Source organism: Dermacentor silvarum, chromosome 3 (genome assembly GCF_013339745.2).
Source record: "Dermacentor silvarum isolate Dsil-2018 chromosome 3, BIME_Dsil_1.4, whole genome shotgun sequence".
NCBI classification, from domain to species: Eukaryota; Metazoa; Arthropoda; class Arachnida; order Ixodida; family Ixodidae; genus Dermacentor; species Dermacentor silvarum.
In genome coordinates, this window is record NC_051156.1 from 145,458,810 (window position 1) to 145,530,898 (window position 72,089).

The 72,089-nt window shown below is 47.0% G+C and overlaps 4 protein-coding genes across 4 annotated transcripts; 3 read left to right on the top strand and 1 right to left on the bottom strand.

Annotated features, from left to right (window-relative positions):
* The first annotated feature begins 8,003 nt into the window (after positions 1–8,003).
* Positions 8,004–8,864, top strand: LOC119444851 (cuticle protein 16.5-like). Its single transcript, XM_037709193.1, has one exon. It carries the CDS (start codon positions 8,004–8,006, stop codon positions 8,862–8,864), a length of 861 nt encoding a protein of 286 aa, XP_037565121.1.
* Positions 8,865–26,792: 17,928 nt separating this feature from the next.
* LOC119444852 (fibroin heavy chain-like) lies at positions 26,793–49,755 on the top strand. The gene is made up of 5 exons (XM_037709194.2): positions 26,793–26,818; positions 27,379–28,190; positions 32,325–32,472; positions 48,347–48,391; positions 48,925–49,755. The coding sequence occupies exons 1-5, from the start codon at positions 26,816–26,818 to the stop codon at positions 49,753–49,755; spliced, it is 1,839 nt and encodes a 612-aa protein (XP_037565122.2). The 5' UTR covers positions 26,793–26,815.
* A 4,649-nt stretch (positions 49,756–54,404) lies between these two features.
* LOC125944367 (cuticle protein 64-like) lies at positions 54,405–59,461 on the top strand. Its single transcript, XM_049664770.1, has 3 exons — positions 54,405–54,479; positions 58,294–58,828; positions 59,374–59,461. Coding segments are annotated over exons 1-3 (612 nt in total). The 3' UTR covers positions 59,376–59,461.
* A 3,908-nt stretch (positions 59,462–63,369) lies between these two features.
* On the bottom strand, positions 63,370–67,303 carry LOC125944368 (uncharacterized transmembrane protein DDB_G0289901-like). The gene is made up of 2 exons (XM_049664771.1): positions 66,803–67,303; positions 63,370–63,390 (listed from the first exon to the last, which is right to left on the bottom strand). Exons 1-2 carry the CDS (start codon positions 67,301–67,303, stop codon positions 63,370–63,372), a joined length of 522 nt encoding a protein of 173 aa, XP_049520728.1.
* Between the last annotated feature and the right edge of the window lie 4,786 nt (positions 67,304–72,089).

A 72,089-nucleotide genomic window follows, 5' to 3' on the forward strand; every position in this document is an offset into this window, starting at 1 on the left:
AACCCCATAACCTAACCTAACCTAACTCGGAACACTGCCGAGAACCGGTATAATATTTTGCCCAGCATACAGAAATTCTTATTGACAAGATGTGATTGTGCATCGATGTTGTCATGCTCGTGAAAAAAGCGCCGGCCGTACAAAAGAGGCATACTTGACAGTGAGGGTGTGAAGCTTCAAACGTTAGCAGAGAACACTTCCGGTGGAAGAAAAAATAATGTGACGTCATATCCGTTAAACCGGAGGGGCGTCATTTTGTTCTCATAGGCGTGAAATTTGTTTCGAAAGCCTCCATTAGACCTGTATATTCAAATGCCCCGCCACTCGACTTTATGGACGTTCCCAGCTTTCAGCGCGGAATGCGATGCAAGAAAAGGTCACCCATGCGTGTGTCGAAATCGCATCGCTGCACAGAACATACTTTCTTTGGAGGCCGACGAACGCTTTGGGCGTAGATTGCGTAGAGTGCTCGTCCTTTCGACGGACGCCAAGCCCGTCGGCCAGCGCTGTCGCACGAAAACAAATAAAAAGTAAACAAGTATCTGACGGTCGCAACTCACTACTTTTGACTGTACAGGTTAAGAGACAGTAAAACTAACGCGTCACCAAATTAAGACAAACGTCGACACGCAAAACAACACAACATGTGAGGTGTGAGGTGAGGTATTGTAACAGGTGAACTTCACGAGCGCGCCTTTCCACGCACTCCAAGAGCTGCAGTGCATTGCAAGTTATAGCGGCGTCAACACCCGCCACTATCCATGGGCGCTCTTACGGTGGGCACTGAAAAAAAAAGGTATTTATTGATAATGATCAAGCAAAATAGAGTTGTCCCTGTTCTCGCCATGCGTACATAAAATTTATTAGGAATATTATTTTCGTTGAATGAATCTAACTGCGTCTCGCTTTAATTAAAAATTGTTTTCCCAGTGTTTATTTCCTCCAAACATAGTAGCGCTTCAATCGCTGCTCCCATAACCACCCTTGCTGATGTCGGTGACAATTCGTTCTGCACCGCTTTTCGCGCGAACCTTCGCGACCTATGTGGATTGACCGTGGTTTATATTCCAGATTATGTGTTGCGGTCATACAGGAAGGAGGTCGCGTACATCAGAAAAAAGTAAAAGTCATGACTTATTAACACGGTTAGCATTCCTTGCCTACCACGGGCGTTTTGAGTCTATCTATCTATCTATCTATCTATCTATCTATCTATCTATCTATCTATCTATCTATCTATCTATCTATCTATCTATCTATCTATCTATCTATCTGTCTGTCTGTCTGTCTGTCTGTCTGTCTGTCTGTCTGTCTGTCTGTCTGTCTATCTATCTATCTATCTATCTATCTATCTATCTATCTATCTATCTATCTATCTATCTATCTATCTATCTAGCATCTTACGCCTACTCCGTGGCCAAAGTTGTCTACAATCTTGCGCCACTAGGTATGTGTTCATGATCGTGAATCAATTGCGGTCATTCCATCGTCGCCATTCCAGCTTCCTGATTGGACACTCGTTACGCTGTCGTCGTCTCGCCTTGAACCCCGACCTATTGCCACAAGTTGTTGACTAGCTTAGGCCACTACATATGTGCCCGTCGTCGTAATGTCGTAATGGTAGTAGCATCGTCGTTATTCAGGCTTTGTTAGCCGACTCTCGTTAAGCTTTCGTCTTCACACCATTGTCGCCATATAATCGTCGTGCATTCGTTTTCACACCACCATGGTGTGTCGTTACGATCGTCCCATTGTAGTCGTTCCGACTTTCTCATCCAGCAACTGTCCATCTGTCGTCGTCCCGCCATCGTCAAATCACAATCGTCGTCATGCCGTTCTCGTCATACCCCATAGGTCTTTCCATCGACATCAATCTTTCTTCGTCATTTTATGTCAACTATATTGCATGGCGTCATTCCGTCGTGATTATGTTGTCGCAGTCGTCAACCAGACTCTATCATACATCCATTGTCAGGCCGCTGTATTCCTGCGGTGTAGTCGTGACAGCGTCAACTTTCCAGCTTCTTATTCCGACTCTCGTCATGCCGTAGTCTTTCCGTCATAGTCGTCATTCAATCGTCCTCGTACAGGCTTCTAGATACACTAGTCGTCACGTGGTTGTCATCATACACTTGACGTCAAATGTCTTCATACCGTTGCCATAGTCGTCGTCATGATTGCGCCGTTATCATAAAGTCGCCGCCGTGCAGTCGCTGGCTCACCGTCGTCGTGATGCCTTCGTTGTCACGGTATCGTCGTCACCTCATTGCCCTCACGTCGTCGTCATCACGGTGTCGTCGTTATACAATTGTCACCGTGCTCATGGTCAACCTCGGCAACCGAGCGACATAGCAAGGCGGGACGATATCGGAGTATGTCGCATATAACCAAGGCAACAAAATTATGAGAATAACCACTACACAAGTTAAATAAGCGTGACTCTGGTAATGCAGTCTCATTACATTGCTCATATGCTAATCGCTTTACCGCCGACACTCATCGGGAGATGATTCTACCATATTACATTTTCCAATCTTGAATTGTACTTCTATACTATCACGCAGTTAATACAGCATTATAAATACCATACTACGCGTTTCTGCGTATAATTTAAGATCACTAATTCAGTCCTTCAGTCATTCATCAATTCTATTCATTGAACTGGTCTACTAGAAAAGGCTGGCATTACTTGCACTAGAAATCGAAGTGCATATACGACTATCACCATAAATTCACAAAGATTTTAAACTAGCTATATTAGCAAATACCAATTATAGCCGGTGAGCTTGAAAGGAATATCCACCAGAAAACAATTCCATGGATGATATTATGCTCGAGATATTTGCCATCAATCATTATAATGCACTGTCGTTACACTTTTCTTTTTTGCATCGAAACACCGTTTTAAGCATTTAAGCACGAACGCTACGGGACCGCCCATATATTGAACTGCAAAGTTCGCGTATTATTATGTTAAAACTGGTTTCATGGTAAGAATTGGTTCCAATTGAATGCGCCTTGCAAGCTCCATGGCTACAATTTGTAGATTGCAATATGTGCCGTAATGTAATTATTAAAAAATAGGTGAATTTATCTTAATTCGACAATTATGCATATTGATTTATCGTGCACAAAAGAGTTCGCCTGTTTGAGCAACACAACTCAAGTATTAGAATTGTATTGTATGCCACATGTTATCTTCAAAGATTACTTATGGTCTTCGCAATAACACGTCCTATCAATATCACTCTTATTTTCAGATTATTGCCATAAATAGTACATTTTATACAACCGAATTACCCACTCCCCGAACAAACAGCTCTAAAAGCACTGGGTTCTTGTCAATTTCCGGTAATGAATGAACGAAATTATTTACCGGCAGCAGGTAAGTGAAAGGAACATGATTTTCACTGTGGGCCAACGCTGCAGCAGCAGCAAATGAGTTAAGAGCCGAAACAATCACTGAAGTAGGCTGTCATATTTTTTTCTATGTTCCCAAATATTCCCCAATCGGAGCTTGGATCATCTTTGTTGAGAGTTAGATACGGATCAAAACATGTTTACACAATTTGGCATGTTGCAACACCTAAACACCAGTGATAAAATGTGGTCATCTCAACATCATGATAATATATTAGGTCGGCTTTCCGGGAAATACTTACGCGTTGCAATGGCTTATCCATAGTAGCAACAGTTCCCCGTTAATCAACATCTATCATTGCGCACGTCAATACTTCCTAGGTGCGATCCCTGATGCAGACAACCCTCTTCTGAGAGGGCCAGCTCTGTCGGCACATGTGTCTTTAGGCAATTCACCAAAGTGACGCACCAAAACAAGCGATATCATCACTCAGTAGCAGTGGCGATGGATATTCAACAACCTCGACCACTTTTGCTCACCTCCGCAAGTGAAATCTTCGTCGTCATGCTGTCAATGTTTTCAACTGCACATGGTGAACCTGCTCGGAGTGTTAGATTACAGACGAAACGGGCACGCAGTTGCTTTGGTTGCAAAAACGTCAAAGCAAACTGTGCGCACCATCATGCTCCGCTCAATCACCTTCGCGGTGTAGCCTGGACTGCATTAGGTCTTCCGCTGCTTATATTATCACTGTGCCTACTCAACCTAGCCTTCTTGCTGACCAACTCTCTTTATATCACACCGTGGTTCGTGCAGTGCTCTCATGAAAACGGACAGCAAACCTCAAGATCAAACTTTCTAATAGTTTCATTGGGCACGGACAATCCCCGATTGTTTACCGTCGGTCTCATTTCCTGCCCCAGTCGAGATGTGAAGCATGCAGCGCCACTGGCGGCGGTACTAATTGACGCAGCGTTGCGAAATATCTCGTAACGCTCGGGAAAGTGTTGCCGCTCATGCTTGGTCCCCGCATTATGTCGTCCCAGCGTATTGTTTGAACCATGCAGATTCCCAAGAAACTCATCCGAAGAGCGTCATGGCTTGATTATACCTTGCTATTGTTTTCGATGCTTATTACTTTGGTCAGAACTGCAACATTTATTATGTAAGTAATTTCTAGTCAGACCACGTAAACGTGAAACCGAAGAGCTCTTTTAACTAAAGCGCATGCAGTCTAGCGAAAAATGTTTCCTTACCTTGACTTTTTGATATTCAAAACCTCTAACACTCTTTTTGGAAAGTAAGGTAATCAAACCATTTCTTTCAGATAATATTTGCTATTACTTACAGTGATAAATTACAAGTTGCACAAGGATGTGTGACTATACAAAAACATCCTCATACGCAATATATATGACGGCATGAAGAAGATGAGGAGGGACACAATATTTTCCACTCTGGATCTTTATTGATTTCCTTTGTAATTGAATGACATAGAGTGATCTTCCCCATTATATAAAATTATTCACCTTTCATTCATTACAACAGCTGCCTTACCGAAAATTACGTACAAGCTGCAACTCAACTTCAACGACGGATTATTTGAAATTCAAGGACTGCAAGGAGGCCAGATTACCTGTTTCATAAATTAGCAAACTACTGCGGCGTTCACACGTGCTATATATTATATATTTGCAGTTTACTCGGCAAACGGAAAGTTTTGTGCCGTGTAATCTCAATATTGCTTTTAGCCTTCATGATGAAAGCTCCAAAGCATAATGGTTCATTTCATTATGCTGCTGAAATGATTACCATTTCGACGTCTGCGGTAAAGGCTTGGGGTGAACATGCTTGGGGAAAGGATTTAGGTGCTTGCTTTGACAGAGTGGATTAAAAAGTGTTCAGTTACAAGGAACCTAATGTAGCTAACCTATTTTCAAACGCGAAGTTAATATAAAGTAAGGTGCAGGTAATGCCAATGCTGGAAAATTTTGAAAAACTACGAGGAAAATAAATAGGCTCCTCCGAGTTAGCATTCAAAGCAAAGTACGAGACAGCCCCCTCTGTTTTACTTGTAATACAACACATTTAAACGAAGTCCTAAAGAAAGCTACATCACACATGCACCCAGATAAATTTGCCGAGTACAATCGGAGCAGCTTCAGAACATTGATGGTATCAATGCCGTGGATGACCTCGTTTTATCATCTTTTCTCTCTCGCTCTGTCGGCGCTTCTAGAATTAAATCACTTTGCATACTCTACAAACATTGTCATGTCGTGGGTGGAGAGTGCTTTAGGCTCCAGTGAGAAAGTGACGGCAATTACGAAAATGTGGGCAAGACCACTGCTGCCTAACTATGGTACGACGACGGCGCAGAGACCGTAAAAACGCAGCAGATTTTAGGCTTCGCAGAGGACACAGTCCATGGCAAGACGGCCCAGTTCCATGGACAGTGGGAGTACGGCACGGACGACAACGGCTTGGGATACTATTGGACAGGCTTCACACTCAATGCTACATTGCTTCATTGCAAGCGGTTCGGTTTACGAAGTTGCTATTGTTAACCCGCAACACGTTGACGGCGATAGTGATTCCATGTTTTTCTAAGACTCACAGCATGAACCAAAGATTCTGGGAGGCACGCAACAGCACACCGCATGAAATCTGTTGGAAGCCGCTTTTAAGGAGATCACTATTAAAAAATATGAGGTCGTAGTGTACGATAGCTTTAACACTGATTTGATATGCAACATCGTCTTCCGTGGCCTGCGAACCCTGAACAAGCGCTGGCAAGTTTTCTTTTCTTAATTACGTTGCATTTTCTACTCGTATTACTGCTTTCTCTGTCTTTTTATACTTATAATTTTGTGTGCATGTTATTATACGCGTTTTCGTCATTTTGATGACTGAGTCATTTTAATCGATTTGGGCTGATCTAAATCCCAACACGAGCCTTTTGTGTCGCCAGATTTTTAATTAGGTCCTCTTGGTCTTGGTAGACCTGATCACTAGATAGCTACCAGTCTTCGGACTTTAACTAGAGGCTCCAAACTTGTATACTATGACGCTCAATTGATTTCTCCACGATAGCGGACAAGTCGTGACTTCACTAAAAAGTAATCCCAAACGTTAGCTGTACAATATTTTACAGGCTTCAAAGGGATTCTTGTCATCACAAGTTATATTAGGATCCAAGATGAAGCATTGCAAGCAATACGTTAGCCGCACTAAGCCGCAAACACCGGCAGTTCGTGAAATTTGAGGCTCATCATCACGATGTGAATTTTAATTTCAGTTATAACTTCTTCCGACATCGAAGTTTGGCTTCTGGCTTACGTACAAGACTCTTCCTGAATGTCAGCATGTGTTCATCACAAGAATAGCTTCGACCGAGTACTAGTAAAGGCTTTACGCATGACCGGTTATCCATCCCCTTAGTTTGATGCCAACGAAGGCATAAGCGTGAGAGATGTCATCCGCGTACAAATGAACCTCGAGCAAGAGTGCTGCGCGCTTTCGCTGTCACACGTTTCGCATGCAGGTCTTGTTCTTCTGATAGCGGGTTCTCACGACGCTACATCGTGGCCATGCCGAGGCCTTCTACACTCAATTATTTCGCTGCCTACGCAGTATCTCAAGCAAGCAATTAATTTTTTTGTGAAGTTCAACTTTTACGACGCATACAACATGGTCAGTCACACTTAGCCGTTGACTACTGCCTTGAAGCTTCTTTACTCTTAACCGTAGCACTATTTAGCGCTGCAACTGGTCTCAAGCTTGTTTTTAATAATTTGTATTTTTTTTAAATTCACACAAACGACCTCGTCAAGGCTAGGGGGTGACGCTTGATTACAGTTCTACCAGCGTGCACCGTCTCACCATACCCCGGATTTATTCCTTTGCGGAGGCGGGCGGAATAACAAGATGACTGCACGACTCTTCTCGTTCTTTTTTTTCCTTGTGGTGCCAGTTCCCGTGCAGTTCCCCAAGAAAGGGGGACGTGAAAGAAGGATTTTTCGTATAAAAGGGCGCACGAACAGCACTCATTCAGCAGTTGGCTCAACAGCAGCTCTAAAGTCACCATGGTAAGAAGCTTTGTTGCCGAGATTCCTCAATAGCCGAGCCGACCTTATGATATTCGCCTGAGTAAAGAAGTACTGCTTGTTTATTTTCCACGGACCGCTCTATTTTGATACCTAATATGCGCGAACGTAGCGGTTTATTCATTGCTTCAATAGCTAGCTTTCTTTAAAAACTAATGATAATGCAAACATTTCTATAGTTATAAAGAAGGATCTTTCCTTTACATTAAGGGAAATGCAAGTATTCGAAGAGAAACTGAGTAATGTATTAAAGGGTTAAAGATGTTCAACGCAATGCTAGCACTCCTGTGCCGAGTTTTCTTCTGATTGCGAGTAACTTTTTACGCAAAAGATCTGTGCTAAACAATATACTGTATAACTTAATTGTTGGTATCAAGTGGGACAGAGCTTTACACCACAATGCAAAATTCCGTCTCCCAATGGCAGAAATAATTCATTCTTATGCGTGGAAGAACAAGGGCATATCAAAACTACTAGATAAGCTGTGCACAGATAAGTAAACCCAACAAGAAATAGCACCCTCATATCAAATACGCATGATATTCCAGATCCGTGCCTGCGTCCTCTTGGCTCTTGCCACCAGCGCTCTCGCTGGCTACACCGGCTACGGCTTTGGCCATGGCTACGGTCTCGGCTACGGCTACGGCGGCCTTGGATACGGCTATGGTCTCGGTTACGCCGGCTACGCTCCTGCTGTGCACACTGTCGCTCACGCTGCTCCAGCCGTCGCCACCGTCGCCCACGCTCCAGTCGCCACCTACGCTGCTGCTCCAGCTGTGACCAGGGTTGCTACCGCCTACCACGCCCCAGCCGTTGCCACCTACGCCGCTGCTCCAGCCGTGACCAGGGTTGCCGCCACCTACGCGGCTGCCCCAGTTGTCGCTGCTGCTCCAGCCGTCACCAGGGTTGCTGCCACCTACCACGCTCCAGCCGTTGCCACCTATGCTGCTGCTCCGGTGGCCGCCTACCACGCCGCCCCAGCTGTTGCCACTTATGCCGCTGCTCCAGCCGTGACTAAGGTTGCCACCACCTACCACGCCCCAGCTGTTGCCGCCGTGGCTCACGCTCCAGTCGCCACCTACGCTGCTGCTCCAGCCGTCGCCACCTACGCTGCTGCTCCAGCCGTCGCCACCTACGCTGCTGCCCCAGCTGTTGCCACCACCACCGTCCACCACGCCCCAGCTGTGGCCACTGTTGCCCACGCTGCCCCAGCTGTCGCTGCCTACCACGCCGCTCCAGTCTACAACTACGGTGTCGGAACCCTTGGTTACGGCGTTGGCCACTACGGCTACGGCCATGGTCTCCTCGGCTACGGCCTGAACTACGGCTATGGTCTTGGCTCTCCCTACCACTACGGTGCCCTTCTCCGCAAGAAGAAGTGTGAGTACATCCTTTAGTCCTTTTTGCTTGTGTATTTATATCAATCTAGTCCACTGTCCATCATTTAATTGCGGTAGTAGGGCCAGCATTTCAAATAGATATTGAATCTGTATATTCAATGCTGGATGATGGCATCGACCTGTTTCTCAATAGTGGAGAATATTGGGTGCAGCTGAGAAAGAAAAGACAAAGACAGGGATGGAATATATAACTACAATATTTGGATGATTTATGTCATGCCATTCTCTGACCGTATTTTCTTGTATTCCTGTTCTTTTCAGAAACCATCCAACTGTAACTTATTTGAAGACGAAGGAGACAAATTATTGGTACCGACCTCAACCCTCCATAATCCCCCATAATGGACACAATGGAGAAATAAAATTGGTCGCCACAACAAGCACAGTCTCGCTTGCCGTTTTTTTGTTTTGTGTTTGGCCATAATAATAATAATAATAATAATAATAATAATAATAATAATAATAATAATAATAATAATAATAATAATAATAATAATAATAATAATAATCTTTATTTGCATATAAAAAAGAAGAGAAGAGAGAGGGGGGGTAGAGGAGTAAAGAGAAAAAGGGGGATCGCCCCGCGTGGCGTGCTAGGCGTAGCAGATAGGTACACACCCGTACGCGGAGCACCTGCCAGCCATCCACCCAGGGCGAGGAGAGGAGGGGCATGAAAACACTGGGGAGGGTGTTAGTCAAAATGCAAATAATTGACCTAGTAATTCATGAACTAAGCCCGGTCACGGAGGCTTCTCGCCACTGCTCTGCACAGCTCTCTATAGATGACGCACGCTCCGAAGGGAGGGGTGTTTGCACATGTCGTGGGGCAGAAAGTCCCGCACTGCAGCCGGAATGAGTGAATTCTGGTGGCGGACTGTCCTCGCATACATTGGTTCGGGCTGACCCGTTCGCTTGTTGTAGCGGACGACTGAGCTGATGTAGGAGTCGTCAAGGGATCCATCGAGGCCGCGGCAGAGAAGGCCTAACCGGGCGACAGTGCGCCGGTACTGGAGCGCCTCCCATCCAAAGCGCCTCCCATACATGGACGCTCTCATAGAAGCGTCCAGAAGCGTCCAGCAGCTTCATAGAAGCTGAAGTGCTAGTCAGGTGGCAACACGCAATTTCACGGAGTGGCTGTTATTGGGAAATGACGAGCGCGATGGTATTTAGCGCAATCGCCGGTGCAGTCGAATAGCTACTATATTGTATAATGTACAATACGTTATCACGCAGTGGTTCACATGCAATGCTTTTCTGGCCACGGTTCGTTCAGTTGGCTTGGTCGTTTTTGTAGCTAAACGCATTTCGCGTATCTGGTGTCTCGGGAAACCATCTGAGCCTCCTGGCACAGGCCACGTCCGCGCTGTGATTAACATGTCATCATGCCAGTGGCGCGGATGTAGCAAGTTTAGATTTCAATTTCTTTTAGGGCTGTCCGGTTGAATGTTATCCTACATCTTGGCATTGCTTAGTTTCATACACTTTTTTCGACGGCTCGTATTTTGAAATTTGTTGTCATGGTTACAGGAAAACCGAGAAGATAGCTGAATTGAGTTTCAGTCTCCCGTGTGTTATTTCGTTTTATTGAGATTATTGCTGCAAGGACATTTTTTTTTCTTTTTAGACCATGAAAACGCTAGCGTAAAAAGTGGATTCTATAACGACACAAGAAATACTAGCATGCCTTTGACCTATCCGTGACTTCTGAAATCTGTTTTGGGCTCCTTGCGTTAAATTTCTTTCTGCTAGTACTGTCAATTCAGGAGTCCTTACTTAAAAAGTTGAGAAAATTTTTTGAATAACTTAACTTATTCGCAGTCATCAAAAAGACTTCTTCCGCCTTTGATGTTCTTTAAGTGATGTAAGGCCTGCTCTGAAGAAAATAATCCAAGCATAAAGGGGGCTGTTTGCCCTCTGGAATCTATCCAATCCTGAATTCCTCATTTCGTACTTCACTTTCATTGGCGCTGAGGTGTAAACGTAGCGTCGCTAAAACAAATTGACCAAATGTTTACCCAAATTTACCCCTCACAAAATATAAATGTTTCCCGAAGAACTGGTGCGCCTGTTTGCTGGTGGACCTAAATTTACTAATAAGAAATAAGAGTCCGCCAAATGTGAGATCGAGCTCCTATACACATGTAGTTCAGTCTAACCGGTTTACGGTGCCAGCCTCAAATTTCAAATGAAAGTTTAATGTGCAGACTGGTGCTACCATCCCTGTCTCTCTGCGTTCGTGACAGGATGGAATCTCGTACTTCCAACACCGCTTCGAACTCGAAGGTTGAAAATGAAGCTTGTTGGTGCAAATTTATGAAACTAATTAGACGCAGCACGAAAAGCCGCGATATTATTAGATAATACGAGTACATTTCCCTTTAAATGTTTAACCTAGTATCGTATTTTACTGTGACAACAGTTATTGCTAGAAATCCGGTTTGCTATGTCCGTCCCGTCTGTCCCATCTTTCTATTCATTCCGCTACGCCAATGACTACCGTCGTCGTCAGCGGGGACACATTATGACGCTCTTTTGCCGTCACTAGTCCTCCTCGTCAAGCCCAGTTTTGCCACAGCTGCAGAGGCGAGAAAATAAAACTGTTCCGCAAGAGCCTCTGTTTGTATTTGAAGCCAAAGAAGTCAAGCAATGCGCATTTGCGAGTAGATCGCGCTAACAACTGAGCTGCCGTGCACCAAATGTACTTGGCACTTATTGCATCACTTTGCGCTCCACACAGTCTCGGATGGCAGTGGGGTCTGTGCATCTATTCAGGAGGCCAAAACCAGCCACAGTACAGAGCACCAGTATTCTATTTTTTTACACCACACAGAAATAGTAATCGACCAAATGGGATTGTTTATTGGTGCCATTCATCGTTCTCATGCTCGCGAAAAGAGCGTCGGCCTCACAAAGGGGGCGTAAGTGACAGTGATGATGATAAGTTTCAAACATTGCATAAACACGCCATGGAGAGTACACCAAGAATAGCGCGGTTGGTGGAAAACAACGTCAAATCATCGACAATGTTCATGCCAACAATAAACGTCGCACCGACCAAGCCACGTCTCTTACAAGGCAGCTTTGAGGATTCACAGCCGCCATGTCCCTGATGAATCAGCACTGCAAATCTACAGGGAAATATAAATCGCTCTAATTTCGTATGTGTCACTGTGTCATTTCGCCCGTGACATTCGTTTTATAGTAGTTATGGCTTTAGAGTTTACAACATCCAGGTGGGACCTTCAAAACGACTTGCCACTCGGGAAAAAAAATTGAAACCCAGGTGGCGCTACATATTGATATACAAAATTACTGAATTTAAAAAATGGTGTGCGGAGACCAATTTTAGGGCAACCTCAAGTGACATGTTGTCGTCACGTCGGGCAGGTAAGTGCTTCGACGCTGTCTTTCTTTACAATGAAAAAAAAAACAACGAATGTTTTACCCAAGTTCTGAAATGTAGTCACACTGACCACATTAGAGCACTGCACGGGCCGATTTTTGCGGCCCGGGCCCGGCCCGGGCCCGTTTTTACATTGGGCGGCCCGCCCGAGCCCGATCAAAACTTTTATGGCGAGACCCGGGCCCGGCCCGGGCCCGGAAATAATCTACGTTACCCACCCGGCCCGGCCCGCCACCTCTTTACCTTAAGCCCGAGCCCGGCCCGAGCCCGACACGAAACCGGCCCGAACCCGGCCCGAGACCGAAAAATACATGTTTTTCAGATTTGAGAAGCCCGAGAATAACTCGAACAAAGCCCGAGCCCGGCCCGGGCCCGCGTCTAAAAACCCGAACCCGGCCCGGGCCCGGGTCAAAAAGCACACGCCGTGCCCGGGTCCGGCCCGAGCCCGTGAAAAAACTCCTCTACCCGGCCCGGCCCGGCCCACGGGCCGGGCCGGGCCCGGGCTTTCGGGTAAGCCCGAGCACGTGCTGTGCTCTAGACCACATCACCACCTCTCACTTATTCACTAAGATTACTAGGACGAACCATATACAAATAGTAAAATGTTGTAATTCTTCGAACCAAAAGAAAACTGGATTATCAGAAGCCTTTGGCCGGAAAGATGCGTATAAGATGTCAAAATAGCTACATATTTTAAATGAAAAAGTCACAGTTTAGCCTGCAAGGCAAAGTATCGATTGGGATTGCAAATCAGTGGACAGCTATACGAAGAAAGGATAGTAGTTTTATCGGCCATATAGACTTGTAAAGATCGGCATACTAACTAAATGAACAAGCATGGTGTAACGCACGCACAAGCAAACATGAACAGTTCTCGCTCGATGAGTACGGAAACTCGCTGTCAAAACGTTGTCGTCAGGAAGCGTGGCCGCAGCAGAGAGCGAATTAACCTTCATGCTGCGTCTCGCATCAACGCGAACTAAGCCGCGAAAACGCAGCGCACGGCGGACGGCGTCCCCAACCCAAATGCCTTTCAACATACAGCGGTCGAGGCGGGCAAGCGCGGCCGCCTGGGCCGCCCGGAGTAGAACGGAGCCGGAGTAGAACGGAGTCGGAGTAGAACGCTGCCGGAGTATAACGCGGCCCGGAGTGGAACGCGTTCTACTCCGGGCGTGCACCACAGCGTATGTACGTATGTGTTCGTGGTAGTGATGCCGTCGTGGTCGCATCATCGTCGTCATTGAAGCTTTGCTGGGCGACTCCCGTCATGCGGTTATCTTCACACCATCGTCGTCATGCATTCTTCGTGCATTCGTTTTTACACCGCCGCATACTGTGCCGTAAAGATCGTTCCGCTGTCGTCCTTCTATCTTTGCCATCCAAAACTTGTCATGCTGTGTTGTGCCACCACTGTCACCACACAGTCGTCGCCATGCCGTTATTGTCATACCCCCTTCATCGTTCTTCACCCTTCGTCAACGTCGATTTTTCTTCGCCATTCTATGGCAATCATAATGCATGTCCTCATTCGATCGTGATTATGCTCTTGTTGGCATGCCGCTGTCGCCAGACAGTCGCTATTATACCTACGCTTTGTGACCGTCGTCAGAAAGCCCTCGTGGTCGTGCCATAGTCATCCCTCCAACTTCGTAATCCGACGCTCGTCATGCCGCAGTCTTTACGTCATACCGTTGCCGTCATTTAGGAATCCACATCTCATCGCCGTCCTTCCGTCATCGTTATACCGCCTTAGTCGTTTCATCGTCGTGATTCCTTCGTCAGTCCGTCGTCGACATGCAGTCATCGTTATGCCATCATGCTCATGGTCGACCTTTTCAAGCGAGTTCTATAGCAAAGTGGGATCATATAGGAGTATGTCGTAGATAGCGGAGGCAACGAGTTTCAGAATCGCTTCTACACAAGGTACATAAGCATGATTCCGGGTACGGTGAATTTCCAAATTGTTCGAATGCTAATCGCGTTACCACAGACAGTCATCTGGAGATGAGTTCGGACACAACTTTTTTTCCAATCATCAATAGTCTTTCTGTACTATGGCAGTTATTATTACCTTTTAAATATTATAAAAAGTAGTCCTGCGAATACTTTGAGTACTTTGAGTACTAAAAAGTCACTAGTGGGAGAGCGCAGAATTCTAGCCCTTGAACTGATCTACTAGAAGAGGCTGGCGTTATTTGCGCGAGAAATCGAAATGAATATTCGACGAATATCAAAAGTTTAATATGAAGTTTTAAACTAACTGCCTTAGCACGTACTGAAACTTACAAGTTATAGCCGGTGAGCCTGAAAGGAATATCCACCAGGAAACGGTTTTGTGGATGACATCTTTCTCGACATATGTGCCATCAAACTAGCGGTAATATTGCACTCTGATGGCACTTTTTCTGCAACAAAACACCGTTTTCTGCGTGTATGAGCGAAAGTAACGGGACCAACAATACATTTCTTCGCGAATTTCGCGTATTATTATATCTCAAAACGGGTGTCATGGCGAGAATTGGTTCCCATTGAAGCCACCTTGCAATCTCCCTGGCTACATTTTGTAGATTGTTATATGGGCCGTAAAGTAATTATTTAGAAAATATTAGGTCAATTTTCGTTAATTCTACAATTATGCATTTTGACTTCGTGTGAAGAAAAGTGTTCGCCTGTTCTAGCAATACAGCTCAAGAATATAAAACTGTTGTATATGCCACACGCTCTTTTGGAAGATCGCTGATTAAGGTCTTCGCAGAAACACACCATATAAATATCACTCATATTTTCAAGATTATTACTATAAATAATACATTTCATGGGACCGCACCTCCCGCGCCTCGAACCAGCAGCTCTAACAATTCGTAAATCGCAATATGTGCCGTAAAGTAATTAACTGAGTAGTTCATTAGTCAGTTTTTGTTAATGATTTGAATATATGTTGCGATTTCTCGTGGTGCTAATGTTCTCCTTTTCGAATAACCCAGCTCAACGATAAGAATTATGCTACCTGCCACAGGCGATTTTTAAAAAAATTCCGTAAAACTTAAAAATGAACACCCCGTATTTACTGGGGGCCAATGCTTAGTAGCAGTAAATGAGGAGCCGAAGCAATCGCTGAAGTAGGCTGTCTTCTTTTTGCTCTGTTCCCAAATATTCTCTAATGGTAGCTTTTTCATCTGTCTTGCCGAGAGTTAGATACGCATGAAAGTGTGTTTCCTCACTTTGTTTGATATCCAAACCTGTAAGACCTGAGCCTGGCTAATTCTAACTAAGCATGGTTGGGTCTACTTAAGCTTAGTCAGTCATCGATAGCCAACCGATAGCCAATCAATCGCTAATCTATAATCGACAAATAATAAGTAAATTTCGGGAAATGCTGGGGATGACTTGATAGTGCTTCGTCATCATCAGCCTATTCATCTCTACTGCAGGACGAAGGCCTCTCCCTGTGATCTCCACTTACACCTGTCTTGCGCTAGATGATTCCAACTAGCGCCAGCAAATTTCCTAACTTCATCACCCCACCTAGTTTTCTGCCGTCCTCGACTGCGCTTCCCTTCTCTTGGTATCCATTCTGTGACTCTAATGGTCCACCAGTTATCCACCCTACGCATTATATGTCCTACCCAGCTCCATTTCTTCCGCTTAATGTCAACTAGAATATCGGCTATCCCCGTTTGTTCTCTGATCAACACCGCTCTCTTCCTGTCTCTTAACGTTAGGCCTAACATCTTCCGTTCTATCGCTCTTTGTGCGGTCCTTAACTTGTTCTCCAGATTCTTTGTTAACCTCCAAGATTCTACCCAATTTAGCCTAGCCCAAATACGTGTCCAATACTTTCCGATAGCCAATCGATAGCATAGCTAATTATTAATCGATCAATAATCAATTAATTCCGGAAAATGCTGGGGATGACTTGTTAACGCTTAGCCTAGCCCAAAAGTAAGGACTAGCTAGGTGCCCATCAGCTCCGCTGTCTCTTTATCATTGCGCCTCCAGTGCAAGCTACACTCATTTTTTTTTTGGACAGTGAGGTAATGAAATCATTTCTTTCAGATAATATTTGCTACGTTTTAATGTAAAAATTACAAGTTGCACAAGGGTATGTGACCATAAAAACATCCTTATGTTTTCAATACTTGGTCTTCATATATATATTTCCTGTGTAATTGAACAGCACAGAGTGACCTTGCCTGTTATTGAAAATATTACCTTTTCATTCATTAAACCAGGCGCCTTATCAAAACTCTCGCACAAACTGCAACTAAATTTCAAAGATTAGTGGTTTCAGAAATTATGGAACTACTCCGGCATTTGCGCGTTTTATATATTTTAATTTACCCGGCCGATAGAATTTTTTGTGCCGTGTAGTGAAAATATTGCCTGTAGTCTTCGTGATAAAAGCTCCAAGGTCTCTAATGCATCCCTTCATTTAACTTTTGAAACAATTACCATCTCAAAGTTTGCGGTTTTTGAAATCATGGGAGAATGACTGGCATTACCGTGATTTCGCCGTGCGGTTTTCTGCCTAGAAGATTTTCAAATGTTATAGAAAATAAAAAATCACAAGGAGTCGTTGAGTCCAGTTGGCATCACTATCTCCATTTTAAGTGATAATATAAATCCTTTTGAGAAATATATCCGAAAGAAAGCTTAATGACTTTAGAACAAGATAGAGCGCGGTGTGTCCACTGCATAAAAGCAACCACTTGTTACTTCAGAGCTCATGTTCTTTTTTTTTGGTTTTGCGGAGTGGCACAAATACGTGAATCAGATGTAAATTTACAAAGAAATAATTTCACGTCGAGCCTTATCATTAGCCTAATGTATTTGCTCAATTTTAGTTATCAACCAGATGCACCGTCGCTGGACCTTTAAACGGCCCCAAACCACCTCAGATATTTTTTGAACATTTCAAGTAAACACGCGCATCGAGTTCAGAATGCCGTCACGATCTACGATGCCAAACGCTGCAGTGCTACGCACCGCGGGAGCGCTGCAAAAAAAAAAAAAAAAAAAAATGCCGTCCTCCTCCCCTCGCCTTTTCGGTATGCCCAGCGGTCGTCACGATGTCAGCAGGGGAAATCTGGTCATGTCTACTACGGAAGCGATGTACATTGGTTGAACAAGAACCTACGACTTCCGGTTAGTCTGCTAGCAGGTACGCGTGCTTTCTGCTCTTCCTCGTCGTGTTGCTCGTTTGTGGGCCCTTGCGAATCGGTAATTACAGCCCGCAACCCAAGTGCCAAATCACTCGCGTTCCGACACAGTCGTGCTTAGCGGTCTTATTAGCTGCGCGAACAGAGTGCGACAGTGTTGGCTTTTCCAGACGTCCATGCAACACAGAGTCTATATCGGTACGTTTTGTATAACACGGGCTGGCACCGCAGCAACAGCGGGTAGCCGAGAAGCGCTGAGTCCACGCTAACGGCACGGTAACTCGTCGCACGCCGTTTGCCATTCACGGGCCACCGTTCGACAGCGGTTTTTGCTCGCAAACGGCGAGATTTCCTTGCCGTACGTAGAGAGGATGAGACCGGTACTCATTTGTGCGGCAGACTCATCGCCGCTGATCATTCGACGGCGCCGATATCGTTGCTAGGCCTTTTCTGGTTCCCTTCGAAGCTAAAACGGACGGCGCTTCCGAAATGAAATACCGACGCTCAGAAGCCGCAATATTTTCTTATCGTTGTTATCCCTGTTCGCAATAATTGTACACAAAGAAGACAAATAAGCTGATACTAGCGGCGCCATCGGCTTCGACGCGAGCACAGGCAAGCACGTCGTCTCCCGGCGCTAGCCGTGCACTGCAGCTGAGCTGCAGCTGATGTTTTCGTTGCCGGTGGCGAAGGCGCGCAGCTCCGGGTTCGCGGTCGTCGATTGGTTCATTGATCGTGCAGCAGGCGGGGCGCCGGCCGAACTGCCGTCTACTTTGGACACCTCTCGTGCGGCAGACGTTCTACGCCACTGGCGGCCAGTTCGCCGTCGGTATATGTGCCGCTAGCTTGGACGTGACCGGAAGTAGGCGAAGCGCGTTGGCGATGACGTATGTCACGTGACCTTTCGAGAAGCACTCGGCGAGGAGGGTAGACCAGCCGATGAGGAGAGTAGTAAGGAAAGAGCGAAACGAACGAGTGCCGTTTTTCGATCATCAAACGCGTGTAGCTCGGCTATAAATTACAGCACCATTTCGAAACATTCTCGCGGCTACGTGTTCGTTGTAGACTTGTCCGCAACTGCAACACCACAACTAAATTTGGACCTCTGGGTGGTTTAGGGACCTCTGGGTGGTTTGCAGGTCGAAATTTAGTTGTGGTGTTGCAGTTGTGCACAAGTCTACAACGAAAACGTAGCCGCGAGAATTTTTCGAAATGGTGCTGTAATAGCGGAGTTACACGCGTTTGATGATCAAAAACGGCCCTCGCTCGTTTCGCTTTTTCGTCCGCTACTGTCCTCGTCGGCTCGTCTCCCCTCCTCGCCGAATTCTTCTCAAAAAGCCACGTGATATATGTCATCATCAACGCGCTTTTCAAAACACTGCCTACTTTCGGTTAGGGCACGTCCACGCTAGCGGCACATATACCGACGGCGAACCGGCCTCCAGTTCCGCAGAACGTCTGTCGCGCGAGAGGTGTCCACTGGCTAAAGTAGAACGCCGTTCGGCCAGCGCCCCGCCCGCTGCACGATCAACGGGCCAATCGAAGACCTCGAAGCTGCGCGCCTCCACCACCGGCAACGAAAACATCGACTGCAGCTCAGCTGCAGTGCACGGCTACCGCCGGAAGAGGACCGGCTCGGCTGTGCTCGCCTCGCAGCCGACGGTGCCGCTAATATCAGTGTATTTTTCTTCTTTGTGTACAATTATTGCGAAGAGCGATAACAACGATAAGAAGATATTGCGGCTTGTGAGCGTCGTGCCCTGAATGCGGAGCCGACTCATGCTCTTTCGATCACATGCTCTGGCTGTGCCCAGCCATAGAAGACTCTATACTTGCCACAAAGGAACAGTGGGAGGAGATCCTATGAAGCGACCACCACCACATCCAACTCCAGGCAGTCCAGAGGGCCCACGACATCGCAACGGGATTTCGCCTCCCGGTGCCATCGTGGGCGGAGCCACCGACTTGACGTGAGGGAGCCTTCGGCTCCCCCTGGCCAGTTTCTCAGGACCAATAAAAGTTCTTGTCACTGTCTGTGAGCGTCAGTAATTCATTTCGAAGCGCCGTCCGCTTTAGCTTTGAAGGGAACCGGAAAAGGCCTAGCGACGATATCGGCGCCGCCTAGTGATCAGCGGCGGTGAGGCTGCCGCACAAATGAGTCCCGGTCACATCCTATCTACGTACGTCAGGGAAATCTCACCGTTCGCGAGCAAAACCGCTGTCGAACGGCGGCCCGCGAATGGCAAACGGCGTGCGGCGAGTTACCGTGCCGGTAACGTGGACGTGGACTCAGCGCTTCTCGGCTACCGGCTGTTGCTGCGATGCCGGCCCGTGTTATGCGAAGCGTGCCGCTATTGACCCTGTGTTGCGCGCAAGTCTGGAAAGGACAACACTGACGCACTCTGTTCGCGCAGCTAATCAGACCGCTAAGCACGACTCTGTTGGACCGCGAGCAATCCGGCACTTCCGTTGCAGGCTGTAATTACCGATTCGCAAGGGCGCACGAGCGAGCAACACGACGAGGAAGAACAGGGAGCGCGCGTACCACGGTGGAAGAAGATAGGTGCTCCGACGGCGCGCCGGCGCTGGGGCGAGAGAGCGGCCACTTCGTGTGACCGAAAGTGCGCGCAGCCGCTAGGGGCAGCACGTGTTCGGGAGGCCTAGGGTGCCTCGATGCCCAGCGCCGCCGTCCAGGGTGGAGACAACCCCGCTGGCGCCGCCATATTGAGTCACACAAGATGAGACAGCTACGCTAGCGTTCATGAATAGTGTTACTCGCGGCGCACTTCCAAGTGCTTTGCCTTGATGAGGATTTTTTTATCGGTATCGTATCTGCACATCTTTATAACCAATAGCCGTTAACTCGTCGAAGGTCCAAGACGTAAATGTATGGCGCCGGGAACATGCCCCAAGTTGCCTAATTCAATTTACATTTAACATGCCGTGTGTATGTTTGAAAAACGCACAATGTTTTTGTTTTTTTTTTGTGCTTCGATGCTTGGTATATAAGGTTTGCGCCCCCCGGTGTGTGGAAGTTTTTCTTTTTCGCTGTTGTATTTTGGTTTACACGTCACGCCTCCTTTACCGTAGCCAGCCACTGGCGCACGGCGGTTAGTTTCCCTTGCGTTGCGCTTGCTCTTCGCATTCGTTGCAATTATTTGACGATATCTACGCGCAATTTTGCTTTTTTTTTTGCCCACAAGACTGTGTGCTGACAGGATTAAGCTGGTGTAAAAATCACTGCGATGTGAAAATAAGGTTTAGTTAGTGCTGTAGAGAAACATGTAACGTAACTTGTCTGTGTCAATCTTGCGTAGTACACACAAGAAACCAAACGATGCACAAAATACATTTACTTATAATGTCTAGTACAATCAATCATGAAAGATATATGTACATGAAAAATTATATGTACTGTGTGGCGCCTGAAGGTTATGTTGAAAGACGAGATAAGAAAAAAAATTCGCAAGGTAGGCTCAACACACAATTCGGGATAGTGAGAGTTTTTTTTTAATTTATTCATTACATGGGGGGGGGGGGTTCAAGTGAATGCATCAACCTTATTACACACAATATAAATCGAAAACAAGAATGCAAACAAGAAAACGCAACCGCGGGTAATATTAAGCAAGATATCCAGCCAGAATATATCAGATACCATCGAATACGTCGCATCAGCCAAACACATCGATGGCGAGTACAGAACATTTTATAAATAACCATTAAAACACTGATAACTACATTAAAAAATAAACACTGCATACATATCGCGTACAAAAACCGTAAATGAAACTAAGACAGTCAAATACAGATTAGCAATGTTTTTCACTTCGAAAAAAAAGTTCATGATGATGTAAGGCTGTTGACTTTAACAGACGGCGCCCATCCTGTCGATTTCCCTCGTACTGGCCCTCTTCAAAGTGTTTCTAAGTACAAGTAAAACAACAAAAGTGATTATTCATATGAAAAGTTACCTTGTAAATACAGCTAGAGAACCCATTACAGTGCTTAAAAATAAATTTTCGCAGAAGTAATGCTGTATTACCTCGCTTCACACGTTTCGAAGAAATGCACAGGGTACAACAGACACCATGCCAGAAAGCGCCGAAACATTTTGGTCCCATGATGCCTCTTATCTCTACTACACCTGGGCATACCGTGCACAGGCATTTAAAGACCGTCACAGTACCCACTACGATCGGGAATGAGCACGAGTGAACATCGGCTTACGAGCACCACGCTACAAATATATTCGTCTAAAAAATCAGCTATATAACGTAACAACCTGAGATCCGCAAGATATCTGCTGAGAAATCAGAGAAAATCACAATGCTTCGCTTGCCACATACACAACAGCCGCTCTCCCCAGAAGAAGCACTGCGTTCTTTAGTCCCAAATAACCAGTAGCGAAAAAAGAAACTGAGGGAAAAAAAAGAAGAAACAAGAGACACACGATGTGTGCTTCCCGTGAGAAAGTAAAATAGGTGGTTTACATAACGATTTGTAGCTAATGTAAGGCTATTTCATGGCGAAGCATTTTCGTCAGTTCTGAAAATAAAAGTACTACTCGCATAGACTGCGCTGATCAAAACGGCAAAAGCCTATGCGACGCGCGCTCGCAAACCATAGGCTACTCAGCATCGGTGCAGTGCTTAGTTCGTGAGCGAACGTAGGTACGTGAGCGAAGATCAGAGAATACTTTCTTATTTATGAAAAACACGACGCGATAGTCTAAACTTTCTTGACACTTACCTCACAAATGTAGGAGCTATCCGTTTCCTTCCAGTGATACCGCTTTACTTGGGCTTCCCATCTCTTCCTTCGCTCTGGGTCCCGGGGGAAGCGTAAACAACGAAGCCCTTTACGCGTCGATCCGGTGGACTTGGGAGCACAACAGCCCGTCATGTCGACTCGATGCACTTGACAAGCTTGTCATTCATGCGGCTGAACACTGTCCAGCAAGTAGAAGCGTCAGCGAAGCATCCGCGCGCACTGTGTCTCGAACTAAGCACCGGCACCAAGCACTCGCAACCGCTCGCTGTGACTCAAGATGGCGTCGCAGCGAGAAAGCGGCGGCGCGGGTGCGGTCAAAGGATGGCACCACCCTGAACGGCGGCGCTGGCATCGAGGCACCCTAGGGAGGCCTTGAAGAAGCGGCACAACAGTGGATAATTTACGACCTCCGTCAGCATTTATATACCCGTACCCAAAGATATGCAATTTTTCGTTATTCAGAACGCCACATCCTGAGCAGGTAGAAGGTTTCATGCTACTTACTGTCAAAATACCGTCATTGTGAACACGAGAGAGACGCGTCGTCTGCTCGAGCAGACGGCGCGCTGCGCTTACCGCGGCTCGCCGCATCGGAGTCAATCGGAATGTCAGCAGAAATATAAAGGGACGTTCCTCCAACGAAATAGAGTCGTTTTAAGCAGGCGAAGGACATATATTCATCGAAATAAAGCACGTCTGCCGCGCATGCCCATAAAAGCGCCAGCAAAGCTGGCGAAAAAATTGCCCCCCAGAACAGGTGCTGCCGCTTGCGGCAGCGGCGTGCGTAAAGTCACACTAAGTGGCCGCGCCTCGCGCCGCCGTCGGATCACCTTCCTTCTTAAGGCCAACCTCCATGCAGCGAACTTTCGCGACAAATTTCACGTGACCAAAAATCCAGCACGAAGCGCCGTTGCGAATTCGTCGCACCACACTCCATGCAACCAAGAACCGGCGAACGCCGCCGACCATGCGGTTGACGCAGCCCGCGAGGAATCATTGTGGCCAGACGAGATTGGCTACGAAAGCGACATTGGCGAATGACAGCAGAAGGCAAAACAGCGCCTAAATCAACGTTTTTACACGTAAAATAAGGCACCGGATCTGAAAAAGTGCGTGCAATAAGTGTTCGCCGTTAGCCGGAATCTATTTAGACTGTAACTTTTTTTGTGTGTGTGTGAATAAGCGGCACGTCGGTATTTCGCCGATGCTTATCCCTCGTCTATCACTCTGTGTTTGTTTACAGTTCTCTCCGCTCGCGCGCAGCTGAGTTTCTCTCTCGTCAGCTTCCACCTTCGAGCGTGCCCTGCCATCGAGGAAACACGGAAAGCTATTAGACAGTTTTAGTATAGCGTTCTCAACTTATAGTGTACGCTATGCGCTATAGTACCGCGTACGCTAAGCAGCGCACGTTTATTAGTTTTAGCTGGCCTGCGAGATCTTTCGATCTCAGAGGCCCTATGCCATCGTCACGCCTATCTCTCAACTTCACCGATTGGTTGCGCTGACATATCTTGAAGGCTTCTCTCGTTAGGCATCGTGTCGTTTGAAACGAGAAGCGATCTCGAAAACTCCACAAGGTTATCCAAATGCACTATCATCGAAGCGGCCTGAGACTAAGCGAAACCGTTTACGCTGTCATTTGCTACGAATGAAGCGAATTCTACAAAAGCCATGCCAAATTCAATTCGAAGCGCGCAGCGGGGACCACTGCCATGTTTTACGAGCGTGGCTTGCGAGAAGGCTCTTTTGTCTCTTAACGTAGCGAGCCGCTCATATGCCGCACCTACGCGATGCTTCAGCTCGCGTTTTTCTCGGATGTACCAGCGAACTACAGCTGCAAACTTCAATCAAACGTCTTTCTAAAACACGGCGGTACGCAAGGCATCATGTTGCGGGTATGCATGGGCAGAGCATCATCGGGAAGCGAAGCCTCTAACTACATAGAATAATACAAAACAAGCCGTAACCACATATTATTCACTAGAACATTGAGGCAGAACAACCAACAAGGAGGTGAAACAGCGCTGGAAAACAAGCGTTTGAAACTAAGGTAGGAAATAGCCGAACAGTAGCCAAGCGTCAATAACCAAAACTCCCGTCGACGGGCGATCGACGGAAGTCGACCTCTGCGATGTGGCCCGATTCGTCCACGCTCTCCGCCAGGCGCGACGACTTCCGGCGGCGGCGGTTCGCTGGGCGGCGAATATCTGGAAGGAGTGGATCGGCGGCGAACAGTCCTTTGTTTGACGTCGGGCGGCGACGTTGTTTGACGTGTGACGCCGAAAGTTCGTCGCCTTGTCGCTCCATGGAGGTTGGCCTTTACACCGTGGCGCGTACCTGCTAGCAGACAAACCGGAAGTCGTAGGTTCTTGTTCGACCAATAGGCATCATCGCCGGCGCTGGCATCACCAGATTCACCCTGCTGACATCGTGACGATCGCTAGGGATACCGGAAAGGCCAGGAGAGGAGGACGGCATTGTTTTTTTTTTTTTTTTTTTTCTGTGGCGCGCCCGCGGCGCGTAGCACTTCATCGTTGATCGTGACGGCATTCTGAACTCGAGGCGCGTGTTTACTTGAAATGTTAAAAAAATATCTGAGGTGGTTTAGGGGCCCTTTAAAGGGAGAATATTTTGTGCCTTGAAATCTATATATTGCCTTTATTCTTCTTTATAAAACCTCCAACGTATCTAATGCCTCATTTCATATTGTTTTAACAGTATTACCTCAAAGATGGACGCGGTAAAGGCTTCGAGTCGGGGAGGAGGGAGCAGGCGAGGGGAATCAAATGATGCGGCCGATCGGCCAACACTGCTCCAGTTTTTGAAACCGCATTCGACTTTCTGCGATTACCATGATGTTGCCGTACGATCTTGTGCTTGGCTAGATTTTTTCAAAAGTTATAGAAAAGAACTAATGGACAGCACCTGATAAGTGAAGTTCCCGTCACAATCCGCCTTTTAGGTGAATATAAAGTTCCTTTCAAGAAAGATATTCTAAAGAAAGCTTCAGGTTTAAAACATGAGTCAGCACGGTATGTCCGCCGCATAACCGCAAGCGCTTGTTATTGCAGTGCTCATGATTTTGGTCTTTGCGGAGCGGAACAAATGTGTGTGCGAGATCTAAATTATTCGAGAAGTTATTTCACGTCAAAGCCTTATCATTTCCCGAGGAAAAATTTATTAGGATAACGCATCTATTTAAACTTTGCTATCAGCCACAACGCCATTGCACCTATCAAAGAGTAGTACCTTCGGCACAGGTGGGATGCAACGCAGTCTCTCACAGTGCACTACAAATAATTAGTTATCATCTGGCAAAAAAAAAAGCAATTCTGAACTGAGAGCCATGACGCATTTTGGAGCATGTGCTACTATTAAAATCAACATAACTGTTCCTCCTTGTAGAAGCAGTCAAAAAGTTAAGGACAAAGCAAATGTAAACGATCTTGCAAGCACCACTAATTTGGCCTTGCGGTGACTCCATTATGCAATTAATATATATATATATATATATATATATATATAACCGTCAATTATGGTACTAAAATATCACTGTATAGTCACCGTTTAGAGAAAACATTATTGTTTTTTTTGGGGAGGCAAACTTATGTTGCTGCTTTCAACAATTTCTGGCATTCACCCCCACTTATGCAGGTTGACGAAAATCTCGGCTTTAGAAACAATGTCTTGCCCCCTTCAAATATATATGTGGCCAACCCTTGTATTTGGTGCCAAGTAGATGCAGAACAAGCAATATATGAGCCCACAGGTTTCCAAACAGTGTCAGTTTGTACGAATGAGGGCTTATTATGATGATGTGAGCTTTTGCTTCGATCATCGAGTTCTGGATTAATCAACCCACTCCTGCTGCTTTCTGCTCAACATTCACAATTATTGCTAAAAGTCAGCACCTGTGCACCGCAGGACCAGCTCCAATCGAATTCTTTAAATGCTTTCGGCACGACCGGTTATTTTCCCCTCGGTTGCACGGCGAAGCAGGCATCAGCGTCAGACGTGTCGTCCGGTTACCAATGAATCTCGGCCAAGAGTGCTAAGCAATTTTGCTGTCAGTTATTTCGCATGCAGTTCTCGTTCTCCAAGCACAGGTCTAGTTCCCTACGCTGCCTATAGTGGTCATGTGGTGGCCTTCCAGAGACATTTTTTTTCTCTCTTCACACGGGCCCTTCATTATTATTTTTCTTTTGTTTCTACTCTTAAGACGCACTGAACGATACTCAAACACTCTTGCCCGTTTACTTCTGCGATGATGCTCTCTGGTCCTACGCTGTAGCACGGCCTAGCAGGTCTGGCAATGTCCTTATTTATCAATTCTTCTAAGAACTTCTGATTAGCTTCCTCGTCAACTATAGTGCGTGTGGCTTCATTACACTTCACCCAGCGTGCACCCTGTCAACGCACTCTGGTTTTAGTCCTTTACAGAGGCGAGCAGAATAACAAAAAGTCCGCAGAATATTCTAGTTTTTTTTTCCTTAGGGCATTTTCTTGAGTAGTTCACGAAGAGAGGGCGCCATGGCGGGAATAATTTTTCGTATAAAAGTGCCCACGAACAGAGCTCATTCAGCAGTTGGCTCAACAGCAGCTCTAAAGTCACCATGGTAAGAAAGCCTGTCCTCTCGATCTCAGAATAGCCGAGCACAGCTTGGGATTACCACATAAGTAACGAAGAAATGCTAAAGTATTGTTCGAGGGACGCTGTAATTTTGAACATTAAAATGCGCCAGCATCACGGTTTATTCACTGATTCATTAGGTAGCACCCCTATCACCTAATATTAATGCGAACATTTCTTTAGTTGTTAAGAAGGAACTTTTTTCTCACATTTCCGTGTACAGCAGATATCGGGATGCAAGTTAAGGAACATGTTAAAGTACTAAAGTTGTTCAATGCAAACGCTGCACACCTTTCCCAAGTTGCTTCCAACCTTGAATTTCCTTTAACACGAAACATTACTGCTAAACAATTTATTATTACAATCTTATAAATTGGGATAGAGCTTTAGAGCCTAATGCAAGATACGTGTTCAAATTCAACCGAAAATGGACATTCTGCATGAGATAACAAGTTTGCAGGAAACTTATATTAGGCAAAGCTATACAGTGATCAGCAAACATCTAAAAAGAATGCACCCTCACAAAATATCTACATGATCCTACAGATCCGTGCCTGCGTCCTCTTGGCTCTTGCCACCAGCGCTTTCGCTGGCTACACCGGCTACGGCTTTGGCCACGGCTATGGTCTCGGCTACGGCTACGGTGGTCTTGGATACGGCTATGGTCTCGGCTACGCCGGCTACGCTCCAGCTGTGCATACTGTCGCTCACGCTGCCCCAGCCGTCGCCACCGTCGCCCACGCTCCAGTCGCCACCTACGCTGCTGCTCCAGTTGTCGCCGCTGCTCCAGCCGTGACCAGGGTCGCCGCCACCTACGCGGCTGCCCCAGTTGTCGCTGCTGCTCCAGCCGTCACCAGGGTTGCTGCCACCTACCACGCCCCAGCCGTTGCCACCTATGCTGCTGCTCCGGTGGCCGCCTACCACGCCGCCCCAGCTGTTGCCACTTATGCCGCTGCTCCAGCTGTCGCCACCTACGCCGCTGCTCCAGCCGTGACCAAGGTTGCCACCACCTACCACGCCCCAGCTGTTGCCGCCGTGGCTCACGCTCCAGTCGCCACCTACGCTGCTGCTCCAGCCGTCGCCACCTACGCTGCCGCTCCAGCTGTCGCCACCTACGCTGCTGCCCCAGCTGTGTCCACCACCACCGTCCACCACGCCCCAGCTGTGGCCACTGTTGCCCACGCTGCCCCAGCTGTCGCTGCCTACCACGCCGCTCCAGTCTACAACTACGGTGTCGGAACCCTTGGTTACGGCGTTGGCCACTACGGCTACGGCCATGGTCTCCTCGGCTACGGTCTGAACTACGGCTATGGTCTTGGCTCTCCCTACCACTACGGTGCCCTTCTCCGCAAGAAGAAGTGTGAGTAGAACTTCTAGGCCTTTTTGCCTGTATATAAATTCCTTCAGTACAGTATATCACCTTCAGTACAGTATATCAATCTCGTCCGCTGTCCTTCATTTCATATTTGTAGTGGGGCCAGCATTTTAATTAGATAGCAATGCTGCATAGGGGATACCGAATGAAGGCGTCCGCCTGTTTCTCAATGACAGTGAATATTCGGTTCAGCTATAAAAGAAAAGGCAAAGACTGTATGCTGTAGATCTAGAATATTTGAGTGATTTACGTCATCTCGATTTCTAACAGTATTGTCTTTTCTTCTTTCTCTTTACAGAGACCATGCAACTGCAACTTACTTGAAGAATAATACAAGTTATGGGCATCGACTTCAACCCTCTATAACCTTCCATAATGGACGCAATGATGAAATAAAGTTGGTAGTCACAACAAAGACAATGCTGTTTGCCATTATTTTCTTCCGTGTTTCGCCATAGGAGCTGAAGAACTAATCAGGTGTCAAGGCCCAATTTAACGAAGGAACCTTTGTTCGGAAATAATGAACGTAAAAAGCTTTTACGTTATCGTGAGGTGGAAAAACTCCGTTTTGTGTATCACCGTGGGCGCTGAAGCATTTTTGTTTTGTTTTTCCTACAATGGTTTGTGCGCGTGGTGATGTTGGGCAATGGATAGCTTCACTGAAATAAGTATTACAGCTATAACCTCATTTCACCCTCAACAGCCTCTGACCCCGTCTTAAGTTGGACATGAAATATGACTTATGTTTGGCATAGACTTCAACAGCAAACATTTATATGTAATGCATTTCAATCGCCATTCTTTGCTTTTTTTACAGCGAAGCTGTTCAGGGCTTGTTTCCCTGGACCGTGTCCGCGTGTCGAAAAATAACTATCTTCATCAGCATTATTCGGCTTCATGTGCGTGGCACTTTTCCAGTTTCCCGCCAGTTGCGCCTTAGGACAGGTGTCCTAAGGACAGGTGCCCATTGTTGTACCTCTCGCTAATCCAATGCCTCTTTCAATTGTCCCGCGACACTCGGTGGGCGCACGTCCCACCAATCGTTGTGCCCCTTTGTCTCTTGATGTAGAGATCCAGCTAGCACTGTTATAGGCAGTTGGCCGCAGGATTCGCTTTGGGACGGACGCTAGTTTAACCACACCTTCTAGGATTATGACTTCAGGATCCTGACGATGCTGTGCAGTGGGTCGCGGCTATGAACGCTGTGGCCCATACGCTAGTCTATGACGATGGGGCAGACGATGACGCAAACGCACTACTTGGTCATCACGCCGGGCGAAAACAAGACATCGGTGTCTTTGCTCTTTGATAAACATGCCGAAAACACTCAATATAGTCAATAATGATGATATATAAATTCAATATAACAATATTCACTATAGCGGACCCACCATAGTCACAGCTTCGCTGGCTTCCATCTTCACAGTAGTGGAAGGGCTCTGAATTTTTTACAGCGAAGCTGTTAAGAGCTCACTCTTCGATGGTCCCGTCCGGCAATAGAATAAACTCTCATTGACCCTATGCTGTATGTGCGAGTGAAAGCGGGCGAGGGCGAAGGACGCGCGCTTTCACGCTGAGCGAACGCACAGCGGAGAGCAAACGCGACTTATGTGCGAGTGAAAGCAGGCGAGGGCGAGGGATGCGCGAGGGACGCGCGCTTTCACGGGGACCGAACGCACGGCGGAAAGCAAACGCGACTTCCCACTGGAAGGGGAGCGGTACGTTTGCGTGCCCGCTCTCCCACTGCGGCGCATGCGCGCAGCCCTGCTGGCCTCTCCCTTAACACTGTCGACAACGGCGTTTAGCCGTTCCGTCACATAGCCAGCGTTTTGACAGCGGTTGTGTGCTGTCACACAAACAACGCGCACAACTGTTGCCGACGGCGGCGGCATGTTGCCCGCGTTCGCACTGAACGCGCGCGGCGTTGGTGACGTGTTTATGATGAACGTGCCAACCTTTGCCGTACACTCTATGGCGGTGTAATGTAGCGACCATAAGGCCATGTGGTAAGTCCCTGTGTCCCGACCATAAGGTCCCTGTGGTCACTAAATAAATTAAAACGACCATATAATATATATTTCTCATTCTTTATTAGTTCAAATAACTAATTACACCATCACATTTTAATAGTCATAATTGGAAATACATAATTCCCACCATAGTACAGCTTCGCTGGTCTTCCATCTCCACCCCAGTGGAAGGGCTGACAGTTCTTTTGTTTGTTTGTTTTTGTTCTGGTAGAATTATTAATTGTCCCTTAGATCCGCATAGAAGGATTTCTTTTGATACTGCTTTGCTCATTACGCGCATAATTGAACGAATGGAGGATGCTATGACTTGAGAAAGAGTCCCCATTTCAAGTGAACTCTCGCGAGAGCATCGTAGAAATACACATGTTCCACTCCTGCCACGGAAGGTGTTGTGCTTTTTCGAGGGTTCAAATTAATTAGGTCTGTGGAAATTTTAGGGAACGCCAGGTGGCGCCGGGAGGATTGGACGCGCTCGTCTCGGCTCCTCAATTTTTCGCCTGTTTTTGCGGTGAAAGCCCTGGGATTTCCACCAAAACTGTCGAGTGCGCGCGGAAGTATGCCGCGACCGTTCTGACACCGAATTTTCGGGCCAACGAAACCGATTTCTCCCATTCTGAAGAGGCTGAAGACCACGCATGCCCAGCCGCCGTACTAGGCTTGACGGCGGAGCGGGCAGCACCGCATCGGCTACTAACACCCGACCTGGGCACAGCGATGGAAACCCAATGAATAACGACCCGGAAACCACAAGGGATAGCATGGATACGGACGATCAAGAGTTGAAAAGCCAACTGGGCTCTGAAACAAATTGCGCCGAGGATTCCCCTTCGTCTGACGAGGCGGTACAAGTGGAGTCAGCCAGCGGCGACGAGAGCGAGCAATATGAAAAGACAAATGCAGATGACGACGAACTCAAAAACGGTCAGTGGCAGCTCGCTATATCGTAACTGGAACGTAAACGATTAAGGAAGCAAGCGCGGAACCTCGAAGGACCCAGGCAGGCCAGCGATTTTCAACGGGCGGGATCGCTAAGCCTAACGACAACAACAATGAAAAACATGGCGTCGGCGGGCGCCTGAAACCCGCGGAGTTGTCGAGAACAACACATGTGGCAGTAACGGAACACCTATGAAGGAGCACGGCCGCAGGCGCGATGTAACAGGTGCGACGAGAGGCCGCCGACGCTCACGAGCGGCGCCTCTACCTAGGAACGATATGAAAATTACAATACGGCCCAAACCAGGGCTCGTGGTGAGAGGCTTAAAAACCTATGAAGTAGCAAGAGCGATTCGACGTGCTAGTGGAGATTCGGAAACGTGCGAGCGGACAAATTCCTGGTGCGTCTCCGCAATGGATCCAACATCATCATCGCAAGTACTCCGCACGAGCAAGTTGCAGAAAAGATACGGAAAATAAAAGCACTGGAACTCAACAACACCAGACATCTGGTGAATACCTACATTTATACCCCCCAAAGGGTACCTTAAGGGAGTTGTACACGGAATAGAACGTGTAACGCCGGAAGAGGAACTTCTAAACAACCTAAGAGTGCGCACCCAGGGCGTCACAATCGTCCAGGCACGCATGCTACGAAAATATTAGACGGCATTGATAACCTTTCACGGATCCATTGTGCCAGGTTTCGTGTATTACCATGGTGGTGAGGTGCCTTGTGTACCTTACCAACCGACGAGACAATACTGCAAACTGTATAAAAGCCAGGGACACAGGACAGACGTCTGTCCGACACCTACGGTGAATGTGTGCAGTGACTGCAGACTTAAAAACCCACCAAACGAGCACGAGTGTGTTCCCGAGTGTACTCTGTGCGGAAGGGCTCATCCCACAGCGGCAACGGAATGCACCAAGAGACTTAAACCGGTACCCCAACGGGGTAAACCACCACAACAGCCACCGAAATATCAAAACGGTCAGCAATCCAAAGGAATCCTTAAGCGCCGATGGTTTAGTTCGGATCGAACGGACTTGGACCTATCGGAGGAGACCGACACGGGATCACGCTCTAGGTCCCGATCCTGATTTAACTCCAGCTAGAAATCCAGATCCAACTCTCGGGACCGCTCCAGCTCTAGAGAGGGCAACCGAGGGAAGGACCATGTGGGAGCCCAACAAAGGCAACAACATGACAACATGAAGGACAAGAATAAGAAGAGCAAGAAGACGTCGCAGCAGCAGAAGCTGCAGCAGCGGCAGCAGCAGCAGCAGAAAAACAGGGTAAGCTGGGCAGCAGCAGCCACCCAACCTCCTCCACACCATACGAAAACTACTCACACACAACTCTCACGACTAGAGAAAGAATTAGAGTTAATGAGCGTAAGGATGGGGGATGTAGAAAGAGAAAATAGGCAACCTAGAAGCCAACAAAAGCAGCAACCACAACAACAGCACGAGAAATGCACCCGAACCTCCCGCTACGGTAGCACAACAACACAACGCATCAAGAACGAGCGAAGAGTCTACAGTCACGATATCGTTTCTGAAAGAAGCCATAAAAGAAATAATTGCCTCCGTCGTCGAACAAGTCACGGCACTGGTAGACAGAAAAGTAGAAGCTATGGAAAAGAAAATCCAAGCGCAACAAATAGAATTCACAAAAGCATTGAGAAAGCATACCAATGGTAGCTAGATAAGGGAAACAGCAGAAAAAGCATACAACAGGCAAGGCCTAATAAGCACGACACAAGAATCCACCGAAAATGCCTAACCGACCAGCAAAAACTAGCGAAGAGTGCGAGGTATGGCAGTGGAACTGCCGTGGATTTCGACAGAAGAAGGGAGAGCTATTACAGCTGGTGGCCTCTGTCATTTGGCCACCAGCTGTAATAGCCCTACAAGAGGTTGGAGTCAAGCCAAGCCTACAGGGTTACGATACTCACGGTGAAGACGTCAATAGAAACAGTAAATGAAAGTAGCGACATTAGTCAACAAATCCATAGCGGCAATACAGCATAAACCAATACCACATACCATTACAGAAATTTATGTAAAGGCAAGAAAAATAACTGTGCATTTATATTAAACATTTGTAGCCCACCTAATTACAGAAAGATAACCTTCGATCAGCTCTTTGGAGACGCAGTAAAACTAGCGATACACAACTCTCTAATATTTGTGGGCGACCTTAATGCAAAAGATCCAAGTTGGGGATGCCTAACGCAGGATAACAAAGGGAAGAACATTTCAAAACAAATAGAAGAGACAGGCATGGCACTCCTAACAGATCCAACAATCCCAACAAGAATAGGAAACAGTAAATCCAATGACACAAGTCCGGATCTAACCATGTTCAAAAATTGTCAAGCTGTGGAGTGGTGCAACACCCTAGAAAATCTAGGCAGTGACCACTATATTATATGCTCCACGATACACATAAACCAAATCCGTAAAAAGATTGGCGCAGGCAAAATAACGGACTGGCATGCGTTTAGAATATCACTGGAAGAACGGATGACCTCCACAGACATAGCAACCTTAAATGAATGGTGCGACGAAATAAGAAGTCAAAAAGAAAGGCACACAAAGGAAATAAGAAGAACAAACCAGGCACCTGAGGTCGACTCCCACCTATTATATCTCTGGGAAGCAAGGAGAAGCCTTACAAAAAGATGGAAAAGGCAGAAGCGTAACGGCAAATTAAAGGCAAAAATCAAAGATATCACCCAGCGTGCAGGACAATACACCAATCAACTAGCCTCAACAAATTGGGCCAGATTCTTCAAACGACAAGCTAATGGCGCTTGCTCTACACAATATGATTGAAGAATTAACCGAAGCACAGCTACGAACACAAGAAAATCGCCTGCTCCAGACTCCAACAGGCAGAGAAGTCTTAAGCAAGTTAGGGCCGTGATGCACTAATACAAAAACATCAAGAAACTAATTAAATACCCAACGAACTTAGAGAATGGTACAAAGTACACAGTATCCCCCATACCAAATAACATGGATCCTACCCTGCATTCTGGGAGCAGAACGGCTAGGGCGCAATACATAGAAAAAATGACAAAATACATGAATACGGCAAGGTTCACTGACGCTGCGCCTTATCAGACAGATGCACGGAAGGCGGTGGCAGTGGTCACGGACCATAGAGGAAAAATTACAGCCTGCGCTTCAATAGATTGCGCTTCTACTACAGCAGCAGAAGAGGTTGCAATTGCGCTGGCAATAAGAGAGGGCTGGACGCGAAAAGCTCCATTAACGATAATCACAGACTCACAGAAAGCTTGCAGAAACTATCTAAGGGGCAAAGTTGGAGCACAAACGCTCCGAATACTTGTCGGGACTGGATCGGGGCACGAGGGCGTCCCCGGGAACCTGCATGCGGACGGGGCGGCTTGAGGCTTTGCTAATCACCGTGCCGCCCCAGACTCTGTAATAGAGGACCTTACACCCCTAGACCCTTGCTTTGCAACAATTCTGAAATACGTAAGAGCAAATAGAAAGATCTATCCACCCCCGCACGGCAAACTCAGCGCTGCGGAGGCAACCGCGTTGAGAAGATTACAGACGAACACCTGCATAAATTTGCACACACTCCACCTGATCTACCCCACGGCATACAGAGACATATGCCGGTGGTGTGGAGCAACACCAACACTCTTTCACATCACGTGGAAGTGTGCAGAGCACGGAGAAGAACACGAAACAAACGGCACGTGGAACGAATGGGAGGAGCTGCTGTCTAGCCCGGCCCTAGAAGATCAGCTACGACTTATCCAACGAGCTGAGTGGATGGCCCGCGCTAGTTGGGCCTTGGAATAGGCGCACCACCCAGCTGGACAAGCTTCGTCTTTAGCCCCCTACCCCCTCTGGGGACTGGGGTAGGAGTCTGTCCGGTTTCTGAATATAATAAAGTTTTACTACTACCACTACTACTACTACTACTACTACTACTACTACTACTACTACTACTACTACTACTACTACTACTACTACTACTACTACTACTTCTGTAGTGAAGAAGAGGAAGAAGTGCTCTTGCGTCTGTCGCTGTGCGCACCATCAGCGTTCGTGGACTGCCTCGATTGCGTGAGACGTCTAATAAATCGTCATATCACATTTGGTGGAGGTGCTGCAATCCCCGACCTCACCCTAGAACTTCGCAGCCGAACGTTGCCGACTGCTTCAGCCGCTACCATGCTCGAGCCTACCGACAATCCGCCTGCAGCTTCCGCCGCGCCCATCATTTGCGGCGCCGTCCAGCGGCAGCGGGACCCCCCCGTCTTTAGCGGAGCCGGTGAGACTGACGTGGAAGATTGGCTCTCTACCTATGAGCGCGTCAGTGAGAACAAGTGGGATGACCCGACGAAGTTACGTTCCGTCATCTTCTATCTTGCTAACGTTGCGAACCTCTGGTTCCGCAATCATGAGCGGGACCTCCAAACCTGGTCCGCTTTCAAGGCAGCATTCACGGAAGTCTTCGGCCGCCCAGCCTTACGAAAGCTCCGTGCTGAACAGCGTCTACGCCAGCGCGCTCAACAGCCCGGCGAGACCTACACCAGCTACATAGAGGATGTCGTCGATATTTGCGCCCGCGTCGATTCTACCATGAGTGAAGAGGACAAGGTGAAGCACATCCTCAAGGGCATCGAGGACGACGCATTTCAAATGCTTCTCGCGCGAAACCCTTCATCTGTCGCAGCTGTCGTCACTCTTTGCCAGAGCTTCGATGAGCTGCGTCGCCAGAGGGTCCTTGCGCTGCTGCACCCGGCCACTCTCTCTCGGGCCTCACGCTTCCCTCCAACTCCTCGCCAGAATCCTCACTCTCCGTTCAGATTAAGGATTTTATTCGTGAGGAGGTGGCGCGCCAACTGTCTATGCTGCCTCTCAGCGATCGACCCCTACAGCCTGACACATCTCTGGCCGCTCCCATTAGGAGAGCCATTCGCGAGGAACTTGCCGACTCGCTACCTTTGGCTCAACCATGTCCTCCCGTGGCGGCACCTCTGAGCTATGCCGCAGTCGCAGCGCGACCTGCGCCGCCAACATTCGCATTTCCTGCGACAGTGCGACCTCAAGCAGTGCCAACTCCCGTGTCGCCTCCTATTCCGCCTCGAAGCCAAGTTCAGAACCCTTGGCGCACACGCGACAACCGACCCATATGTTTCGCTTGCGGTTTCGCCGGCCATGTCGCGCGCTTCTGCCATCGTCGCATGCCACCTACTAACCCTGCTGTCTCAACGCCTGGGTATGGATATTCCCACGATGCTACCGGCCATTCCCTGCATCCCGACCCAGAGTATCCGCCGTCTTCTCGACGCCCTGTCGGCAACCATCGTTCTCCGTCACCACGTCGCCGCTCGCTTTCCCCCTTACGTCGTCGCCAGTCACCTAGCGAGGGAAACTAGTTGCTGCAGTTCTGCAGGCACGAACTGCCAGCTTCGCGACTTCTACAAGGCCTGCACAGTCGCCACGCAATTTACTGGACGTTTTGGTTGAAGGAACCGCCACAATTGCGCTTATTGATACTGGGGCTGCGGTTTCTGTTATGGACGAAAAGCTTTGTCGTAAGCTCCGCAAGGTCACCACGCCGTTGTCTGGTTTGCTACTGCGTACCGCGAGTGCGCAGCATATAGCGCCGCTCGCTCAATGTACCGCAAGAGTGCTCATTGCCGACGTTGTTTATGTTGTTGAATTTTTCGTGCCTCCTTCATGTTCACATGACATCATTCTTGGCTGGGACTTCTTGTCTCACCATCGTGCCATCATCGACTGTGCTCGGGCCGAAGTGGCGCTTTTCCCGCTTTCCGAAGCCTCGCTGCCTGACCCTTCTGAAAGTAAAGCCGCCAAGCTCACGGTTGTCTCCGATACGAACATACCACCCGAAATGTCGGTTCTTGTGCCCGTATCTTGCTCCGCCGCGCCACACGCTACGGTGCTTTTTACACCATCACCTATTTTTCTACGTCGCAAGGCTCTACCTCTACCATTTGCCGTCCTCAACACTGTATCTGGATTATCCACTATGCTTGTGTGTAACCCGCTTCAATCCCCTGTGACCTTACTGCGTGGAGAATCCCTTGGTCGTGTTCAGCCCCTTCACCCGCTTCACATTCTCGATACTTCCGACGACATGGCCTGTTATGAGCTCGACGCCCTCACTTCTCCATTGCTGTGCGCATCGTCATCATCATCATTGTCGTCGTCGTCGTCAGACGTTCTTGAATCTGCCTTGGACGCCGATCTGCCACCTGCGTACCGCCAGCAAGTCCTCGCGCTTCTTCAGAATTTTCGCTCGTCGTTTGATTGCGACCAACCATCCCGGAGACGTACGGCGACCGTCACTCACAGCATCCACACCGGTTCCCATCCACCATTACGCCAGCGACCATACCGCGTGTCGGCAGCCGAGTGACAAATAATTACCGAGCAAGTCGACGATATGCTGCATCGTGGCGTCATTCGGCCTTCCCAGAGTCCTTGGGCGTCTCCTGTAGTATTAGTACGCAAGAAGGACGGCTCAATACGCTTTTGTGTGGATTACCGTCGGCTCAATAAGATAACTCGTAAAGATGTCTATCCGCTGCCTCGGATAGATGACGCCCTCGACTCCCTACAAGGCGCGGAGTACTTCTCATCTTTGGATCTTCACTCCGGCTATTGGCAAGTGCCGATGGCTGAAGACGACTGTGAGAAGACCGCTTTCGTCACGCCCGACGGCTTGTATGAATTTACCGTAATGCCATTCGGGCTCTGCAACGCGCCCGCTACTTTCGAGCGTATGATGGACACTATCCTTCGTAACTACAAGTGGAAAACATGTCTATGCTATCTTGATGATATTGTCGTGTTTTCGCCCGATTTCCCGACGCACCTCGTTCGCTTGCGTGAGATCCTGACGTGTCTCACCTCTGCCGGCCTCCAATTCAACATCAAAAAGTGCCGTTTTGCTGCCCGCAAGTTAACAATATTGGGACACGTTGTTTCGAAGGATGGTGTACTTCCTGACCCAGCCAAGCTTCGCGTGGTCGCAGAGTTTCCGATGCCCACTACTCTTAAGGCACTCCGCAGCTTTATAGGGCTCTGCTCTTACTTTCGGCGTTTTGTGCGCAATTTTGCCACTATTATCGCACCACTGACCAATTTGCTTACGGCTAGCAGCGGCATCTCCGCGTGGTCAACTTCGTGTGACGACGCCTTCAAGCAACTACGTCGTCTACTTACTTCGCCGCCGATTCTTCGACACTACGATCCGACAGCGCCCACAGAGCTACACACGGACGCCAGTGGCATCGGACTTGGTGCAGCTTTAGCTCAACGGAAAGACGACTACTACGAGTACGTCGTCGCATATGCGAGTCGCACTTTAAAGAAGGCAGAAGCCAACTACTCTGTCACAGAGAAAGAGTGCTTGGCCATTATTTGGGCTCTCGTCAAATTTCGTCCATACCTGTATGGTCGCCCGTTTGACATTGTTACCGACCACCACGCCCTTTGCTGGCTGTCCTCGTTGAAAGATGCGTCAGGTCGCCTCGGCCGCTGGGCACTTCGCTTACAAGAATATAACATCCGCGTTGTCTACCGATCGGGCAGAAAGCACTCCGACGCCGATGCGCTTTCCCGATCACCGCTACCTTCCGATGTGGCTTCAGTGTCAACGCCCTTCGCATCCATGTCGACGATCAACGTCGCTGATATGCCGGCCGAGCAGCGTAAGGATCCCCTGCTTTCAACTATGCTGAATTTCCTCCACGATCCATCCGTCACAACCTCTTCTCGAACACTTCGTCGCCAAGCCGCTCACTTTGCTGTCCACGACAACGTCCTTTACCGCAGAAATTATTTGCCTGATGGTCGCAAATGGCTGCTTGTGATACCACGACACATGCGTACTGACATATGCGCTTATTTCCATGCCGCTCCTCATAATGGTCACGCCGGCGTTCTGAAAACGTACACTCGGCTGAGGCAACGTTTCTACTGGCACGGCATGTATCACTTCGTGCGCCAGTACGTACGCGCTTGCACGGCGTGCCAAAGGCGTAAAATTCAACAGCGCCCTCCTGGCGAGTTACAGCCGCTCCCCTGCCCGGCCCGGCCATTTGATCGCGTCGGCATAGACCTATACGGGCCACTTCCCTACAGTTCCTCGGGTAACCGATGGATAATTGTAGGCGTCGACCACTTGTCGCGCTACGCCGAGACTGCCGCACTTCCGGCGGCTTCTGCGCGTGACGTTGCCTTCTTCATCTTGCGGAACTTCGTTCTTCGACATGGAGCACCACGCGAACTGCTCAGCGACCGGGGGCGTGTGTTCCTGTCCGAAGTAATAGAAGCCCTTCTCGCTGCATGCAGCATCGTTCACCGCAAGTCTACCGCCTACCACCCACAAACGAACGGCTTGACAGAGAGGTTCAACCGCACACTCGGTGACATGTTGACTATGTACGTTGCCTCGGACCACAGTAACTGGGACACTGTTTTGCCGTTCGTAACGTATGCCTATAATACCGCCACACAAGCTACCACTGGCTTTTCGCCATTCTTTCTGTTATATGGCCGCGAGCCCTCGTGTACAATGGACACCCTGCTCCCATACCGACCCGACGCTTCTGAATGCACGCCAGTGTCTGAAGCCGCCAAATACGCAGAGGACTGTAGGCAGCTCGCCCGTACCCTTACGACCGCCGCCCAAGGTCGCCAAAAGCTGCGGCATGACAGTAACGTGCCTACACCACATTTTCCGCCTGGTTCCCTTGTTTGGTTGTGGATACCACCTCACAGCCCTGGCCTTTCAACCAAACTTCTTGCACGCTATGATGGTCCCTACCGCGTCATCGACCGTACCTCGGCTGTTAACTACGTTGTCGAGCCTGTGACGCCATCACACGACCTTAGACATCGCGGACGTGACACGGTTCATGTCAGCCGACTTAAGCCATACTATGACCCCCTGATCCTACCTACGCCGTAGGTCGCCAGGATGGCTCATCTTCTCTCCCGGGGGCCATTGTAGTGAAGAAGAGGAAGAAGTGCTCTTGCGTCTGTCGCTGTGCGCACCATCAGCGTTCGTGGACTGCCTCGATTGCGTGAGACGTCTAATAAATCGTCATATCACACTACTACTACTACTACTGTGGAAATTTCTATGCCAACTCTCGAGAATATTGCCGTGAAACACAGCGCCGCCACATGACGGAACGATCAGGCTTAGTTTGATGCAGAGGCATTACGCCTTATCTCTTAGGTTACACCTGTAATCTTGAGGCCATGTCCGTCACCTAATGGTGCGTGGGATGAGACCGATGGAAGTCCATCATTGTTGTTAACTTCAAGTGTATTGCGCGTTATGTTCAGAACACAGAGAACGGTCATGACAGTAATGGATGGGAGAACGCTGGCTCCGCTGCAAAGTCTATTGAGCGCAGCGTTAGGGTGTGTCCACTTGGCTTCGTCATTTTTGCAGCTGTCATTTCGTCATTTTTGCGGTGCGCATCTCGCGGCTTGGGAAATTTTCTAGCCATCCATGCGCGAGTCACGCCTACACTTTGAATAACGCGCCGGCATGTCAATGGCGCCGAAGGAGGGTATAATTTTCGGAAGTACAGATTTAATTGCATTTAAGTTTGTCCCGTTGAAGGTTCTGCCACATTTTGCCTTTGCTTAATAATGCATTTTACAACCGCACTAAAAGTATTAGCCTGCTTCTAACCTATCCGTGACTTCTATATGCTGTTTTCCTATACTTGCTTTCTCCCTGTTAATTTAGGAGTCCTTGCAGACTTTATGAAATGTAGTGAACCATAATCAACAGTCAGCGAGGATAGTTCTCTCAAGTTTGATATTTTTATTCATGAAGGGCGGCAATGAAGACAATAATCAAAGCATTCGGATGGCTGTTTCGGCCTCGGCAATCTGTGTATTCCTCCATCCTTCATTTCGTACATAAAGAAGGGTACTGGCTTTGGCTAGCTGTTAACCATTCGTGATAAATGTATTCGGCGCACAACTTGAACGAGGCATAGGAAACATCAGACACAAGCGCAAACTTTCAACTGGTTTTAATGGTAGGAAGTCAAGTGGTTTTATATATACATAAGTGTGACGTCAGTTGGCACCCATTGTGTAACTCCAATGGTCCACTGGTTATCTCCCCCACGCATTACATTTCCAGCCCAGCTCTATTTCTTTCTCTTAATGTCAACTAGAGTATCCGCTCTGCCCTATTGCTCTCTGATCCACACCGATCACCTCCTTTCTCTTACCGTTACGCCTAACATTTTTCGTTCCGTCGCTCTTTGTGAGGTCCTTAACTTGTTCTCGAGGTTCTTTGTTAACCTGCATGTTTCTGCCCCATATGTTAGCACCGGTAGCATGCAATGATTGTAAACTGTTCTTTTCAACGACAGTGAAAAGCTCCCAGTCAGGATTTGGCAATGCCTGCCGTATGCATTCAAGCTCATTTTCATTTTCCCGTAAATTTCCTTCTCATAATCAGGGTGCCCTGTCAGTAATTGATCTAGATAAACGTACTACTGTACAGACTCTAAACTCGCGAGAAGAGAAGCGCAGTCGAGGACGGCACAAAACTACCTGAGCTGATGAAATTCAGAAATTTTCAGTTGGAAATTGGAATGAGCTAGCGCAATACAGGGCTAATTGGAGATCGCACGTCCTGCAGTGGACATAAAAATAGGCTGATGATGTTAAAGAAGTATGACGTAACATGAAAGGCATCATCAAGTATGCATGTGTAATCAAGTAAACCGATTTGCACACGTCCATTCACAATAGCACGATAGGCAGTTAAATTATAAATAATACGTATCAGACCTAAAAGACACACATATCGATGGCCTATGAATATATAGCCCAGCTTTCGCAAACTCGGCCCCGTTAAGATAACTAAGCTCTTTTTGTGATAGCCCCAATGAAGCCACACTGACGCAGTTTTTCCCAAGGCGTAAAATTTCTGCCACTTGAATTATCTCTCGTGTAGTGTGATCATTGTGCATTGCTGCAACCTTGCAGTCACTGTACAATGGCTGACAGCCGCGAACACGACAGTGCACCAAACCCAGATGCCCTTGCACCGTCTTATGTACGTTATTGCTATGTTGCCGGAGCCTGTCTGTCAGTCATCTGCCAGTTTGGCATATGTACTTTTTCCCTTAGTTAAGCGGAAGCAAATATACCACCTTTTCTGCGCATTCCCCATACTGATCTTTTTTAGACGATGGGAGACTTCATGAAAGTACGGCATTACAGCCGTCCCTCGAATCCGACTGTTCACAATCTCACATCTTCTCGGTTCAAATCATCAGTTCAGTGTTTTGGGTCTGATATTTATTATTTAGAATTTAACTGGCTATCCTGCTATTCGAATGCACCTTTACAAGTATGTTCTGTTGATTACACATGCACATTTTATTGTGTATTTCATGTTACCTCACGCTTATTTATGTACAAAACCACCCGACTTCCTATCAATAAAACCAGTTGAAAGCTTGCGCTTGGGTCTGTCGCTTCCTAGTCCTGGTTTCAAGTGCCGCGCACTTAACATTTATCATGATTCGTACTTCAGTTTCTGAGACGGTATATTGTAAGCTTACGCAGCTAAAACGGAAATGAAAACTTAGGATTAGTGCAATGCCTGCCAGACGCATAAATTTCATATGAAGAGCATATCTGCATGCATTTGTCACAAAACATAGAATTGGCCAGAGAACCGGTGGGGCTACCTGCCGGTGGACCTAAATTTCTTAACACTAATCTTGATTACGTAAAATCAGTGATCGCGCTTCTCTACACATCTAGTTTGATCGAGCCGATGTGGCGGTGCCTAACTAGACTTCAATTGAAAAGTTAGCGTGTAGAACGGTGCTACTATTCCGGTTACCGTGCGTTCATCACGGTATACTAATTTGAAAAGCACGTCTCTCACCTCTAACACTGCTACTAATGGGGAGGTTGAAAACGAAGCTTGTTGGTGCAAAATTATGAAAATACTTACACGCAGGGCGAAGGGGAAGGACATGATTAGAAAATACGAGTGCATTGTCTTATTAATGTCTAATCTACTCCCGCGTTTTACAGCCACATCAGGTAATGTTAGAAATTGGGTTTGCTTTGTCCGTCCGTCTATACCATCCTTCCACCCATTCCATTACGCTGACATCGACGACCTTCATCGTCATCGACGAGGAACTACAACTGTTTTTCGCCGTCACGAGGCTACCTCGTCATCCCCAGTTTTGACATAGATGAAAGAGGGGAGAAAAAGAAAACTGCTCCACAGGAGTATACGTTGGGTTTTGAAGCAATGGAAGTGAAGCAGTGTGCACTTGCAAGTTGATGGCGCTAGCAACTAAGCCATCATTTTTGTTGCTAACATGATATTTATTGCATCGTGTATAATACTATATACGAGAAATGAGCAAGCACTAGACAACACATCACATATTGATGCACCAACGGTATTTCGGCACTTGTTGCATGGCTTTGCGCTGCACACAATCTCTGAGAAAAGTGGCGTCTGTTCACGTATTTCGGAGCGCAAGAAAAATAATAAGTAAAAAAAAAACAAAATAAGTAAGAGTTACCAAGATAATTACGGCCAACTGTTTTCAAATAGTAAAATGTTGAACTACCTCAAGAAAAGAAAACAGGATTAGCAGGAGCCTTTGGTCAAAGAGTGGCGAATGAAAGGTTAAATACAGTATACATTTTAACTAAATAAATCAAGCCTACTCAGTCAAATATAGTCTCCATGGGAGTGCAAAAGTCTGTCCATGTCAGCATAGCCCCTACACAATTCTATCCACAGTGCCTCTTCTGCGCAGAGCCTGGTTCCCTGGGCACATAGTAGTGTGTTGCAGAGAGGCACCACTCAATCCTCCGAACCCTTACCACACCAACGAGCTTTGGGAGAGAGCCTTGGCCAGCTCCGACCTCGAAGATCAGCAATGGCTGATGGCGAGGGCCCAGGACGTGGCCCGAGCTCAAGGCATTCTGGAATGAGGACGCCTCTCCAAAGCTGCATTTACATAATAAAGATGTTTATTCTCTCTTTCTCTGCCGAAGTCGGTAATTAGAATTCCAGACCATGCGGTAATGTCGTACAGGAACGAAGGTACGTACACCAGAAACAAGCAAAATTAGGACTTCATAACATGGTTAGCATTCTTTGCATACTTCAGCCGTTTTGAGCATACGTATCTATCTATCTATCTATCTATCTATCTATCTATCTATCTATCTATCTATCTATCTATCTATCTATCTATCTATCTATCTATCTATCTATCTATCTATCTATCTATCTATCTATCTATCTATCTATCTATCTATCTGTGTATATAGCTATCTTTCAATCCATCCATCTCTCTGTTTATCTATCTATATGTCTGTCTATCAGTCTATCTACCGGTCTAGCATATTACGCCTACGCAATGGCCAACGTTGTCTACCTGCTTGGGCCACTAGGTATGCGCTCCTTGTCGTGATGACGTCGGGGTAATTGGAACGTCGCCATTCCAGCTTCGCAATCCGGCTCTAATGATGTGGTCGTCTTCACGCCTGTTACCGCGATCTCCATGGCTACAATTTGTAAATAGCAATGTTTGCCGTAAAGTTACTACTTAGGGTTATTTAGTGATATATTGTTAGACGATTCTGCATTTAGATTTCTCGTGCAAACGATGTCCGCCTGTTTGTGCACTACAGCACAATGATTACAAGGGTGCTATGTGCCACATATGGATTTTACAAATTGCTTAAATTCATCGCCAAAACAGCCTTTATGCATATGACTTTTATTTTCAGATTAATGCTTTAAATAATACTTTTCTATACGTCCGCACCACCCTCCCCCACTGGGTTCTTGTCTCATTACCTGTAGTTGGTGAGAGCAATTAGTTAAGGAAGAAGCAGGCAAGCGAAAATAACCTGAAGGCCTTCACTGTGGGTTAATGCTGGAGTCGCAGTAAATGATGTAAGAGTTGAAGGAATCGCTGAAGACGGCTGTCTGCTTTCTTCTCTATTCCAAAGCATTCTCTAATGGGAGCTCGGCCATCTTTGTTGCGACAGCTTAGATGCGCGTCAAAGTTTGTTTCCGCAATTTTGTATATTGCTCCGGCCAAGCTACGCCATGCGATCTGCTCCATCAGCTCTGCAGCGGCACCAGGACAGCACTATGTATTCCGCTGCTAGCACCATCATTGCGCTTAGACACACTAACGCTCGTCATGAGCAGCTATATACATACCACGCCTTAGTACATACAGTATTCTGAGAAAACCGAACAACAGTCCTCAAGAACAAACTATCTATTCTTTTCATCAGTAATTGACAACCCCCCACGGTTTTTCGTAGGTCTCATCTCAGGAACCATCAAGGTGCGGCGCCACCAATGCCACTGGTGCTGGTCCGCGTATCAAGCCAACGTTGTGAGACGTCTGGTAGCTGCCGGGACAGTGTTGCCACGGTACCGCAGTTGTTGCCGCTCATGCTCTGTCCCTCCAGCATGTCGTCCTAGCGCAAAGTTAGAACTCTACAGGCTCTTAGTAAACTGTATCGTTAGAACACCGTCAGAAGAGCGTTACTGCTACGTTAGACCTAGCTATTGTTTTCAATGTTTCGTCGTTTAGTGTGGAACAGCCCTTTTCCTTGTAAGTGATTCCCAATCAGCATACGTAAACTTGTAGCTGAAGAGCTCTTATAACTACAGCGCGTGCAGTGTAGTTAAAACTTTTGCATTACTTTCAATTTCCTCATTTTGAAACTTCAAAGAGTCGTTTTGCAGAGTCGTTCCTTTCAGATAATATGTGCCGTGTTTTACTGTAAATAATTACAAGTTGCACGAAGGTATGTGACTATACAAAACATCATCCTAGGCAATATATATCATTAGGGGAGTTCTTTCGCATCGAGTTCTCATAATGTCGCCGTGAGGAAAATATAGACTTACGCAATATGCTTTATACCGGGTCATTATTGATCGCATGGGTGCAATGAATGACAAAGAGTGTACCTAACCTGTTATTACACTTTATTGACATTTCAGCCATTACAACAGCTGCCTTATCGAAACTGTCACACAAACTGCACCTGAATTTCTATTGCATAATTTATTTTTCTTTCAATCAAGGACTGCAGGGAAGCCAGATTACGTTTCATAACGTAATCTAGGGTGCTCGTAAATATAGGGTGCTCGCGCGCCCTATATTTTGGCGTTTTATGCGGTACAGTGAATGTATTGGGCCTTGAAATCTCAATAGTGCATTTAATGTTCACGCCGAATGCTCCAAGGTCTCTGATGCCTCCTTTTATATCACTGGCAAGATTATTAGCATTAGGGTGCAGAGAGGGTGGGGTGGAGAGTCATCACTGATGTGACCAATCAGTCTGCTCTGCTCCAGTTTTCAAAATCACATGCGAACTATTGTGATTACCGTCATCTTGCAATGAAATTTCGTTCCAGGAAGTTTTTCAAATGTTATGGAAAAGAACAAATCACCAGGAGTGGCTGAGTCAAGTTGACATCGCTATCTCCATCTTAAGTGATTATGAAATTCCTTTCGGGCATGATATTATAAAGAAAGCTTAAAGACTTTAAAACATGAAAGGCCTCTGTGTTTTCGCTTAATTACATCAACCACTTGTTACAGCATTCCTCATCTTTCTTTTTGTTTGTTTTGCGGGAGCCTGCAAATGCGTAAGTGAATATCTTTTCACGTCACGCCTTCGAATTTTCCCAGGGCAGTTTTATTAAGGGAATGCATTTACCTAATGTTTGCCATCAGCTACATCTTCACTGGATCTTTCAAAGAAGGCTAGTACCCTCGCAAGAAGCGGCATTTGATGCAGTTTCTTACAGTATGCTGCATTTAATTACTTATCATACGGCATAAAAGCCGTGCGCCAAATGCTTGGCCACCACCAAGCATTTTTGTAACTTAAGCTAGTATTGAAAACTGCAAAATTTTTCCTCCTCGCGCACGCAGTGACAACGTTACGGACAAGGCAAATGTAAGCGCTCTTGCAGCAGCCAATAATGAGGCCTTGCGGTGACTTCATCAGGCAATGTTTCACTCTCTATACGACGTGTTAAGATCAATGTGCTATTCGTTTAGAGAAAATACTATTTGTTTACTTGGAAGGCAAATTTATGTTGATGATTTGAACAATTTCCCGCCCTTTTGCACAACTGAAGGGGGATGATCAAAAGATTGGCTTTCGAAACAATATCTTGCCCTCCTCAAATGAATTTAGATGTGGCCAACCACTATTTTAAGGGCCAAGTTGAAGCAGTACAAATTATAGGTGAGCACACTAGCTCGCAAACTGCGGTAGCACGTTAAAATTAGGGTATATTACTATGGCGTGAATTTTTATTTCCATAATCAAGTTCTTGCGCGACTCAAATCTATTTCTGGTTAAAGTTCACAAATCTTGCTACATGTAACCCGCTGTAACAATACTGAATAAGCTCCAATCCAATTACCCGATAGCTGTAGGCATGACCGGTTATGCCTCTCCTCGGTTTTACGCCACACAGCAATCGTCAGCGTCAGACATCTCGTCCGCCTACAAATGAATCTCGGCCAAGAGTACAAAGTATTTTCGCGGTCAGTGATTTCGCATGCAGGTCTTGTTTTCCACGCTCACGACGCTGCCTATAGTGTTCATGGGGTGTTCTTCCATACACATTTCTTTTTCTTTCTTAGCAGCATCTCACACAGGCCGTTTAATATTGCTGTTTTTTTTTTTCAACTCCAACTACCCATAGAACAATCCTCTGTCACCCTTCCCAGTTTACTTCTGCCATAATGCTTTCTAGCCCTAAGCTGTAGCATGGCCTAGTGTTAGAGCAGGTATCGAAATTTCTTTATTTATCAGTTCTTCTCTGAAACTTCTGACTTGTTTCCTCGTCAAGGGTACGGCGTGTTGCTTCATTACACTTCAACCAGCGTGCACCCCCTCAGCGCACTCCGGTTTTTACTCCTTCACAGAGGCGAGCGGAATAACAAAAAATTGCTGAATCCTCTTGCTCATTTTCTTTCCTTATGGAGCATGTTCTTGAGTAGTTTTCCAAGAGAGGGCGCGGTGCAGGGATAATTTTTCGTATATAAGAGCCCACGAACAGAGCTCATTCAGCAGTTGGCTCAACAGCAGCTCTAAAGTCACCATGGTAAGAATGGCTGTCCTCCCGATCTTTGAATAGCCGAGCACAGCTTGGGATTATCACCTCAGTAAAGAAAATATCCTGATGTACTGTTCGAGAAACCCGCCTTATGCGCAAACATTAGTGTTTATTCATTTCTTCATTAGGTATAGAAGCCTTACAAATTAGTAATTATGTAACCATTTCTGAGTCGTTAAGTAGCAACGTTTTCTTACATTTTGGTGTACAGCGAGTATCAGGACTCAAGTTGAACAACTTGTTAAAGCGTTAAATTGGCACAAAGCAACTCTCATACACCTGTCCCGAGTTATTTCTATTACTGCAATACCTTCAGCGTGAAACATTACTGCCAAACAGTATATGACTACAATGTTGCTATAAATTGGGCTCGACCTGTAGACCATAATGCAAGATCCGCGCTAAAATAGAACAGAAAATGAATATTGAGCATGTGAAAACCAGGGCATTTCAAGCTATGCTAGTGATAAGTAAACCTCAAAAAGACGTCACCCTCACAAAAAGTATATATGACTCTCCAGATCCGTGCCTGCGTCCTCTTGGCTCTTGCCACCAGCGCTCTCGCTGGCTACACCGGCTACGGCTTTGGCCACGGCTACGGTCTTGGCTATGGCTACGGTGGTCTTGGATACGGCTATGGTCTCGGCTATGCCGGCTACGCTCCAGCTGTGCACACTGTCGCTCACGCTGCCCCAGCCGTCGCCACCGTCGCCCACGCTCCAGTCGCCACCTACGCTGCTGCTCCAGTTGTTGCCGCTGCTCCAGCCGTGACCAGGGTTGCCGCCACCTACGCGGCTGCCCCAGTTGTCGCTGCTGCTCCAGCCGTCACCAGGGTCGCTGCCACCTACCACGCCCCAGCCGTTGCCACCTATGCTGCTGCTCCAGTTGCCGCCTACCACGCCGCCCCAGCTGTTGCCACTTATGCCGCTGCTCCAGCTGTCGCCACTTACGCCGCTGCTCCAGCCGTGACCAAGGTTGCCACCACCTACCACGCCCCAGCTGTTGCCACCGTGGCTCACGCTCCAGTCGCCACCTACGCTGCCGCCCCAGCCATCGCCAGCTACGCTGCCGCTCCAGCTGTCGCCACCTACGCTGCTGCCCCAGCTGTGTCCACCACCACTGTCCACCACGCCCCAGCTGTGGCCACTGTTGCCCACGCTGCCCCAGCTGTCGCTGCCTACCACGCCGCTCCAGTCTACAACTACGGTGTCGGAACCCTTGGTTACGGCGTTGGCCACTACGGCTACGGCCACGGTCTCCTCGGCTACGGTCTGAACTACGGCTATGGTCTTGGCTCTCCCTACCACTACGGTGCCCTTCTCCGCAAGAAGAAGTGTGAGTACATCCTTTAGTCCTTTTTGCTTGTGTATTTATATCAATCTAGTCCATTTTCCATCATTTCATTGCGGTAGCAGGGCCAGAATTTTAAATTGATATTATAACTGCATAAGCTACGCTAAATGATGGCGTCGACCTGTTTCTCAATGCCCGAGGATATTGGGTGCAGCTGAGAAAGAAAAAAAAACAATGGCAGGGATTTTATATAACTATAACATTTGGGTGATTTATGTCATGGCATTTTCTAACAGTACTTTGATGTATTGCTTCTCTTTGCAGAAACAATCCAACTGTAACTTACTTGAAGAAGAAGGAAAGATATAGGCATCGAGCTCAACCCTCCATAATCATCCATAATGGACGCAATGGAGAAATAAATTTGGTCGCCACAACAAGCACAGTCTCGATTGCAATTCTTTTGTTTTGTGTTTCGCCATATGAGTTGCACAAGCCAGGTGGCAAGGCACAATTTCGCGAAATTACCTTTGTTCGGAAATGATGAGCATTCTGTTATATTGCCCTATCGTGTAGTAGAGCGACTACCTTTCGTGTATCGCCGTGGGTACTGAATCATTTTTTTTTTGCTTTACACGCAATGGTTAGCGTTAGTGGCGATTTATTGACCACGCATATCTTTGTTAAATTAAAGATAACGAACATACCCTCATTTTGCCCCCGAATGTCTCCGACCGCGCCTTTTGTTGCACATGAATAGCGAGTTATGTTTTCCTTAGTCCCCTGAGTAAACATTTGTATTTAACGCAATCTGGTGCTTAGCCGTCCCAGTAATAAATTTTGTAATACTAAATTTCACGTAATTTAGGACGGTCTTGTTCTATGTCCTCCTGCATACTGTCATTGCTTGAATTCAGGTACTCTTTCCAATTACTCATATTTCAAAGCTGTTGCCATAGTTAAGCAGTTATGTCGATTAGGTGATTCGAGCCCTGGTAGAGGGCTCCTAATGTGTCTACGGAGACCCTACGTAGTCGAATGCTTTCATGGCGCTACATACTAATGTTTTTTAGGCTTCGAATTTCTCATAGAAAGGTAGAGACCTGAGCCACCATGGACTTACGAAATCTTGAACCACCAGCTGCAAATGCCCGATTACACAATAGCACCACAATAGTACAAATTTGCACAAATGATATGGTGGATATAGAGGGCGGAAGAAGCGCATTAGCGTTTGTGATTCCGTCAGTCAAAGTGTCTTGAGCAGCCCGACTTCACTGCGCCGTCTCGTCAACATTATGCGAGAGCGTTACCATTGAAGCAGCCTTAAGGAAACTAACGTCTTGTCGGACTCACCAAGTTGCAGCGCTATGGGACAGCAAGCCCGCCCTGTAGTTGTTGCAGCAAGGCTTTGTATTGGAGAAGTGCAAAGTAAGTTCTTTATATCTTCTAAGAGAAATGCGTAGCCTTGGATTTACCATAAGGATTCAATGTCTTCCGTCGCATGCAGGGGTAGCGTGAAAGGAATGCGGCTGATAGACTCTCGAAATGCCTTAGACCACAGGCCAACAGGAAAGGCTACTGAGATCACCATGGTTGCCAGTCATTTCCACTCTTTACGGTCGCTACCTCACCAGCGCCGTGTGACAAAGGGACTGAATCGGCCAGATAGTCCTTGCTGGACCCACTGCACACGGAATACGCGCGTACTACGGCATGGCTACGGGAGATCGGGCTCGCCGCGTCTGCGTTATGTGTGTTACTTGAATTACTCGATGTTGATAGCTATTTATTGCAGTGTCTCGGGCATATTACTGAGCGCAATATTTAAAGAAAAGCGTTCTTTGTGTTACATTCTTGACACTTTGCTATAAGCAGGTAGGTTCCTATCTCGCCTCGCTATAAGAAAAATAAAATAATGCGTCACCGATGGTGCCATCGAACAATGCAGCCGGGTTCTCTAACCTTTAGACCACGATCTCTTTTTTTTCTTTATTGCCTTTAAACAATTCACACAGAAATACATCATACAAGTATGCCAGCCCAACAAGGGATGAGGAGAGAAACAATAAAAAAAAATTGGAGGACGCTTAAGCTTCGCGCTTAAGAGTGGACCGCGATAACAATCAAAGATCCCTGACTGTTTGTCAGGCTTCCTGCAACTGCAGCTTTCTTTTTTCTGCACGTTCGCCTCGACGCGCCGCTGCCGAGGAGGCGAGCGCCATCCGGATAGAGTTTTGAAGCGAAAGCTTCATTACGCTACCTGGGGCAGCCGTCGGCGACTCAACAGTTTTCACCTTGAGAGCTAGAGGTCAAACCACAAGATAGCATTAAGGCGCGTTTATAGTCCATCGGCACGCGGGCGAGCGTCATCAGACGCCGGGCGCGTCGGAGCGCATTGGCCGCGCGTCCGGTTACGTTGGCGGCGCCAGTACGTCGAACCATCGGTCGAACTATAGCCGCTGTTGTTCTCGCCAACGTGACATAACGTGTGCGCGCGTTCACGCTACGTCGCACCATATATTTAGACCTTTACGGAGCCCTGAAAGGAGATATCGCCGCCGTTGCCCGAGTGGAGTTGGGCGAAACCACACCTCGGCCACAGCTCGACAATGGGCCTAGCCAGGGCAGTGAAGCTTTCGCTATCAACCAGGGTTAATCAAAGCTAAACCACAGCATTTTTTTGCAAGGAACCCGACTCTGGCGCGTTGCTGTATAAATGGTAGAAAAGCTGAAAAAAAAAGGGCAAGCTTGCACTCGGTTGCGCCAAACTTAGGCACAGCGAAACTTACTGGCTGCTACTGCTAGGTATTAACTTGATTGCTTCTAGGATTTAACTTGGTTTAGCGATCACTTTCGGAGGTACCTTCCCTTTCGCGACATTTCGCGTAACTAGCGTTGAACGCGTCGGCGCCTACGAGCGACAGCACTCCTGGAAAGCCACAAGCGCAGGCAGGCTAACCAAGTTTGGTACAATGCCAAGAACGCTGTCGCTTGCTGACGCCGAACGTGTTGGCGACATTTCGCGTGACTAGCGCTGGATGCGTCGGCGCCTACGAGCGACAGCGTTCCTGGCATGCCACAAACACAGGTAGACTAACCAAGGTTGGCACATTGCCAAGAACGCTGCTGCTTGCCGACGCCGAACGCGTTGGAGGCTAGCCGCTCGATATCAATCGGCCAGCTTCGCTGTGTCTTGAGCGTTGCGCGGCCTAGTGCAAGCTTTCGCCTTTTTTTTTTCTCTAGGCTCAGCTCGCCGCGGAGAGGAGAGGCGGGGGTCGGGAAGGCGGGGAAATGGCGAGGAGGAGACCGCGTGCGCATGCACGTGGTCCCCTCTTCCTTCGGGTTGCCATGGCTACGGCGCGGCAGTTTCTTGGCACGCACCACAAATTACGGCTGGCGTAAACAGCTTCGCTTTTAAAATGACTTTTTGTTTTAGTTTCCGTGTGACAGAATTATGTTTTCTCGTATATTCCAATTGCAATCCGACGCTATCATACCTGTAGGTTGTGGTTAAGTCGTACATTACAATTTTCCAGACGCATTTTACTTTGAGAAAATCAATTAGTTCACCAGCGCCTCTGCAGCACACGGAGGGCCTGGGTGGTCAGGGTGGTTCGGGATCACTTTCCTGGCCGCGGAAGCCAACGCCAAGACCGGCACTGGATTTTCTGCGACATGGGGCCCTTACCGCTGTCGCGTTAAATCTCTGACTAGTTTACGAGCCTTTCTAATCTAGGAAGCCAGTCGGGTTTCAGTTCTTGCCGTTTATAATACGCTTGAACACTTCTGCTTAGAGATTCACGAAAGTGACTCCATATCGGCGTTGCAACGTATGCGCGATGAATCACGGGCAACGGACGTGTTTCTATTTCCAATTCGCTGTGCGCATCAACTTGTTTACCGGTCTCGTGCTGCGCGTCTAAACAGTGACGAACGTTTTAGAAAGGAGGCGCTCGGCCGAAACAATTGCCGGGATGGCTTGATAGCTAGAATAACCTACAGCCTACAACATCGTTGACCTCCACCTCTTGGAGGGAACCAACGCCACCTAGACTGGCTCAAGGCCGGGGGGCTGCCCTCCGTCACTCTCATCTGATGCACCGTCATAGTGCGACGTACGCAATGACGCTTGCGGCGGTGCTCATCATGCCAGCTTTGTTGGAAATCCGGTAGCTGCCGGAACGTTGTTTCTGCTGCGCAGAAGTAGGGGCCTCACACGCTCTGTCGCCCACGGATGTTGTCCCAGGGATATGTTATAACTATACAGATTCCTAGTAAACTGTGCGGTTAGAAGAACGTCACAGGAGCTCCACCGCTACGTTGAACCTAGCTTTTGCTTTCATCGCTTCTTCTTCCTTAAGTCGAGACTGCCATTAGTTTCTGATATTCATTACCTGTCGGCATAGGTAAACTTGCAACCAGATAGCTCTTTTAACTAAAAAGCATGCAGTTTTGTAAAAGAGAGAGAGAGAGAAAGAACTTTATTCAGAAAAAATAGGGCTAATGGGGCCGGAGGGATGGTCCTAAGTCTTCGACTCCAGTGGCCACCGCCACGTGCCGGCCCTTGTCAAGGAGTCTCAATTCAGTGTCCAGTTTAGTCCGGGTGAGAATGGCTGTCCAAGGCCCATAAAATATTTTTGTGCTAATTAGGGTGAATTTGAATTTTCGAGCCGTGCTGTGCACTCCCATAGCACGTCACGCAAGGATGGCTCCCCCCACATCAGGGGCCTTGATTGGCATATCTGGTTGGCCAGATGGCATGCCACCGCCCCAGACAAGGGTAGGTGTTTGTCTAGATTTTTCTGTGTAGCCGAACTTCCCCCATTGCTAATTGCGGCTTCGGCTCGGCGAGTCCTTGGTGTGATCGACTTTGATGTTCTAAAACATCGCACGCTATAGTATTCGCTTGTTGTTTTTCATTGGGGTGTATTTCCTTGCTCGAGATTGAAGTCTCGCGAGCAAAACGTCCGCCCCTGTGTTGCCAGTGGCACAGAACATGCCCCGGACACCATACAATGTGATGTTCTTGCCTTAGTCAATCGCACAAGATGTTAAGGGCGATCCTGGGGATTCCTTCACGGAGGAAGAGTCGTGCAATTCTTCCTATCATTCTGGTGAATTGTTTTACGGAAGTCTTTTAGAGTTTGAGCGTGTGGTCCGCTCTTGAGTTCTATCCACAACCCTAAAATCATAATTTTTAAAATTTTTTAATTGCCCTATTTCCAAGCTTCAGTTCATTTGTCGTAATATTTTCCATGCACCTAAGTCCATTCTGGTTTTTCAGCTGCACATTTCATTCCGTTCTCAGTGGTGAAATCGTGCACTATGTTTATTACTTGTCAAAAGATTTTCCATAACTTCAAATTTTTGCTATTCTTGCCTCAGCCACCATTTCTGTAAAGGAAGCAAATAAAATTGTTGCTTTCGCATAATACCTTGTATCTTTTTCAGTAACAAAGTACAAGTTACGCAAAAAAGATGTTTGAGTACAAAAAAACATTCTTCTACACAATGTATAGCACTAGTGGAGTGGTTGCATTTCGATTTATAATGTGCTTGTAAGAACACCAGTATTGATGCAATACTTTCAACCATGTGTCATTATTGATATTCCGTGTCATTGAGTTACAAAGAGTGACCCAAGCTGTTACGAAAATGTATTAACTGCTCAGCGATTACAACAGATGCCTTATTAAAACTGTCGTGCAAACTGGAGATGAAAATGAATGACTGATTTTACTCATTTCAATAGCAAGACTATGGACACTCCAGCCGATTCTCGCCGTCGGCTTCGGTGTCGCCGTGCTGTTCCGTTTAATGTCCAAGGGCGATAACACCGTCGCCGCGCGCCGTATGCTGTATGTGCGAGCGAACGCACGCGACGATCGTGGCTCATTCTGCCGCGCGCGAGTGAGGAAAGCGGGAACCAAACGCGCCGTCTTCCGTCGTGTGAAACGTAGGGGAGGTGGACGGGGACGGAGGGAGGGGGGTGCGTCATTGTCCTCCTGCAGCTACTGCGTATTTCGCCACCGGGCGCAAGAGGTTCTGACGATCGCGGCTCAATCTAGGGCGCGAAAGGGTGGAAAGCGGGGAGGGTGGGCGGTAGGGAGCAACTGCGTACTTAACGCGGCCGTGCGCGGTCTGGCGCGCCGTATCTTGAATGCGATCTGCAGAAGGCTCAAACCCTTGTGCGTGCTTTTCCTCGGCCCTCAGTTTGCGTTGAAGCGATAGAGAGCACGAATGTCACTTCACTACTGCTGCGGCCGCGCTTCCTGAAGCCAGCGTTTTGACAGCGAGTGTCCGCGGTCATCGAGTTTTGCGATTTGCGGGCCCTATGGTTTTGCATTTGACTTGGCACACAGAATTATTGTACCTTGAAATGTCATTATTGGCTCTATTCTGCATGTTAAAAGCTACAAGGTTCCGATGCTTTCATGCTATCATGTCACCTGTTATAGTGGGGACAAGATTACATCCTTCATGAAATGATTAGCCTTTCGAGGTTTGAGGTAAATGTTTGCATGCTGAGGGGAAGGCGGGGTCAACCCTGATGCAGCTGACTGGCCTGCCCTGCTAGAGTTTTTGAAACCGCGTGCGATTGACTTCAGTTTTTCAAAAGCTAATTGAAATGAACAGATCGCTAGGACATGATAAGCTATGTTGTCCTCAATATTTGCATACAATATCAATGTAAAATTTCTTTCAAGAAAGATAATTTAAAGCAAGCTTCACGAGTTGAAATCATATTAGAGATCAGTATGTCCGCCGCATAACTGCAAACAGTCGTTATTGCAGTGCTCATGAGGTTTATGTTTTGCAGAACTCAACAAATATGTGAATATAAACTTTTAAGTATTCGTAGTTTTTGTGAAGAAAGCACTTCATGTCAGAACCTTATAATTTTCCGAGGCCAGTTTTAATAAGACAACATATTTTTTTAACTTTTCTATCACCAACATCGTGGTTCAATTTTCCAAGGGGGCTAATACTCTTGCCAAATGTGGCCTTTGAGGCAGTTTCTGACAGTGTACTACAGATAAATATTCACCATCTGTCATAAAACGCTATATTGCATTCATTTGTGTAAAAGCTGAGCGCCCTAAAGTACGACTTAATTAACAGCTGTGTCACACTTATGTAACGTGTGCTACGATAAAATATAACGTAATATTTTCTCTTCGACCACACGGAAAAGGCAAATGTTACCACTGCTGCAGGAGACACTAATTTGACTTTTCTATCGCTTCAGTTGGCAATTCAACACTTTCTATGGGACGTGAGAAGAGGAACATAATATCGAATTAGACAAAATAGTACCTGTTTACTGCGTAGCCAATTTAGGTTGCCAGGTCGAACCAATTTTTTCCCTCTAGCACAATTACAGGGGGATCACAAAAACGTTTGCTTTCAAAGCTATATTTTGCCCTTTTCAAATGTATCTATGTAGTCCCCCCTTATGTTAGGTGCCAAGTAGAAACAAAACAAGCAATAGATAAGCCCACTAGTTTGCAAAAGCAGCTGTTCATACATAATAAGGTTTATTAGGATGGGTGTGAATTTTGGTTGCAATCGTAAAATTAATATGCTACTCAAATGACTCCTGGTCCTTTCTCGTTAACCTTCACAAATGCTGATGAACGTCAACACCTGTGCACCAACTTCAGTCGAATTCTTTAAAGGTTTTACGGATGACGGCTTATTCCTCCACTCGGGTTCACACCAAAGCAGGCGTCAGCGTGCGACATGTCTGCGTACAAATGAGTCTTGGCCAAGACTACTAAGCACATTCGCTGTCAAATCTTTCGCACGCAGGTGTTGTTCTCCAACATAGGGTCTAGCTCACGACACGGCGTCGTGGCCATGACGTCGCCTTCCAAACACAACTATTTCTTTCTCTCTCTCTTTCTGCCGTATCTTCCCACCAGCAATTTATTTTTTTTTCGTTATTTTGACCCTTACGGCACATGCATAGAGCCCCCTCAGTAAGCCTTCCCTGTTCATTTCTACCTTGATGCTTCTCACCGTTAAATGTAGGGCCCCCTAGCGTTAGAGCATCTCTGAAATCTTTTTTTGTATCAATCCTTCTCTAAAACATCTGACAAGCGTCCTCGTCAAGGTTAGGACGCGACACTTAATTACTGTTTTGCCAGCGTGGCCCATCTCAGCGTACTCCGGTTTTACTTTACGGAAGCGCGCAGAATAACAAATGTTTCAGGCTTGTCTTGCTCGTTTTTCTTTTGCTGATTTTTTGTGTGGTTTTCCGCTAGAGGGTGCCATAAAGGAATAACTATTCGTATAAAAAGGCCCACGAACAGAGCTCATTCAGCAGTCGGCTCAACAGCAGCTCTTAAGTCACCATGGTAAGAAACCCTGTTCTTCCGATTCATGAATAGCAGAGTGCCGCTTGCGATGCTCTAGCCAGTTGGCTAGAGATATAGGCCGTAATGCAAGATTAATCTTCAAACAGAATAGATAATTAAGATTATGCATAGAACCAGCGTATAAATCATACCAATAATAAAGAAAGCTACCCCGTAATAAGTACAATCTTCCAAAAAAGTGCATTTTTGTAGGACACGCTCATGATTTTCCAGATCCGTGCTTGCGTCCTCTTGGCTCTTGCCACCAGCGCTCTCGCTGGCTACACCGGCTACGACCTTGGCCACGGTTACGGTCTTGGCTATGGCTACGGTGGTCTAGGATACGGCTATGGTCTCGGTTGCTGTCGGTTGTTGTCAGTTGCCGCTGCTGCTCCAGCCGTCACCCGAGTTGCTGCCACCTACCACGCCCCAGCCGTTGCCACCTATGCTGCTGCTCCAGTTGCCGCCTACGCTGCCACCCCAGCAATCGCCAGCTACGCTGCTGCTCCAGCCGTCACCACGTACGCTGCTGCCCCAACTGTTGCCACCACCGCTTTCCACCACGCCCCAGCTGTGGCCAATGTTGCCCACGCTGCCCCAGCTGTCGCTGCTTACCACGCCGCTCCAGTCTACAACTACGGTGTCGGAACCCTTGGTTACGGCGTTGGCCACTATGGCTATGGTCACGGTCTCCTCGGCTACGGCCTGAACTACGGCTATGGTCTTGGCTCTCCCTACCACTACGGTGCCCTTCTCCGCAAGAAGAAGTGTGAGTAGATTTTTTAGTCCTTTGTGCGAGTATATTTATTTGAATCTAGTTCGTTGATTATTTCGTTGTGGCAGCAAGACTAGCGTGTTGGAGACACAAAAGTGCTTTATTTGCCACACTATAATATGGCTGTAACCTGTTTCCTAATAGCCGTAGATGTTTATTTATTTACTGAATTGGTTTGCACATAAAAAATAATCACAGAGAAGAGGAGAAGAACTACCTCTCAACTGCCACCAGGAGCACTGTCAATGAAGAACAGGAGAAATGGGAAGAATGATGAGAAGTTAAAAAATATGGGGCAGCAGTTGAATGGAGAATAACCCACTCATCGGGCGCTACTTACCGTCCGGCAAATGATACACAAATTTCCTGAAATTTGGAGCAGGATGGTAGGCTATATTTGGGAGTCTAGGTTTATCACCTTCAAGGATGCTAGTGCAGATACGAAAAAAACAGACATAGATGCCATATACATTGAATTCTTTGGTGAGTGATGTCATTGCAGTTACTAATAGTATTTTCTTTTCTTTTGCTCTTTGCAGAAACCATCCATCTGTACCTTATCTGAAGAACCCGACAGGTTATAGGCATCGACTTCGATCTATCGCCATCCTATATATTGGAGGCAATGGAGGAATAAAATTGGCTTGTATAACAAGCACAATCACACCTGCCTTTCTTTGCCTGCGTGTTCTGCCATGTGAGCTAAGCAAAAGGCATGTGATAAGGTGGTCATTTTGCAAAGTATTATTTGCTCCGAAATGATGAGCGTGAGTGGTGGCGTGGAGCAGAGGAAGAATACCCGGCTTCTAATATGAAGGTCGTAAGTTTGAATTCTTCTCCAGTCAACTACATTTTCAGGCGCGGAGTGGTGCGTGACACCAGCAGAAAAAAAAATATAGCCGAGAACTAGCGGGGCTATACTAGTCCAGGTGAACCAAATTAGGAAGGATCACTGAGCTTCGACAAAGTCACTCCCTCACCAGAACAGGAATTGGCTTCCCTGGTGCAGTATTCGGCCACTACCTCCCTCATGTCTTCTACAATTAACCCATGGCCCTCAGTCCCCAGTGGCTGCGGAGCACCTGACGAAGGCGGCAGTCAGACCTGCGATGCATCAGAGGGTGCTAAGAATCTCTGGGTCCGGACAGGCCGCCAATGGAAACTGAACCTGGCAACGTTCAACACGCGCATCCTATCGAATGAGGTTAGCTTAGCAGGACTATTTGAGGAATTATGAGGCATTGCCTGGGACATTATTGGCCTTAGTGCGGTTAGAACTGGGGAGGCTTATACAGTGCTGACTAACGGCCACGCCCTCTGCTACAGAGGTCTTCCAGATAATACAGAATTCGGGGTAAGATTTCTAGTCCATAAGGACATAGCGGGCAACATTGATGAATTCTACAGCATTATTGCGAGGGTAGCAGTCGTCGTAATAAAGCTGAATAGGATGTACAAAATGAAGGTAGTACAAGCCTACGCCCCAACCTCCAGTCACGATGATGAAGAAATAGAAGTTTTATGAAGATGTTGAATTAGAAATGAGAAAGGTGGAAACTCAGTATACTGTAGTCATGGGCGACTTCAGTGCAAAAGTGGGGAAAAAGCAGGCTGGTGCGCAAGCAATTGGCAACAACGGCATCGATTCTAGGAAAACTAGAGGAGAGATGTTGGCAGCATTTACGGAAAGGAATAGGCTCCGAATAATGAATACCTCCTTCAGGAAGCGCAGCACCACGAAGTGGAGCTGGAAAATTCCTAATGGAGAAACAACGAATGAAATAGATTTCATATTCTGCCGATCCTAGCATAGTGCAAGATGTAGAAGTGTTAGGTAGGGTAAAGTGCAGTGACCATAGGTTAGTGAGATCTAGGATTTCTCTCAATTTGAAGAGAAAATGAATAAATTTAGTCATGAAGAAACAGGCCAATCTAGAAGCAGTAAGGGTAAGAGCAGACCAATTAAGGTTGGTGGCCGCAAACAAATATGCAGCTTTAGAACAGGAAGATGAAGATAACATAGAGGTAATGATTGAAACTGTAACTAGGCTGATCTCAGAAGCAGCAGTTGGAGTGGGAGGTAAGGCACAAAGGCAACCAGTAGGTAAGCTCTCCCAATTAACAAAGGACCTAATAAAGAAACGACAAAACATGAAAGTCTCAAACTCAAGAGATCAGATAGAATTCGCTGAACTGTCGAAACTGATTAACAAGAAGAAAGTAACAGATATTCGAAGTTAAAACATGAGAAAGTTTGAGGAAATCTTAAAAGTGGACGCAGCATGAAATCAGTGAGAAGGAAACTTGGCATAGGACAAGGCAACATGTATGCACTGAAAGATAAGCAGGGTAATATCATCAGCAATTTCGATGACATAGTAACAGCAGCGCAAGAATTCTGTACTGACCTGTGCAGTTCCCAGAGTAGCCAAGCTAGTTTCATTCGAAGTAGGGGTGAACAGGATAGAGAGGCTCCTTCTATAGACGTCAGACTCTGCCCAGGCGGCGCTGCGGAAAAACCCGCCACCAGCGCCCCCATCGCAGCCTTGGCGCAAACTGAGTAGTGCAAAGAGAGCTGTCCGCAAGCGAAGCTGCATAGGCCACAATAGAGCCCCGTCTTTCGGTTTTTTAAAGGCACGGTTTCCTAAAAATCAAGGACCTGGAAAGCTTCTTCCGCCCATCCACGCTTCGGAAAGGGAGCAGGGCGAAGTACGTGTACAATGTAAAAGAAGTTTCAGGTGTTATTTCGGCGCGCTGCAACTCGCAAGTACAGCGAGCATCGTACAACGTCGAGTTCGAGGCAAGCACTCCGACGTCCGTTCTCTAGCGCCTAAATGTGTTAAATTTGGGTACGTACATAATGTCAAAGCGATGAAGTACATATATGATTAAGTCAGGTAACTATGTAGCTTAGGGTCAGTGGTACAAAGCTCGCTTTATCAGGGGCGGACGGCCCTGGCGACCTTCGCCTTTTCAGTTGCGTTCTCGCTTCAGCTCTCGCTTCTTGGGCGTTCGAGCGTGTTATCCCGCATCTTCGAATGTTTTCTTCACAGTTGTCTTCCGTTTGTATTTACTGCAAATGGAGATACGTGCGTGTCCGCTTTCGCGGGATACAACCGAAGGCAAAACAAACCAGCTAGCAGACGCTTAAAACAACACACGCGCACAAATGAATGTAAAGAAACGCGACATTTTTTTTTCTAAACACGTGCGTTACTTCGCAATTACTCATCCAGTGCTCCCACAGCAACTTTATTTCTCAGATTACAAAAAAAAAGAAAAACGCTGTCAAGAGGGCTCAGTGCATTGCGAAACGTGCTCGTTGTATCGAAAAAGCCGAAACTAGAAATAAGCTCGCGATACCACAATTCCCTAGAACATGATTTTGAATTCATAAAGGAACCAAAATGTTTGGTTAAACTGACCTGCCAAATCTCTCCGTTACTCTTGCTGAGTAAAGTGGAGGCGGACGTGTGTAAACAGGTAGAAACATCGATGGCACATACGCAGGATGGTTCACAACTTTGTTTATTCTGTTGCCAACGAAGAGGCGGCTGCAGATTCCTCAGTTTTCACTTGGTTTCCATGGTCCCCCGTGAGGGCTAAGCTAGTTTCATTCGAAGTAGGGGTGAACAGGATAGAGAGGCTCCTTCTATAACAAGCGATGAAGTTAGAAGGGCCTTGAAAGACATGCAAGGGCAAAAGCTGCTGGAGAAGAAGGCATAATAGTCTATTTATTCAAAGATGGCGGAGATATCATGCTTAAAAAGCTTGCAGCCCTCTATACGCAATGCCTCACGACTACAAGTGTACCAGAAAGCTGCAAGAACGCATGCATTATACTCATCCATAAGAAGGGAGACATTAAAGAATTGAAGAAATATAGACCCATTAGCTTGCTTTCAGTATTGTATGCAGTATTCACCAAGATAATTTCCAATAGAATTAGGGCAACACTTGACTTCAGCCAACCAAGAGAATAATCTTGCTTCAGAAATGAATATTCAACGATGGATCATATCCATGTCATCAGTCAGGTAATAGACAAATCTGCGGAGTGCAATCAACCTCTTTATATAGGTTTTATATATTATGAAAAGGCATTTGATTCAGTAAAGATACCAGCAGTCATAGAGATATTGCGTAATCAAGGAGTACCAGAGTCATACGTGAATATCTTGGCAAATATTTACAAGGATACCACAGCTGCATTGGTTCTCCACAAGAAAAGTAGAAAGTTACCTATCAAGAAAGGGGTCAGGCAAGGCGACACGATCTCTCCAATGCTATTCACTGCATGCATAAAGAAGTATTCAAGCCCTTAGACTGGGAAGGCTTAGGAGTGAGGATCAAGGGCAAGTATCTCAGCAACCTTTGATTTGCAGATGACATTGTCCTATTCAGCAACAATGGGGACGAGTTACGACAAATGATTGAGGACCTTAACCGAGAAAGTGTAAGAGTACGGTTGAAGATGAATATGCAGAAGACAAATATAACGTTAAATAGCCTAGCAAAGAAACAGTAATTCGGGATCACCCGTCAGCCTCTAGAGTCTGTAAAGAAGTACGCTTATCTAGGTCAATTACTCACAGAGGACCTTGATCATGAGAAGGAAATTTACAGAAGAATAAAATTGGATTGGAGTGCATACGGCAGGCATTACCAAATCCTGACTGGGAGCTTACCACTGTGGTTGAAAAGAAAAGTGTACAATCATTCAATTCTACCGGTGCTAACATATGGGGCAGAAACTTGGAGGTCAACAAAGAATCTTGAGAATAAGTTGAGGACCGTACAAAGAGAGATGGAACGAAAAATGTTAGGCATAATGCTAAGAGACAGGAAGAGACCGGTGTGGATCAGAGAGCAAATGGGAATAGCCCAAATTCTAGCTGACGTTAAGAGGAAAAAATGGAGCTAGCAGGCCCCGTAATGCGTAGGATGGGTAACCGCTGGAATATTTGAGTTACAGAATGGATACCAAGAGAAGGGAAGTGCAGTCGAGGACAGCAGAAAACTAGATGGAGTGAAGTTAGGAAATTTGCAGGCGCAAGTCGTAATCAGCTAGGTCAAGACAGGGGTAATTGGAGATCGCAGGGAGAGGCCTTCGTGCTGCAGTGGACATAAATATAGGCTGATGATGATGATCATGAAATTTATTTACAAGAAGATAACCTAAAGCAAGCTTCACCATCCTTGCTAGAATATTCCCCTATGCTCCCTGTACTCCTTGATAACGCAACGCCGCTATGACTGCTTGAGCCTCTAATGAATGAAATACCATTCCATAATTTCCGAGATCCGTCTATAGAGGTTCGCAGTACCCTGCATATTTCTCATTCACCTGATGGATGACATAGATGTGATAAATCATGCAATTGCCCTTCCTGAACCCCCCTGTTCTCTTGGACAATGGAACACTCGTGTTGCCTTGATTCGGTTGGAAATTACCTTGATTAATATTTTATACAATACTGTCAAGCAAACTAATGGGTCCATCATATGCTTCAAATCTTCAACGTCACCCTTCCTACGGATAGTTTAATGTTGGCATTTTCTATCTGTCAGGCACGCCTGAAGTCGTGAGGGACTAGGTATAAAGGGTCGCATAGTTTCAATTCATACTGCCACTTTCATTTTTGAATAAATCTGCCGATATTTCATGTTCTCCTGCCATTTTTTGTCTTGCAAGATCCTTCGAACCCTATTGCTAGTTACACCTCAGTATCCTGTTCGTCATTACTTGCAATAATGTTTGCCGGGCTGCGCTCGGTGTTTTCCAGGTTAGCTTATAGGTTTTCTGCTGCGTTTACTATATCAGCGAAATTGTTTTTCACATTACCATTCCGGTTTATCTCGCACTGCATACATCTTGCTCTTTCCTATGCCAAGTTTCCTTCTCACTGATTTAATGCTACATCCACTTCATACTGCTTCCTCAATTTTTCGACATTATACTTTCGCATATCACTTACTTTCTTCTTGTTTATCAGATTGGACAGTTTAGCGAATTCTTTTTGATCTCTTGATTTAGACAATTTCTTGCTTTGAAGTTTCTTGAGGTCCTTTGTTACATGGGAGAGCTTACTTAAATGGCGCTTTAACTTCAGGTTCAACTGCTGCTTCTGAAATCAGTCTAGATAGAGTTTCATTCATTACATCTGTCATCTTCATCTTCCTGTGCTAAAGCTACATGTTTGTCGTAATTACTTCTCATCTGGAAACAAAGGCTACATTCTATTCGTTTTTTTAAGCTGCGCGCCATAACATACTTACGCAACCTAACTTACTGCATAGCACATTATCTCAGTGTCAGCTACGATAAAAATAACGTATTTCCTCGGCCACGAAGTCAGAAAGTTACGGGAATAACCGTTCACAGTTAGCGGACGTAATTACAGAAGCCAATAATTCAGCGTTGCAATCACTTGAATACTCAAGTACTCACCCTCTATACGGCGTGATCAGAGCAACGCATTTTCTTTTTATAGAATATATTTCCTGCTTAGGTGAAAGCAATGTTTAATTTCCTGATCTAAACTATCTTGCGTCTGCCAACTACGGGAGGATCACAAAAAATGTTGGTTTTCAGAACAATACAATACACGCTTCAGATGAATTGATCTAGTCAAAATTTACCTTAGGTACGAAATTCAAGCCGTGCAAGTAATATATAAGAACCACTAGTTTGCAGACAGCATCAGTTCATATAGTTTATGGCTATTATGACGATGTGGGCTTTTGTTTCCACCGTCAATTTAGCACACACACAAGTTCGGGTGCTACTTAACTGACTCCTAGAAATTTCTCGCTGATGTGCACATGTACTCGCTGAGCGTCAGCACCTGCTCACCACGGGAGCATTTCGATCGAATTCTATAAAGGCTTCACGCATGACCGGTTATTCATCCCCTCGGTTTCACTCCAAAGCATGCATCAGTGTGAGACATCTCGTCCGCGTACAAATGAACCTCGGCGCAAGCATGCTGCGTACTTTCCCTGTCGCATCTTTCGAATTCACGTCTTGTTCTCCAAGCACATCGTGGCCATGTCGTGGCATTCCTGGCATATTGTTTTCTCTCTCCGCAGTACCTCGCACCACCCATTTAATTTTTTTGTTTTCACTTCAATTCTTACGACGCAAAGATCGATGCTTGGTCACCCTCTCGCGCTCACTACTGCCTTCGCTCTTCGTGTACCTAAGCTGTAGCGTAGCCTAGCATTAGATCACGTCTCAAAATTTCTTTATTTATTAATTCTCTGAACTCTCTTAGTAGCGTTCTCGCCGAGGGTAGAGCGTGATGCTTCACAACAGTTTGGCCGACGTGTACCCTGTCAGCGTATTCGTGTTTTATTCCTTAACGGATACGGGCAGAATAGCAAAATGATTGCAGACCCGTCTTGCTTCTTTTTTTTTCCTTATGGTGCGTTTTATTGTGCAGTTTCCCACCAGAAGGCGCCCTGAAGCAAGTATTTTTCGTATAAAAGAGTGCACGAACAGATCTCATTCAGCAGTTGGCTCAACAGCAGCTCTCAAGTCATCATGGTGAGAAAGCCTGTTTGTTCTGCTGATCCTTGAATAGCCCAGCGCAGCTTGCGATAGTCACCTCAGTAAAGTTACTTATGACTTTTTCGCGCACCACTCCATTACGGAACGTTACACGCAAAACCTGGCGGCTGATTCTTGGCAATAATAGCTAGCGTGTCGTATAAATTAATAATATTGGAAACATTTTTGCTGTTCAGAAACCTAAAAATGGTATGTCAAACATCGATGATAGCCAGTTACGACAACAATGTTTTTTCTCAATTGGGCTAGAGCTTCAGAACATATCTTATTAGAAATCCATATGTGTTCTGTAGCGTAAATCCTGCTTGTTCCTATATGATTTATCTATGCGTGCACATCAAACGTATACTAGACAAAGCTATGCAGTGACAAGTAATCTTCACAAAAAAGCGCACCCTCACAAAAAAACATGCATAACTCTCCAGATCCGTGCCTGCGTCCTCCTGGTTCTTGCCACCAGCGCTTTCGCTGGCTACACCGGCTACGGCTTTGGCCACGGCTACGGTCTCGGCTACGGCTATGGTGGTCTTGGATACGGCTATGGTCTCGGCTATGCCGGCTACGCTCCAGCTGTGCACACTGTCGCTCACGCTGCCCCAGCCGTCGCCACCGTCGCCCACGCTCCAGTCGCCACCTACGCTGCTGCTCGAGTTGTTGCCGCTGCTCCAGCCGTGACCAGGGTTGCCGCCACCTACGCGGCTGCCCCAGTTGTCGCTGCTGCTCCAGCCGTCACCAGGGTCGCTGCCACCTACCACGCCCCAGCCGTTGCCACCTATGCTGCTGCTCCAGTAGCCACCTACCACGCTGCCCCAGCTGTTGCCACTTATGCCGCTGCTCCAGCTGTCGCCACCTACGCCGCTGCTCCAGCCGTGACCAAGGTTGCCACCACCTACCATGCCCCAGCTGTTGCCGCCGTGGCTCACGCTCCAGTCGCCACCTACGCTGCTGCTCCAGCCGTCGCCACCTACGCTGCTGCTCCAGCTGTCGCCACCTACGCTGCTGCCCCAGCTGTGTCCACCACCACTGTCCACCACGCCCCAGCTGTGGCCACTGTTGCCCACGCTGCCCCAGCTGTCGCTGCCTACCACGCCGCTCCAGTCTACAACTACGGTGTCGGAACCCTTGGTTACGGCGTTGGCCACTATGGCTACGGCCACGGTCTCCTCGGCTACGGCCTGAACTACGGCTATGGCCTTGGCTCTCCCTACCACTATGGTGCCCTTCTCCGCAAGAAGAAGTGTGAGTAGATCTTTCAGTTTTTATTGCATGTATATTCGTCTCAATTTAGTACTTTGTCCTTTATTTAATTGCTCCAGTAGGGCCCGTGCTGTATAGAGACCGTCGTGTTGTATTGTTGTCGCCTGATTTGCGTGTTGACCTGTTCCTCTGTGACAGAAAATAACAGGTCCAGTTGAGAATTAAATGAAAACATAAACAGGGATGCCACAGAACTTGATTACTTGTGCGATTTATATCATGGCGGTTCCTAACAGCATTTTCTTTTCTTTTTGCTCTTTTTAGAGACCATCCAACTGCAACCTACTTGAAGAACAAGAAGAGAAGTTATAGTCATCAACTTCAACCTTGCGCCATCTGCCATAATGAATGCAAGAAAAAAATAAAATTGATCTGCACAACAAACACAATCTCGCTTGCGATTATTTTCCTTTGTGTTTCGCCATATGAACGGAAGCACAAGTCTCATTGCAAGGCGAAGTTTTGCGCAATAACCTTTGGTCGGAATAGATAAGCGTGAAATTATTTTTCACTTTTTCCGGTCGAACAACCATCTTAATTGTATTACAATGGGCACTGAAGTATTTTTTTTTTAGTTTACGACACAGCGTTTTGAGGTAGCCATTGTTTTTTTTTTTACCAGTATTGCCTAGCCACTTTAAAGATGGGAGGAATACCCTCTTTTTGTTAACGACAGTCGCCCAGGACTACATTTACTGTACATAAATAGCAAGTAATGCTTTCCGTAGTTCATGTGACTAAACATTTATGTTCCTAACAGTCGGGTAATCAGCTCTGCGCTTTTTATACAACATTATTTGGACTTCCAGAAGAGTTACCGGGAACTGTCAGCATTAGTGTGCGACAATGACATTTATGTTTGGGCATCTACAATATCCCGCTTAAATCTGCGGTCGAGTCTGCAACGTGCTGCTGCTGTTATCTCGAAATACTTACGCCTTCGTGCTTTGCAAGTGGCAAATTGGAAATGTGCATAGCCTGCTTTCACTCACAAGGCAATGATCCCGTATCCAATTACCATCGACGGTGCGGCGATATCGTGCGTCAACCACCGCAGATTCCTTCTTGTAATCGTCGACCATGACCTTTCTTGGTCTAAGCATGGGAAGATGCGTTAAGGAAAATTTCCCAGCTTAGTGCATATTCTCAGACAACAAGAATAAAACGGGCCCGTATGGGTGATCTCTGCTCCAGCTGTAACGGGTGCTATGCATAGATTACATGCGGTTAGCTCACTAGTATTTAAGGACGTGCGACCTTCTTGCCTATGATGATAAGAAGGTCAGCAAGCCCAAGCGTTGTGCGTTTGCCTATAGGTGTACCCCACTACATGTCAAATAAAGAAACAATCGCAAAAGCAAGCGTCTAGCCTATTTAGTTATACCATTCACGTGAAGCTCATCGTGTATGCCTTCCATTGGTCAGCAGGTCCAAGTATAACTCGTTCACGGCGCTCTGTGACACGCGCCCAGACTGTGTTTTCTCCCGGGCTATCGCTCGTTACCAACAATTCATTCCTGCATGTCATCCAGCGGCTAAAGCTTCAAGCACACAAATAGGGTTGTTCTCAAGACCCGTAGTGCGCCTCTATTCCGGGTCTTAGCGAGAAGGAGGAATAAAATTTATTTGCAGAAATGAGCCGAAGGTAAAATCGTCCGATGTGGGCGGCGTCCCTATGTCCAGGATGCCGTGGGCCTGAGCTGATAGCTTGGTCCTGCCCACCAGGCGATGCCGGTCTTCAGGGCTCGGGCTTGTTAGCTGGACCTCCCACTGCTCGACGGTTGGTCCGCGATTGGGTGGTGTCGATAGGTTTTGACCACATTCCCATATCATGTGGTAGAGCATATTGGACGCAGAGCAGAAGGCGCATAGCTCGTAGGATACATAGTGTGTATCCTACGATACAGGCCTTAGCGAGTATAAATAATAAAAAACTACACTGGTCTGAGCCCACTAGTGCAATCACACATCTCTCAAGCATAAGCTTCAACAGCACATTTTTATACGAATGGGTGGCCATCCTAAGCGGCCTACGCGCTGCTTCCGTTGTCCCAGCCTTGTCGATCCATGGAAATTTTGAACTCGACCCCAAGACAAGGTCCACGGCTTCGGAGGTTGCTGCTATAAGCGAAGCCGTTCGTTACATCTCTCAACAACCGCCTCAAACATGCACTTTCTTTTATGACGCTAAACGAGCACTACACATTATCGACATCGGTCAGGGCAGTATAGCTTGCTCACGCAGCGTCCGAAGCTAAACAGTCGGCCTTGCGAAATGGGCAACTCACAACAATCCAGCGGGTTCCTGCATGCTGCAGTGTTTATAGAAATGAACTGGCCGGCGCAGAGGTAAGTTGGCTCTCCGCAATTGAGATTGTATTTCAGTCCCATTTACGGGGTCAATACCAACGCTATGCTGATCGAGATCATGCTCATTGCTGAGGCAAGTCACTGGTCCCGGACTCCATAATCATTGCCTTAATTCACTTCATACCCAGGTTCGATTCAGGATACCATGTAAAATACAATAAGGCTAAGCAAGCCTTTAACAAAAACTGAATGTTGGAGCGGTCTTTAAAACGCTATGAGTATCGCATTGGCCATGCGGACAGCTCGGACACTGTGAGAACAGCGCCGTGCCGGAGACTATGTACCACGTGTTTTGTGTGTGCCCATTGTGCCTTCCACAAGGACAATCAATAGATGAATATTTGGAAAGCATCTATAACCTGCCACTTCCTAAACGCTTGCTTTTGGGCCCGTGGCTATAACACTTTTGTCAGGAAATGGAGGCCATTGTGGGTTTTTTGAAAGGCATTGAATAGATGTACGAGTGTGATAGGTGTTTCTATTCAACGGTTAATATTTTTATTCAAGCTTTTCTTTTCATATCATCATCCGCTTCGCTTTCTCCTTCCCCAATGGTGAGCAGCAGGCTTGAATGTAATACTTCAGGCTGACCTCTCAGTTTTTCTGTCATAATAAATCTGTTTCTATATGTGTAATGCCTGACAAAGAGTGCGTGCGTCGGATCTGATCAAAAGTTTGTGCTTGTACAGGGTGTGTACAAAAAAGTCGCGTCGACAAAATTGAGTCCACAGTAGCCTGCTGCGCGCCGGCGGTGCTTCGTGGCTCCGGAGTGGATGGCGCAATAATAAAACGTCATTGTGTACCCACCAACGTCTGTGCCTCGTTTTCTTGTGACGTCGACGTGGCTCTAGCGACGTTATCGGTAGTTGTACTTTGGTCTTTGATGTGGCCAGGAGAAGCGTAGTCCGTACTGAAGAAGAAGAACGTGCATGGAAAGAGCGCCGGCGTGAGCAACAGCGCGAATGGACGCGAAGGCGGCGGGAAGCCGCTATAGCTGAACGCGTGTCGTCCGAAGGATCCGTAACGTCGGATAGCCGCTCTGTGACAGATGAAGAACAACAGCGTGCCCGTGAGGATCGCCCTCGCGAACAGAAGCGGTAGTGGGCGCTTAAGCATCGGTAACGAATTGCAGTATACATCACAGTGACCACACAGCAGCGGTTACCATGGTGACAAAGTAAACAGAAAATAAAAGACGATAGCAACAACGAAGTTATGTGTTTGTGCCTTTATCCAATCAATATAGCAATTAACCATATATACCTCAATGTAATTGTCAACAAATACAGCTTCGCTGGTCTTGGATCTTCACATAGTGGAAAGGCTCTGATTTTTTTAGTTTATGGTCGGATTACAAAATTTTCTCGTTGACCGCTGAAATTGCGGGCGACAGAAGGACGGCAGGATGCTGTGACTTGAGAATGAGTCCTGGCTAAATCAGATTTCATGAGAGCATTGGAGAACTATCGGTGTTCCAGTGCAGCCGTGGAAGGCTTTGGGCTGTTATGAGAGTGCGAAGAACTTGGGACTGCAGAAGATTCTATGCCGACTATTCTCATTACTGGCGTCAAGCACAGCTTCGCCACATAACAAAATGTTCAAGCTTATTTTGATACTGATTCGATACGCCGTACGTCTTAGGTTACACATGTGTGAATTGTATACGCTGTCGTTCTCCAATATTGTTTGCCAAAGGCGGCACCATTATTTAGATTGCTCCGACAAACAGCACTTTGATCAAAGTGAGATATCGCAGCAGGATGGGTGCCGCTACTTGCCGGCGGAGATAAACTTCTAAATACTAATACAGAATGTGCAAAATCTCCGATTGCTCTTTTCACACACCTAGTTTGAGCTAGCCCACGTGGTAGACCCAGCACAGACCTTCTCATGAATGGTTGACGTGTGGATTGGCGCTACCATCGCGGTCGCCCGGCATTCCTCACGCCATAGGAACTCGAAGAGTGGGTCACTCACCTCCAACAGCGCTTTTATTGGGAGGCTTCAAAACGGAGCTTTTGGTACATACTTACCAGAATAGTTAGAAGCAGTGGG

Excerpts from the sequence above, each read along its gene's own strand:
- LOC125944368 (XM_049664771.1), bottom strand. The coding sequence starts at position 67,303 with ATGGTAGGTGGTGGCAACCTTGGTCACGGCTGGAGCAGCGGCGTAGGT. Across the intron at positions 63,391-66,802 it reads ATGCATGTTTTTTTGTGAGG|ACTCTAGAGGCTGACGGGTG; the intron begins GTGCGCTTTTTT and ends ACTTCTTTACAG.
- LOC119444852 (XM_037709194.2), top strand. Across the intron at positions 32,473-48,346 it reads AGCAGCAGCAGAAAAACAGG|AGCTCATTCAGCAGTTGGCT; the intron begins GTAAGCTGGGCA and ends GCCCACGAACAG. Across the intron at positions 48,392-48,924 it reads GCAGCTCTAAAGTCACCATG|ATCCGTGCCTGCGTCCTCTT; the intron begins GTAAGAATGGCT and ends ATGACTCTCCAG.
- LOC119444851 (XM_037709193.1), top strand. The coding sequence starts at position 8,004 with ATGATATTCCAGATCCGTGCCTGCGTCCTCTTGGCTCTTGCCACCAGC.
- LOC125944367 (XM_049664770.1), top strand. The coding sequence starts at position 54,405 with ATGGCTCCCCCCACATCAGGGGCCTTGATTGGCATATCTGGTTGGCCA. Across the intron at positions 54,480-58,293 it reads TGCCACCGCCCCAGACAAGG|ATCCGTGCTTGCGTCCTCTT; the intron begins GTAGGTGTTTGT and ends ATGATTTTCCAG.